General features: G+C 38.4%; 3 protein-coding genes across 4 annotated transcripts in view; 1 reads left to right on the top strand and 2 right to left on the bottom strand.

Moving 5' to 3' along the window:
- The first annotated feature begins 4,838 nt into the window (after positions 1-4,838).
- ZNF214 (zinc finger protein 214) lies at positions 4,839-21,631 on the top strand. Its single transcript, XM_045484354.1, is given in 6 exon segments — positions 4,839-5,101; positions 5,482-5,540; positions 6,128-6,216; positions 18,421-18,582; positions 19,682-19,995; positions 19,998-21,631. Coding segments are annotated over 5 exon segments (1,962 nt in total). The 5' UTR covers positions 4,839-5,101; positions 5,482-5,523; the 3' UTR covers positions 21,378-21,631.
- A 6,376-nt stretch (positions 21,632-28,007) lies between these two features.
- On the bottom strand, positions 28,008-65,472 carry ZNF215 (zinc finger protein 215). 2 transcript variants are annotated; one of them, XM_045484352.1, is made up of 6 exons: positions 65,044-65,472; positions 54,836-55,406; positions 46,945-47,030; positions 45,433-45,565; positions 45,001-45,096; positions 28,008-36,596 (listed from the first exon to the last, which is right to left on the bottom strand). In XM_045484352.1, the coding sequence occupies exons 2-6, from the start codon at positions 55,233-55,235 to the stop codon at positions 35,689-35,691; spliced, it is 1,623 nt and encodes a 540-aa protein (XP_045340308.1). In that variant the 5' UTR covers positions 55,236-55,406; positions 65,044-65,472; the 3' UTR covers positions 28,008-35,688. The 2 variants fall into 2 exon arrangements, with proteins under 2 accessions (XP_045340308.1, XP_045340307.1); XM_045484351.1 differs by lacking the exon at positions 45,001-45,096 and having other exon boundaries at positions 65,044-65,469.
- Positions 65,473-71,080: 5,608 nt separating this feature from the next.
- LOC123602567 (olfactory receptor 2D3) overlaps positions 71,081-72,089 on the bottom strand; it is a 1,188-nt gene continuing 179 nt past the window's right edge. The window contains exon 1 of the mRNA XM_045487051.1: positions 71,081-72,089. This exon is cut by the window's right edge and continues 179 nt beyond it. Coding sequence (XP_045343007.1) covers positions 71,309-72,089 — 781 coding nt within the window. The 3' untranslated portion in view covers positions 71,081-71,308.

Genomic DNA, 72,089 nt, shown 5'->3' with positions numbered 1-72,089 from the left:
CAAACAAAACCTCTGCATAAAAACAAAGATAATATGCCGAAATATTAACCATGGTTGCGTTTTGGGTTTAAGACAATTTGTGACAATTTTAATCAGAATACATTCCTTAAATAAACCGAAAGGTAAAAGGAAGGCAACATCAATTTGTCAAATCCCAAAGAGATGAAGAAATGAATGCCCATCGGCTGCACTTGAATTTGGCAGGTGGGAGCTCACTGGTAACCACTGTAGAGAGGGCAATTTTAGGTCACTGCTAGGGGACAAGGGTTGGGAGTTATTTAAAATCTCACTACTATGGGTAGATGTGACTGGTACAGGGAGCAAGCATGCACTATTCTTTCTAGAATTTTGCTAGTAAGGAGGAGAGAGAGAAACCGGTAGCGTGGAGCACAGGGTCTGTAAAGTTTTTGGCTGTTTCACCTTCAGTAGGATGAAGGGCTGAGAGTGGGCACAAAGTAGAGGAAAAACGGCGCTGCTCAGGTGGAGATTATTTCCAGATTGAAGGCTAAACACCTGCTCCCGGGATGGGATGTGAGAGGAGTGCCTTTATTTACCAAGTATGACGAAAGTAAGCATAATCCTACCACCTGACCTGTTAAGAAACAGGTGCTGCACGCGAGTTAAGGACCACACAAGGTCCCCACCCGAAGCGGACTCCTTACCCACGTACCCACTGGGGTCGGGGTGACCGCGGCCTCGCAAAGGCCAAGTGGTCTCTCTCGGCGGTCCGGCCCGCGTCCATAGGCCCACCGCGTTCTCTACCCGAGGGGTCTGATGGTTCCTCCTCCTGGACCACGCGTCGGGGTCTCCATTCCCTTCCCTGGCTTCCCTAAGAATATGGGCGCTGAAAAGGCCCTCACAGGACCTAACATGCTAGTTTAGAACGGGCAATACACCGCCGGGGAAGAGGAGGGTCATTCCATACCTTGGGTCACAGAGGGGGTCAAGAGCGGGTTAAATCCCAGTGCTGAAAGCCACGAGCCAAAGAGGGAAGGCGAAAAGTGAAAAAAACGCCTCAACAGGTACCCGCTGCTTGATGTGAAATGGGAGCTCACTCAGACTTTTTATGCGCGAGGTCCCTACGCAGCTGCGCGCGGGAGCAAACACGTGGCGGGCTGCGCCAGGCGCGGACACTTCTCCGCCGGGCCGGTGAGCCCCTTTTCCCATTGGCTGGCGGAGGGGGCACTGCGCCCACGCGCCCACGCCCCACAGGAGCCTCAGACTCGCCTGGTAGGCCCAGCTCCTCCCAGAGGATAGAGTGCGATTAATGTCCTCTTAGCGCAGCACCCGTTCCGGCGCGTGACCCCTTTCCGGTTAACCAAGAACACGTGCGCCGGGGGGGGGGGGGGGGGGGGGGGGGGGGGGGGGGGGGGGGGGGGTCTGAGAGTTGGACCCTGGCTGCAGACGACCTTTCCCAGACAGGATGACCCCCAATAGGCAGCATCACTTTACTCACCCATCCAGTAAGCCATATAATTACTGAGCACCTACTTCGTGCCTCACAGTTTTCTGGACCTTTTCTAGCTGGGAATAAAACATCCAAAGTTCGCAAGTACATACATCTTATGAGAAGCTAGTAGTGTTACAGGTTTGGGTTCCAAAACCATTTCCAACATGCTTATAAAACCATTAAATAGAACACATTTATTACATGGAAAATAAACTGAGATGGTTAAAATAAGTTTCAGAAGCTGAGGGTCCCAAACTGTGCCTTAGTAAAAGTGAATTTGACTTTTCTCCCCCCATTTTCATTTAATTTACATATACCTGATATATTTAAGTTTACATAAGCACTTAAGTATAATATACATACATTTTAAAGATTTTTTTAAAGTTTATTTATTTTGAGAGGTGGGTGGAGCATAGAGAGAGGGAAAGAGAGAATCCCAAGCAGGCTCTGCACTGTCAGTGCAGAGACCCATTTGGGGATCGAACTCACAAACCATGAGATCATGACCTGAGGTGAAATCAGGAGTCCCATGCTTAACCGACTGAGCCACACAGGCACCCCAGTGTCATACATTTCAGTGCAACCCTTTTTGTTTCTTTTCCCTTTTGGTTTAGCCTTGTCATGAAAAGCCACCTTTGTGAGGAAGAGCATCACTTGCCTTTATTGCATTATCATTAAAGATAATTCGGCTTTGTTGTTTCTCTATTTTGCTACAGTTTAATTTTTCGGGGCTTCTTTGTCTTAAAGTGCACAATAATAAAATGGAAAATGCAAAACTTCTTAATAACTACTAGCAAAAAAGCATCTTAGAAAAAAATGTTAACATGTCTCCTCATGCCCCTGCAGCTGGAAGGAGAGACACTATTCTTAGTAAAACTGCACTAATAAGGTGGGAAAATAATAAAGGCAATTAAAAGCACATGCATCATCTATGGATGAGGACGACAAAGCTCATAATTCGTTTTTGTTAATTTTATATGGACACAAAAATATGTTCTGTATTCTAGGGATAGAAGTTTCTATATGCCTCTTAAATCAAGATTTTTAATTATACTACTCAATTTCTGTAGGACCTTATCTTTTCTCTCCTAGATCTAATTCTGACACAAATGTACTGAATTTTCCCACAGAATTGTATTTATCAAGTCCTCAGAATTTATAAATTTTTGCCTTATGTATTTAGCAGGTTTGATACTATTATGCTTCCTTGTAAATTGTGCCTTTTATCAATGTATAAGATCCATCTCTTTGATTCTGAACTTTCAATTAGTTTTCTGTAATACTGAAATTTCTGCTTTTTGTTTGTCTGGTAGCTTTTTGACCAACCTCACAGGTGTTTATTGTAAACAGCATATGCCTGGATGTTGTTGCTTGACCCAGTCTGTCTCTCCCTTTATATAAGAAAATTCAGTCCATTCACCTTAAGCACATGGGTTGATAATATATTGCATTATATGTTACTTTAGGTTCATATTTATTTTACATCATGAATTCCTCTGCTTCCTTTCCCATAATTTTTCTGATTTATTTCCATCTTTATTTGCTATTTGTTTAGAATTCTTTCTTGAACTGTTTCTTCAGATGGAGGGGGCCTGAGTGATACAGACTTTGAATCCTTTTGTTTTTTCAATTGTTTAATGTTTATTTATTTTTGAGAGAGAGAGACACACACACACAGAGTGTGAGCAGGGGAAGGGCGGAGAGAGGAAGATACAGAATCTGAAGCAGGCTCCAGGCTCTGAGCTGTCAGTACAGAGCCCAGCACAGGGCTTGAACCCACGAATTGTGAAATCATGACCTGAGCCAAAGTCAAACCCTTAACCGACTGAGCCACTCGGGTGCCCCTAAAAGTGCATTTTAAAAATGAGACCATAAAGAGTGACATTGCCAGCTAACATTTGATGTTTTTATGTGCCAGGAATGCTGAAAAGCAAATTGCATGGATTATCCCACTATTCCTTAACAATCAGGACTAATACTCTACCAGTTGGAAGCAGTGTGGGAGAGCAGCCCACCTCAGTGCTCGCTCTTACTGGTCAATGTCTATGCATTCAGGATCTTAACTAAAATGTTATTAAAATTTTCATCTTACACACGAGAAAACTGGGGGTGAAAGATTAAATAACTTGCCCAACATCACTTAATGGGTAACACCACAGAGTTTAAAGTCAGTTCTTTTAGACAGCAAAACCCAAGCTCTTAAGCTCTGTGCCATATAACTTCTGAATGTGTAAGCCAGAGGGGGTCCACACAATGATTTTCAAAAGGTGATCTTGGGAGTCATAAGAAATTCAGGTGTTCATTTCCTAGTGGAGGCCAGACGGGTAGGCCCTGGACCACCCACTTCTGCTAAACGTTGAACTGTAAATACATAGTTAACATTTATAGAGTACTTCCTATGTGCCAGGGACCAGTTTAAGCATTTTGACGACACTAACTCAGTTTATTCTAACAACAAGCCGGTAAAAAAAATTATTATGCTGCCTATTTTAATGATGACACAAAAAGGCCGTTATTCAGCCAAGATCACATCCTGAGTGGGTGGTGTGGTCAGAATAGAATCCAACGAGTCCCTTGCTTTTAAAGACTACCCTAAAAAACGTTCCTTGACCAATATTTTAATACTACTGATCCAGCCCAAGCTTGAGGAGAAGCGCCTAAGGAAATGAAAATATTTTCCTAAGAGAACATTGAACAAGATAATAGAAGAGTAGGTGATTGGATCTCTTTCCAGAGCTCCTTCCCAGGGCTCCGCCTGGGTCCCCAGCTTGTCTTTCTCCTCTCTGCCAGGAGTCTCCAGAGAGCCCGGGACTTGGCAGAAAGAGAAAAGGGAGGAAGGAGGAAAGCGCGACCCCTCTACCGAGTCAGCAGAAGCCAAGCGGGTCCTGGGCAACCGTAACCTGGAATTTAAAAGGTCCTCTTTGTGGCTACGCGACTCCAACCTGGAGTTTAAGGACAATGTTCGGGCCAGAGCTAGTGGGGTGCCTATTCTGCCGAGGGCTCAGGACAGCGGGAGCAACCACCTCTCTCCCCCCAAACGCGAAGTGACAGCAAGGGTTTCCCCAGGTTCCTGTTGGGGAGTTCCGCACTGGCGGGTTGTGAGGGTCCCAGAATTCTTCGAGGCTGGCCGCTCCATTCCCTGAATCCCCAGCCCCCCCCCCCCCGCCTTTCCAGAGTCCCTAAATGCACCTAGAGTAGCCCTATTTCGTTAGCATCGGGGCGGGGGGGGCGGGCAGTGCCTCGGTCCTATTCTCCACTCAGAGTTCGGAGAACTCAGCTCTCCGGTGCCCGAACGCCGGCGACGGACCGCCGAACTGAGTCCCGGGCTCTGTCCAATCAGGAGCCACGTTCTCCGGCGCTTTCCTTTCCTTTCCCGCCCCGCCCCTCCCGTCTCCATGGAAACACTCCGAGTGTCTATTTGGAGGCCCGGGGCTTCCTTTTCGGTCTAGCGGGGCTGCGGCCATTGTTTGTGTAGACGGACTGTTTTGGCCGGTCCTGTCCCCCCTCAGAGGTTCCACTAGTGACGCGGATTGTCGGGAGCACCGAGCCAGAAGAGGGGAGAGCTGTGGCTGAAGAAAAAGTGGCAGAAAAGGGAGGGTGTGGGGCCGAGAAGCGGCTCCCGGCTTAGAAATCCCGGAGACACCAGTGTAGGTGGGTCCCTTCACATTCGCCCTCCCCAAATTAAAACCGACTAAGGGGAAGGAGAGAGGAGGACAGAGGCAGCTTTGACCCCGGGACCGGGGTGCTTGGGACTGGAAGGTGTTGGGGCGGAGCTCGGGTCGGGGGTCTGGACGTGGAACGGAGGCCGCGCGCATCTGCGCTGCAGGAGCAGAGGCCACGCAGATCCGTGGCCCTGATGCGAGCAGATCCCGCTCCTTGAGAACCATTTGTGTGTCTGAATCCAAAAACACTCGGGCAGCCCGTGGCGCGTTGGGAGAGCCCAAAGCTATGCTGCTCTCGGGCCGTCCACGAATCGTTTTTTTTTTCTTTCTAGAGAAAGAGGGCTCTTAACTGTTTATCATTTTCCCCAGGGACCTGTGATCACCAAGGCAGGACCCGGGTAGCAAAGGCTTATGCCCCCATTTTGCAGGTGAGGAAAGTGAGGCCCTGGGAGGTCTAGAAGTTTGGTCATTTTCAAAGTTCTACAAGTGGTTAGTGACAGAGACTGATGAGGTCCAGGGAACGCTAGATCTGGGACCGTTCTGTAAGATTCTAGGAACTCTGATAGTAAATCCAGTATTTCTGTGTATTAAGTAGAGAAGAGCAATGGAATTATCTTTCTACCTTACTGATTGAACAAAATAAGAAAAATAAGAATAGAAAATAAGTGCCCTATTTCTATTATTTTACTATTTTTGTTAATAATTAATTAGGAAAGCCTTGGGGCTCAGAGAGGTTAAATTACATTAGAGAGCATCTGCATCCCTGGAGGGACTGTGAGATCAAATTCTGTTTTCATGTCCAAACAAGAATTGTACCTTTGAAGTTTTTAAAGGTTCAGAAATTAAGTCCTGGTTCCAATTCTCATAACTCTCCTATCTGGCCCTTGAAAAGGAACAGAAATGTTCTTGTGTTATTTCTGGCCTCTTTCTAGGAGGTTTGGGGGTCACACCGTTAGTATGTGGGGATGATTGCAAGGCATGCCCAGTCTTTCATTCCTCCTTTCTTCTCCCTCAGCTCAGACTCCTCAAAACTCCACCCTTCCCTAAAAGAGGAGCATAAAGGAGGAAGCAATGTTCACTATTTTCTTCATAGTCTGATCCCAGGTGAGTAGGAATGTCTTTTCTTATTTATAAAATACCCCTGGAATTATCCATAGGACGTAGGAATAGTGGAAGTGGCAGTGGGGATGGATGAACCAGAGTAGAAAATGTTCCTCACTTGGCTGAGAAACTTCCAAACCTCCTATTCCCACCCAGTGTCTTTTCCCAACATTTACTCATTTATTCAGCCAGTCATTCAGGTCTACTGTAAAATTTGTACCGTTCTTGATGCTCTGAGATCAAGAAATATAAGAATTTTTTTCTGAACACTGAGGAGATAAACCATATGAGGTCAATAATAATTTCTCAAGTTAGCAAACATTAACGTGTTAGAATGAGTGGCACTTAAAAGACAGGAATAGAAACTCAGGTTTGAAAAAATCATCACGAACAGGAAGGTAGTATTCTAGATGGGAAGATCATCATTTAGTCTCAGGCAGAAATTGAGGGGAAAACTAAGAAAACAGAGCTAGTTACAGTAGAACCTAAGTATGCATGTATAAGGTGAGGTCACATTGTGGAAAGCTATGCTATTTATGTTTAATTGGTTACTTATTCTTGTGCACCACTCGGTCCCCTGCACATCAACCAGAGGCAGCCATTACTGACATTTGGATCTATTTACTTATAGTCTTTTATCTAATATTTGATACAAATACATACTAACCTGTAAAAACACTAATATGTACGCATACGTACAAAAGTAGACACATAGGTAATCTAACATGCATATATGTAGATTAGTATATATAAAAAAAATTTGAACATGAGAAATAGGCTCCATGAAGGCAGAGAACATTTTCAGTACATAGAGCTGTGTGTGGCATGTAGTGAGCACTCATTGAATATTTGTTGAATTATGGATGGCCAGTGTTTGTATAATTTTTTTCATTTAACATATAATTGACATTTTTTCAAATGTTTTTTGGTAACATGAGTTTTTAAGACTATCTAGTATTCCATTCCAGGTATGTGTACTGTACTCTAGGTATATATGTTCCCTTCCAGCTATATGTACTTTATTTAAATTTTCTTTTTTGGGGAAAAGTTAAAGTAATTCTCAATATTTTGCTGTTTATAAACATTTTCCATTTTCTATTAAATATTTTTATACATAATTTATTAAGTGTATCTCTCTTTATGTCTTTCAAGATGCACTTGGAGAAATAGGGTAACAGAGCCAAAGAATATAATGTCTATATTTTAGGCTTTTGAAAAACTTAAGTTCTTTTTTAGAAATACTACATGAATTAACTTCTGTAACCATTTGATGAAAGATCCTCTCTCTCTGAACCTTTACCAGCTTTGAGTATTTAAGATTTTGCCTTTAATTGCATCCCTTTAATCTTTAGAAAGGTTGACCATTTTTTACATGCATTTACTGGTCATTTGCATTCTTTCTTTGACATAAATAATGTATGCCTCTTGACATGCATTACATTTTTTCCTACTGAATTTTTTGTTTCTATTTGATGAAAAGTATTCTTTGTATGTAAAAGATACAAACCATTTGCTAATTGCTATATTTCTCCCTTTTGTCATTTGCCTTTTGGGACTTATTTGTTCATGTAAGTTTCAAATTTGTATAGAGTGAAATCTTATTTCTTTTCATTAATGCAATTTTATGCTCTGAGAGCTCTTCTTCACCCTCAAATCTAATACATAATTACTTTCATTTTCCTCAATTATTTTTTTATAGTTTCAAGTATTTTAAAAGTTTAACTCTGAAACCTTTCAGGTATTTATTTTGGTGTGAGAAATGATAGAACTTAAACATTCTTTCCCACCTCCCACTTCCTTATTTTTCTTACGTTTACTTTCTCCATTGGTTGTAGTGCTACTTACCAAATTACTAACTTCATTACATATACACACACATACACAGTTGTACACACAGATCACTTTTGGGTCTGTCCTGTTTCATGGATCCATCTCTCAATTCTGCTATCGACGTGTATTTAATTTTGTTCCTGTATATATATAGTGCGTTTAATGGGCAATGAAGAGGAATTTAGCCTTTCTTTTTCCTCATTTAAGGATAAAAGGAAGGAAGATAGCCCATTTTGGGAAAAAAGGAAGTAAAAGTTACTTATAAGTTTTAGATATTGAATATATTAACCTTTCAGTATGTTTTTTTTTAATATAGCATATTGGTCAAAATACAGGCTCTGGGTCCACTATCTAAGCTTGTTTCATGCTTCTGCCACTTCTCAGTTATGTGAATTAGATTGCATTACCTAACCAGTTTCTCATCTCTGAAGTGGGGAAATAGAACTTAGTAGGTTTAAGAAGGTTAAATGAGGTCAAATATGTAAAACCCAGCACAGTGGTGGACAAATAGAATCAGTAAGAATTGGTTGCTATTATGTTAGTTATTATTTACAATATAATGTACAACTATTTCTAGTCGCTAAAACATAAGAATTGAGCAGGGAATCTAGTTTAATATATTTTTTCGGCCAATGGCTAGTCAGATATCCCGGCACCATATATAAGCCATCTTATCCCCACAAATTTGATATTACCTTTATCATGTTTGAATTCTCTGCTATATTTGTGTCCATTTCCAGATTTCTATTCTTTTGTATTGATCTTGTCTATTCCTGTGTCAACCTCATGGTGTTATAATTACAGAGTTACAGAGTTTCAATATGCCACTGGGTTAGTCTCCTCTCATTTTTTTATTTTAATTCTTTTTTTTTTTTTTTTACTTTACATCCAAGTTAGTTATGATATAGTGCAATAACGATTTCAGGAGTAGAATCCAGTGATTCATCCCCTACATATAATATGCAGTGCTCATACCAACAAGTGTACTCCCTAATGCCCCTTGCCCATTTAGCCCATCCCTCCACCCACACTTCCTCCAGCAACCCTCAGTTTGTTCTCTATATTTAAGAGTCTCTTATGTTTTGTCCCTCTCCCTGTTTTTATATTACTTTTGCTTCTTTTCCTTTATGTTCATATGTTTTGTATCTTAAATTCCCTATATGAGTGAAGTCATATGATATTTGTCTTTCTCTAATTTTGCTTAGCACAATAAACTCTAGTTCCATCCACGTAGTTGCAAATGGCAAGATTTCATTCTTTTTGATTGTCAGGTAATATTCCATTATACACATACACACACACACATGCATATGCACACACACATACACACACACACACACCACATCTTCTTTATCCATTTATCTATTGATGGTCATTTGGACTCTTTCCATACTATTGTTGATAGTGCTGCTATAAACATTTGGGTGCATGTGCCGGTTCGAAACAGCACTACTGTATCCTTTGGTTAAATATCTAGTAGTGCAATTGCTGGGTTGTAGGGTAGTTCTGTTTTTAATTTTTTGAGGAACCTCCACACTCGTCTCCAGAGTGGCTGTTCCAGTTTGCATTCCCACCAGCAGTGCAAAAGGGATCCTCTTTTTCCGCATCCTCGCCAACATCTATTGTTGCCTGAGTTGTTAGTTTTAGCCTCTGTGACAGGTGTGAGGTGGTAACTGATTATGGTTTTGATTTGTATTTCCCTGATGGTGAGCATGTTTTCATGTGTCTTTTAGCCATCTGGATGTCTTCTTTAGAAAAGTGTCTGTTCATGTCTTTTGCCCATTTCTTCACTGGAGTATTTGTTTTTTGGGTGTCATTTCTTTTTAATAATGGTTTTTCTTTCTCCCACAAAAGTATTTGAAAATCAGTTTCTCAGACCCACCCCCAAACCTGTAAGTATCATTGAAAATGTAGATAAGTTTAATGAGAACAAAATTATGTTTATTTCTCCTACCTAAGATTGAGGAGTGCTTTCTAAATTTAAAAGCTACATTTATCTAGGTTCTAAGTATTTTTGTTAAGCTTTTAGGAATTTATATTTTTTTAATGTTTTTGTTTATTTATTTTTGAGAGAGAGAGAGAGATTGTGAGCAGGGGAGGGGCAGAGAAAGGGAGACAGAATCCCAAGCAGGCTCTATACTGTTAGCACAGAGCCTGGTGCTGGGCTTAAACTTACAAACCACGAGATCATGACCTGAGCTAAAATCAAGAGTCAGACACTTAACCAGCTAAGTCAGCCAGGCATCCCAGGAATTTTATTTTTTAATTGGTATTGTAAATGTCATTTTACAAATAACTTTTGATGACTATATGTCTGAACTTCACATGGTTACTTAATTTGAACTTTTATTGTGATGCATTCATACATGCAAAAGAACATACTAAAACATATATGTATAAATTAAAATATAATAACATGAATACCCACCATCTAGACCAGAAAATACTTTTAATTTTTTTTAATGTTTGTTTGTTTTTGAGTCAGAGAAACAGCATGCAAGTGGGGAAGGGGCAGAGAGAGGGAGACACAGAATCTGAAACAGTCTCCAGGCTCTGAGCTGTCAGCACAGAACCCGATGCGGGGCTCGAACACACAAACCGCGAGATCATGACCTGAGGCGAAGTTAGACGCGCTTAACCTAAGACTGAGCCACCCAGGGGCCCCTAGACCAGCAAATACTTTTAATTTCATTCCCTCCTTTTCCTAGAGAGGCAACTGCTATCTTAAATGTTATGTTTATTATTCCTTACCTATTTTTTTTTTAGTTTTATATAAATGGACTCTATATAACTATTCTCTGAATAGCTTCTTTAGTATAATGTTAGATTTTTACAGTGTATCCATGTTGATTCATGTACCTAAAGTTTTTTTTAACTGTTGTGTATGCTTTCACAGTATGACCAACAACTTATTTATCCATACTACTGTTGTTGGGCCTTTTGTTTTGCTTCCAGTCTTTTTGATATACTGAAAAACTTGTTGCATGTATCTTCTGGCATACATGTGTTTGTTTTCTAGGGTACAAACCTAGTATTAGAATTGACTTCCCTTATAATTACTAATAATTTTCAGTTGATTTTCTTTGGTTTCCCATATACCATACCCTCTACTTGCTTTGGGAAGTGGTTTCATCAGTGGTTTAAATATAGTGAATTTGCAGTATCTCTGTCAAGTTTCCAGTCTTATTGGGTATGCCTTTAATGTTTTACTTTTGGATTTGAGATATATTTGCATGTCTTTATTTTTATTTTGCTAACTTGATTTGTTTGTAGTTTTAAATGAAGGATCCATACCGAATTTTAAGAAGTACCTTTTTGGCACTGATTAAAATATATGGCTTTTCTTATTTAACATTGTTATGACAGTTTATAGTTAATATTTTCTTCATTTGGGGCTTCCTTTGTTTACCTTTTGGAATAAAGCACCATTCTGTCATGCTACAATTTGCTTTGATATTGTAGCAGGTTGCGTCTGCATTTTCTAAAGATGACCACACCTGTAATATATTGGACTCTTCATGCTCATCTTACAATGTGACTTACACTCTTACCACCAAAAAGTAGGATCTGTGTCCCCTCTTCTCAAATCTGGCTGGGGTTTATGATTACCTCAAGCAGTGGAGTACTGCAGAAGTGATGCTATGTGACTTCCAAAGCTAAGTCATAGAAAGGACGCAGCTTTTGCTTGCCTCTACATTGAGAGGTAGCCTAGGCCATGTGAACAAATGCAAAGAAACTAAGATCTTCCATCAATAGTCACAACCAGCCTGCCAGCCTTGTGAGTGAGCCACCCTGAAAATGAATCTTCCAGCCGAATCAAGCAAGCCTCTAAAAAAAAGTAACTGCTGCTCCTGTCGACAACTCAACAATCTCCTGAGGGATCTGAACTAGAACTGCCCAGCCAAGCCATTCCTGAATTCCAGAGAAACTGTAAAAAAATAAGATAATACTGGCAGCATGGCAGTATGTCATAAATATAGGTGTTGCTGGATTTTATTAGCCTTATATTTTACTTTATCCTTGAAGTTTATATCAGTATTCATTAGTAACACAGTATAGATCTATAGTTTTCTGACTTTTACTGTCTCAATGTTTTCCTCAATGTCTTAAAAGTTTTGATAGTTTTTCTATATGATTTGGAATAATTTAATAACTTTGAATATTCTGTTCCTTGAAAATTTGAGAGAATTTATGTTAGAAAACATTTGGGTCAGTTATTTTTGAAGGCTATAGTTCTTTGGTAACTTGAGCAATTTCTTCCATATAGCTGATCTGTTCAGGTGTTTTTTCTTTAGGACTTGTTGAATGGTTTTCTAGGAAAAAAATATATTTCCTATTTCTATTAAGATTAATTTTTAAAAGAGCTGTAGAAAGTGCCCACCTAACATTCAGTTAATTTTAAGTTTTCAAGTTTATTTATTTTGAGAGAGAGAGAGACAGCATGAGTGGGGGAGGGGCAGAGAGGGAGAGAGAGAGAGAATCCCAAGCAGGCTGTGCACTGCCAGCACAGAGTCTGATGCAAGGCTCGAACCCACGAAACTGTGAGATCATGACCTGAGCTGAAACTGAGAGTCAGACACTTAACCAACTGAGCCACCCAGGCGCCCCACATTCAGTTAAATTTGTATCTGTTCCTACTTCCCCAATGTCAGTTCTAACTTTTTTCTATTTATGCTCACTCCTTTTTTCCCCCTTTGGCTAGCTATCTGGTAATTTATCTATTTTATTGTTAATATTTTTCTTCCAAAGAACTGGCTCTTGGATTCATTTCATAATAGTAAATGTTTTTCAGTTCCACCATTTTCTTTATTGATTTCCCTTTTTTAATCTATCTAGTGTTCACATTGTATATGATACTAAGTTGGAATCCATGTTTATGTTTTCTCATATAGTTAATCAGTTTTCACACCACCATATAGTAAATAATCCATTCTTTCTTCTTTTATGTTTAATACCATCTTTATTGTTAATGTGTTTTCATATATAAACAAACACAGTCTCTGAGTCTTCCATGCTGTTCTACTGGTCTTTTTTTAGTTTTGATTTAATGTTGTAGTTTCGTGGTATGTCACTATCTGGTAGGGATAGTCTTCCTGCTTGGTTTACTTAAGTCTTTATAGACTTCTTTTCCTTCCCTGTAAATTTTAGGGGAAAAAGTATATTGTGTTCCTTAAAAAATCCAGCTGGAAATTTGGGGGTATATTGAATTTAATTCAACCCATCCAAGAACATGGAAGTATGCTTCTTCTTTATTTAGATCATCTTCTTTCTGTTTATTGGAATTTAAAAATTTTCTTCAAAGATTTCTTTATGTTCTTGGTTAAGATAGTGGTTTTTTCTTTTTGTTTTGCTTTTTTGTGAATGATACTATTTTTTTTTAACGTTTATTTATTTTTGAGAGAACCAGCCAGCACGAGCGGGGGAGGGGCAGTGAGAGAGGGAGACAAAGAATCTGAAGCAGGCTCTAGGCTCCAAGCTGTCAACACAGAACCCAATGTGGGCTCAAACTCACAAACTGCTAGATCATGACCTGAGCTGAAGCCAGATGCTTAACCTACTGAGCCACCCAGGTACCCCTATACCCTCTATTTTCTAGTAGTTGATTGCTGATACAATTATGCTGTCATTTTATTGTATCTGGTAATTTTGCTGAGCTCTCTATTGAGTTTGTGGTTATTTGAATACTGTTCATTTTTCTACATAGATTGCAATAACATATGCAAATAATTACTTTTTTTTGTTTTTACTTCTAATTCTTATGCCTCTTGTTTCATTTTCTTATAGTATTTGTCAGACCTTTGGTACTATGTTGAAAACAACAGTAATGGTAGTCATTCTTGTTTACCATAATAAAAGGAACACATACAAAGATTCTACATTCAAGTTCTGATTTTGATGAAGGTTCCTAATATGTAACCTTTACCAATTTAGGGAGTTTATTTCTACTTTGCTAAAAGTGTTTATTTTACTTTATTTTTTATTTTTATTAAATTTTTAAAAAAGTTTATTTGCCTATTTTGAGAGACAGAGACAGAGATAGACAGCATGAGCAGGGGAGGGGGGCAGAACAAGAGACAGAGAATCCCAAGCTCTGACAGTGCAGAGCCCAATATGGGGTTTGAACTCACAAACCATGAGATCATGACCTGAGCTGAAATCAAGAGTCGGAGGCTTAACCAACTGAGCCACCCTGGCGCCCTTGCTGAAAGTTTTTAATTTTTTTTTTTTTTTAATGTTTATCTTTGAGATAGAGAGACAGAGCGTGAGTTGGGAAGGGCAGAGAGAGAGACTCAGAATCTGAAGCAGGCTCCAGGCTCTGAGCTGTCCGCACAGAGCCCGATGCGGGGCTTAAACTCATGGACTGTGAGATCATGACCTGAGCCGAAGTCGAAAGCTCAACCAACCGACTGAGCCACCCAGGTGCACCGCCCCCCCCCCCCCCCCCCCCCCCCCCCGTTGAAAGTTTTTAAAGATCATATATAGGTGTTGAACATTATGAACTTTATCACATGATTTTTCTGCATCAGCTAATTATGGTTTTCTCCTATAGTCTATTAATATAGTGAATTATGTTGATAGATTTTTCTCTATCATGTTGAACTGTCCTTCCTTCCTGTAATAAACCATGCGTAATCATGATTCATATTTTTAATATATTCCTGAATTCACTTAGTTAATACTTTATTTAGGATTTTTATAGATTTATAAAATTTACAAATGGGATTGTAATTTTACTTTTTTTTTTTTTTTTTTTTTTTTAAATTTTTTTTTTCAACGTTTATTTATTTTGGGGACAGAGAGAGACAGAGCATGAACGGGGGAGGGGCAGAGAGAGAGGGAGACACAGAATCGGAAACAGGCTCCAGGCTCTGAGCCATCAGCCCAGAGCCTGATGCGGGGCTCGAACTCACGGACCGCGAGATCGTGACCTGGCTGAAGTCGGACGCTTAACCGACTGCGCCACCCAGGCGCCCCGTAATTTTACTTTTTGATATTGTCTTTATCTGCTCCTGGGGTCAAGATTACACTAGCCACATACTGAGCTAGCAATTTTCACTTTCTCTTTTCTAAAACAATTTGACTGTAATATTAATTAACCGCTAACAGAATGCTTGGTAGAACAATGGTATGTTATTTATTTATTGCAGTTTAATATATGTGCTGCCGAAGCGAGCACTATTTATTGCAGTTTAAAATAACACACATTTTTTCATGTCACTCAGTTTCTAAGGGTCAGGAATCTGGGAGCAGCATAGCTGTGTGGTCCCAACCCAAGGTCTCGCACGGGGCTGCAGTCAAGCTGTCAGCAGGACTGCAGTTATCGGAAGGCTTCACTGGGGCCGGAGGATCTTCTGCTAAGATGTTTCACTCATGTGGCTGTTGGCAGAATGCCTCATTTCACACTGAGGACAGAAGCCTCAATTCCTTGCCATATGTCCTGTTCAAGGCTCCTAAGTATTTTCACCACATAGAAGGTAGCTTCTTCAAGAGAGAGTGATCTAAGAAAAAGGGCAAGGAGAAAGCTGCAGTGCCCTTAAGAGCTAGTCTTGAAAGTTGCATACCATGTCTTCTTCCCCTTCTGTTTTTTTATGTAATATTCCTCAGAAATGAGTCCCTAAGTCCAGTCCACTTTCAAGGGGTCAGGAACACTTCTTGGAGGGAAGGGAATCATATAATTTGTGGACATATTTTAAAACTACCGCAAATAAGATGGACGTATATATGTACTGAAATGTGAAGTTGTACATTATATATTACATGAGAAATGCAAACCAGAATTGTCATGTCTTTGTTAAGAGAAAATTTCAGTGGGGTGTGTATGTACGTTTGTGTGGATGAATGAATAAAGGTCAGAAAGGACACAGTAAAAACTATCCTGGTTACTTCTCAACTTATTTAGGGAGGGTAGACTTTCAGTTTTTACTTTTTATTATTATTCAGAATTAATGAAAATTTTATGAATTTGTTTTCAGTAAGAGTGACTAAACTCTGAATCTCTAGTGTATTTTTTAAAGCAATTCTTAAACATTTTTAAAAATAATCAAAGCCAATAACAACAGGCCAACAGACCAAGTTTTACTTTTCTGTAATTTTTACAAAATAAGGAACCAGTGGGTTCATTTATTTTCTGTTCTAATTCCAGTTTTCACTCCTGTAGTCTGGGCTTCTGAGCATCCCAATTTACTTATTTCATCTAGCTAGCCAGCCAGATATCTATGTATATTCATTTGTTTATGTTAAAAGAGACTTACTATATTTTTTTAAGTCTATTTTATTCATTTTGAGAGAGAGAGAGAGAGAGAGCAGGGAGGCTCAGAAAGAGAGGGATAGAGAGAGAATCCCAAGCAGGCTGTGCACCATGTAGTCTGATGAGGGGCTCAAACTCACAAACTGCGAGATTGTGACCTGTGCTGAAATCAAAAGTTGGACACTCAACTGACTGACCCACCCAGGCGTCCCATAGACTTATTATATTTTACATTTTTAACATTTATGTAATAAACATTTAAAAATGAAAAGCATTGAATTTTCTCATTCTTGAGTTCTTATTTGTGATTAATATTTCATTGTTGACGCATGGATTTTCATGTAGGTTTTTTGGAAAACAGTACCTGGGTGGTATACTTTAAATCCTTGAATATTTCAATACATCTTCCTTCTGTCCTTTTGTTAACACAATAAGGATGTACTTAGAAATCTTGATTTACATCCCTTCACCAAGTTGTGTTTTACTTCTTTTACAGTAGGCCTGGGTTTAAAAACCACTATTTTGCAACTGAATGACCTTATACAAGTTACTTAATCTTGCTAAATGTTGGTTTCTGGGGCACCTGGGTGGCTCAGTTGGCTGGCTAAGCATCTGACTTTGGTTTAGGTCATGATGATCCATGAGTTCGAGCCCAGTGTTAGGGCCCTCCAATCTCAGGACAGAGCCTGCTTTGAATCCTCAGTCTCCCTCTCTCTCTGCCCTCCACCCCCCCCCCCCAAAAATAAATAAACATCAGAAAAGAGAAATTTAAATGTTGGTTTCCTTATTCCTTTAGTGTTGATAATTATACCTTCTAGGATTGTTGTCATAGTAAATGAGATAACAGCCCTTTTCACATAACCTTTGGTATTTAACTGCTATAATTATAATGACTTGATGGTCATGATATTCTAGTTTTCCTCCATTAAAAGTATGTATTTTCTTTATTGTAGTATTTACTAAACATTTTTAATTGAATTTTAGAATTGAGAATATGTCAGCAAATAAATGTGTCACATAACCAACTTATGAGCTGTTCTTTCCACTAAGAGAAGTATTTTTAGGCAGTCTGAATACATACATTTATCTCTTCTTTCTAAAACTGCATGATGATAAAAAACTAAAAAAAAAATGATGAAGTAAAGAGCCATTAGCAAATGAGAAATTTCAACAGTAACTTGGAAGGCAACAGGAGCAACAGTGGGAAGAGCTGCATAGGGCTAAAGACATTCCATCCTGGAATGCTCCACAGGGGAATAAGCATAAGAAGGATTTGATGAGCGCTGTGAACTTCAGGGAAGCTGAGGATACATCTTTAACATTGGAAGCAGAGGGTCAGTCAAAAAAGAGGATCCTAAAGAATTTCCAGAAAAGAAAGAAAAAGTTGGTTGCAAAGGAATTAAACAAACAAAAAGTCTTAGAAACAACAATGAAGGCTTATGAACAGTGAAATGATTCTGAGAAAAATTCTTTTTGCTCTAGAATTCAATACCCAGCCACGTGAATGATGACAAGGACTTCAAACATGCAGTGTAACCATGCTTGGAGATTCTCCTTTAAACCAAAAGTGTATCTTGAAAACCTTGTCTGTGTCTCACCTTTGCTTTTTTCAGTGGCCGTGGACTTACCATTCATAAACTAGATTGAACTAATTTGGGCCTGTGCCTCCCAATTAATGGAGAAATTCACAAAAGAGGAAGAATCATATAATCTTGAAAATGGAGCACTAAAAAGAATAGCCAGCCCAGATTGGAGCAGGAAGATGAACATTTCCAGAATAAAAAGGGTTGGGGGGAATTGACTTAAGTTTTTTCAACTATTATTTACTAATTTTTAAAATAGGGATGATAATCGTATCTACGAGAGGGTCACTGTGAGGACTACTTAAAATAATATGTGAAGTACTTAGCCCAGTGGTTAGCAGACAGATGCTATATAAATGTTTCTTAAGATGGAAAGCCGGGTATCCGGCTTCAGTGACTGGATACATTATTTAGCCATCCGCTATTGTTATGTCTCCTCTTACCTTTCCTGTTTTTCTTCATTATTAAAGTTCTTTATTTTTTTATTTGCTTTGTTACTTACATTACGTGCTGAATGGCTTTTGCTTTGTCCATCTTCTCATTTAGATCTCTTCTTCCTGGAAAATCTGATCTTTGACCAGATGGCAGTAACATTTGAAGATGTGACTGTTATTTTCACTTGGGAGGAGTGGAAATTCCTGGATTCTTCTCAAAAAAAGCTCTACAGAGAGGTCATGTGGGAGAACTACACAAATGTCATGTCAGTAGGTAAAGTTATCCCAGCTCTTAGGTAATAGAGTTAGTTTCTTCTGGGACCAGTTTTGTTGAGTATTTTGGTTCTTTGTCTAGGTATTGTATTGAGATAGGAGAAGTATCCTCAGAAATGGGTCTTAAATCAGATGACAGATAGAAGATAGAGCAAGACATCTTCTAAGACACCCAGGCTATGTATTGATAGGTATTTGTGATTATTCTTATTTATTTTCTGGAATTCACTTAAAATACAGATCTCCACACATAATTCATTCTGTGTGGTTCTAAATTTGTTCTCTCTTCATACTATTTGTACAAGTTAGCTTTTGCTATATTACAAACTACCTCAAACTAGTGACTTAAAATAAACCTTATTATTTTCCATGATTCTCATTGGTTAGATGGAACTTCTGTCATAGAGTGATTTGACTGGGGCTGGATGGTCTAAAATGAGGCTGGACAGTCTGACTCACATGTCTGGCAGTGGGTCGATATCAGTAGGGATAATGGAGATGTGTTGACCATACATCCTTCTTCAAGCAGGCTAGCCCAGGCTTGTTTACATATTGGTGGTCACAGAATTTTCAAAACCAGCAAGAGAGAGGACAAGCCCCAGTGTACAAGCACTTTCAAGTCTGCTTGTATCACTTTTGCTATTGTCCCAGTAAAGAAAGCAAATTGTATAGCCCAGCTAAAGTCAGCATGGAAGGGGAACACGCAGAGGTACAGAATTAATACAGCCATTTCTTCACACAATCTATCACACTCTCTAGAACAGAAAAATAGAAATATTTTATTTCTCATAACAATGCCCAAATAGAGTAACCTAATTAAATCTGTTTTTAAGATGATTTCCATGAAGCAGTCAGCCTTATTTTTTGATTTCTAACAGTACGTGGTAGTAGTAGATGCTTAGGATACATCTATGGATTGAATGAATAAGTGAATGAAGGGATTCACATATGAATAAACAAACACATGAATTTCAGACCTAAATCCTAAGTCCTAATCCTTCTTTCTGGATACACATATATTTCTGGAGGTCAGTGAGATATTTGGAAATTTTTTAACACCACCTTCATCTCACCACTGGATAATCTGCTTATTCTTCTAGGAAACTGGAAAGAGAGTTACAAACCCCAAGAAGAAAGATTCAGATATTTAGAATATGAAAATCATCCCTGCTGGCAAGGCTGGAGGAGTGCCAGCACTCAGATATATAAGAATAGAAGCTATGTGGAAACCATCCAAGGAATAGATTCCAAAGACCTCAAGCAACAAGACCTTTCCCACCATCAAGAATGGTTGATACTCTCCACGCAAGTACCAGGGTATGGGAACTATGAGCTGACTTTTGAAGGCAGAAGTCCCAGGAACTTAAAATATACAAAGTTTATACCCTGGCAGTCCTTAGAAACAAAACACACCCTCAAGACTATGCTAGAGAAATCTACATGAATGAGTCACATGGTTTTCAAGGAAGCAGATGCCATCTTGGCATATCTAAGAGAAATCTCTCTATGGAAAAAGAACAGAAGCTCATAGTTCAGCATTCTTGTGTCTCAACAGGGGAAGCCCGTCCAGAGTACATTGGGGAGATATATCAACATGACTTACTGAAAGACTCTATGGAAGAGAAATACTGTGGATGTAATAAATGCAAAGAAATTTATTATTGGAACTCGCAGTGTGTTCTCCACAAGAGAAATCAACTTGGAGAAAAGTTCTATCAGTGCTCCATCAGCACAGCATGCTTCTCTCAGAGATCAGACCTATATAGACATCCAAGAATTCACATAGGTAAGAAGCTGTATGGATGTGATGAAGTTGATGGTAACTTCAGTCAGAGCTTAGGTGTTCACTTTCATCAGAGAGTCTGCACAGGGGAGGTTTCTTATATATGCCACATGTGTGGTAAGAGCTTCAGTCAGATCTCTAGCCTTCACAATCATCAAAGAGTCCATACAGAAGAGAAACTCTATAAATTTGAGTGTGGTAAGGACCTCAGTAGAAATTCATTACTTCACATTCACCAGAGACTTCACATAGGAGAGAAGCCTTTTAAGTGTGATCAGTGTGGTAAGAGTTTTAGTCGGAGTTCAGTGCTTCACGTTCATCAGAGAGTCCACACAGGAGAGAAACCATATAAGTGTGATGAGTGTGGTAAGGGCTTCAGTCAGAGCTCAAATCTTCGAATTCATCAGTTAGTCCACACAGGAGAGAAGTCCTATAAATGTGATGACTGTGGTAAGGGCTTTACCCAGCGCTCAAATCTCCAGATTCATCAGAGAGTACATACAGGAGAGAAGCCTTACAAATGTGATGACTGTGGGAAAGACTTTAGTCACAGCTCTGATCTTCGCATTCATCAGAGGGTCCATACAGGGGAGAAACCCTATACTTGTCATGAATGTGGGAAGGGCTTCAGCAAGAGTTCAAAGCTTCACACTCATCAAAGAGTACACACTGGAGAGAAACCCTATAAATGCGAACAGTGTGGTAAGGGATTCAGTCAGCGTTCACATCTTCTCATTCATCAGAGAGTCCACACAGGAGAAAAGCCCTATAAATGTGATGATTGTGGAAAGGGCTTTAGTCACAGCTCTAATCTTCACATCCATCAGAGGGTCCACACAGGAGAGAAACCTTATCAATGTGCTAAGTGCGGCAAGGGTTTTGGTCATAGCTCAGCTCTTCGAATTCATCAAAGAGTCCACACAGGAGAGAAACCTCATAAATGCCATGAGTATTATAAGGGATTTGATCCGAATTCACATCTTCACAATAATCACGGACAGGAAAGCTTATAATTATGTTCATTTTGTTAACCGCTTTAATCAAAGCTTAACTTTAAGCCCAATAAATGCTGCTGGGAAGAAAATTCTATAAATAACCCAAGTAATCCCAAGCAACGTTTATAGTTTTCCCTAACTCCCACTAAGAAGCATTTGCTTCAAGAAGAAATCCTTAGGAGGATGCCTATGTATTTAAAATTAAAGTGTATTTACTTTTTCTATTAATATTATACATAGCCATTATAAAATATATGAAAGATTCAAGAAAACTCTTCATCCTGTTCTAGTCTTTTTTTATACGTTTTTATGTGCATGAAATCATACTGTATATTTAACTTTGTATTTTCACTGACTTCAAAACATTTACTTACACTTTGGTTTGAATGGAAATTGGCTAGCTAGCTATGAAACAGCATCTTGACTCCCTGTAAAGTCCCTAGGAAACCACAAGAAAAAACCACAAAACTTGAAACTTAACTGGTAGATAACCTATTGCTCAAATGTGGAAGCATTAACTACAGGGCCAGTACAATTCAGTTGCTTATGACATAAGGTAAGAAATCATTGCATGACCCTTTATCTGAGATAGGATGTCTTAGAGATGTTATTTCTGTCACTCAGAAAAGCCAGGAACCATTCTTTTGTTACAGGGGTGCTGTGCTGCATTTGAGGTGCACTCTCACACGTCCCCCTTCCCAGGTATCCCTCTCCCCAGGTTTCCACATTTATTCATAGGTTCAGACACCACCACCACGTAACAAGAAATGCAAAATTTAATGTGTCTAAATAAGGGGTGAAAGATGTTGATAAAAGCTGATAGAAGTGAATGCTAGATGGGGCACCTGGGTGGCTCAGTCGGTTGAGCGTCCAGCTTCGGCTCAGGTTATGATCTCGTGGTCTGTGAGTTCAAGCCCCACATCTGGCTCTGTGCTGACAGCTTGGAGCCTGGAGCCTGCTTCTGATTCTGTGTCTCCCTCTCTCTCTGCCCCTCCCCCACTCATGCTCTGTCTCTGTCTCAGAAATAAACAAAAAAAATTTTAAAAAGTGAATGCTAGATCTGTTCAGATCTGTTCAGAATTAGAGATTTAAGCAGTAGACTCTGATTTAATCTCAGTAGAACAAAGTGGTAATAGAGAAATCGCTGCTGGAAGCAGAACTGAACTCAGAGCTATGTGCAAAATTGAATAAGCTAATGATGTAAGACGAGAGAATTTGGCCATTATAAAATGGAGTAGTCAGTAGGAATACACAAGTCCTAACTACTCATAATATAAACATGTTTAGATATCACTGCCCAAGAGAAACTAAATTAAGGGGACCTGTTCAGGGAAATAACAGGAATTGCAGTACCAAAGAAATAAAACCATTGTGAAGAGTTAAAAATCGATAGCCCTGAAAATCAGCTATTGCAGTCTCCTGGAGAAATTGTCAAAACAATTGGTGTCCTGAGTAGCATGAGAGAAAACCTGTAATCAGTAAAACTAGAGCAGAAATCCCTAAGTAGAGAAGAGCCTCTAAAAAAGAAAACGAAGGACTACAGGGAAATTTAAAATGGATCAAAGTGAAAGGCAGTAAGGAGCAATTTGAATTAGCACTGCAGAATATCAAATAATGAATAAATTAAAATTTTTTCTTAATATTTTTATTTTTGACAGAGTGCAAGGGGGGGAGGGGCAGAGAGAGAGGGAGACACAGAATCCAAAGCAGGCTCTGAGCTATCAGTACAGAGCCCGACATGGGTTTTAGACTAACGGACCATGAGATCAGACCTGAGCAGAAGTTGGACGCTTAACCGACTGAGCCACCCAGATGCCCCTAAATAATGACTAAATTTGAGAAGATTTTCAATGTATACAAAGGATAGTGAGATGGGAATAATGAGAAAAGACAGATATGAAGTGCAAAGAATGGAGATTCAATGTAGGAATTAAAGGTGTTTTTTTTTAAATATGAAATTTATTGTCAAACTGGTTTCCGGTGCTCATCGCAACAGGTGCCCTCCTCAATGCCCATCACCCACTTTCCCCTCCCTCCCACCCCTCATCAACCCTCAGTTAATTCTGTTTTTAAGATTCCTTATGGTTTGGCTCCCTCCCTAACTTTTTTTTTTCCCTTCCCCTCCCCCATGGTCTTCTGTTAAGTTTCTCAGGATCCACATAAGAGTGAAAACATATGGTATCTGTCTTTCTCTGTATGGCTTATTTCACTTAGCATAACACTCTCCAGTTCCATCCACGTCGCTACAAAAGGCTGTATTTCATTCTTTCTCATTGCCAAGTAGCATTCCATTGTATATATAAACCACAACTTCTTTATCCATTTATCAGTTGATGGACATTTAGGCTCTTTCCATAATTGGGCTATTGTTGAGAGTGCTGCTATAAACATTGGGGTACAAGTGCCCCTCTGCATCAGCACTCCTGTATCCCTTGGGTAAATTCCTAGCAGTGCTATTGCTGGGTCATAGGGTAGATCTATTTTTAATTTGAGGAACCTGCACACTGTTTTCCAGAGTGGCTGCACCAGTTTGCATTCCCACCAACAGTGCAAGAGGGTTCCCATTTCTCCACATCCTCTCCAGCATTTATACTCTCCTGATTTGCTCATTTTAGCCACTCTGACTAGAGTGAGGTGATATCTCAGTGAGGTTTTGATTTGTATTTCCCTGATGAGGAGTGATGTTGAAAGAAACTGATCCCAATCACAATAAAGGTGTTTCTAAGAAAGATAAAAGAACATGGAACATAATCATTGATCACAGAAATGAAGACATTTTACCTGAGCTAAAAGTATATATACTCACTAGATTTTAGGCAAAAACCAATATAAAAAGCATGCTTAGAAACAGCTTAGGGAAAAAAGAATTGCAATCATGCAGAAAGAAAAATTCTGGTCATCTACAAAGCCAGTGAAAAGAGAGAATGAATAAAGAACTCTTTACCAGTAAATGTCAAAAGACTGGAATGACACCTTCACTCAGAATTGTGAGAGCAAAAAAAAACTTGTTATCACCTATTTTTTAAATCAACCAAATTGTCTTTATTGTCCAAATTGTGCAGGTAACAAATTAAATAAGAGAACAGAAAACATCATACATGTTCGTTTCTTAAAGAGAGGTCAAGAATGTGGAGATTATGACATAAAACTGGTAATGAGTACTAAAATCAGTTAAGTATGCAGTTAAGTCAGAATTGTTAATTCGTTTACAAAATGTCAAAGATTTTAAATAGCTGTGCAAGAAAATCTTTAACAGTTTATATATAAATGCCTCATTGGGAGAGTTGGGTTGTCAGATAAAATACAGAACACCCAGTTTAGATTTCAGATATACAATGAATTTTTTAATATAATATATCCCAAATATTGCACAGGACTTGCACTAAGAAATTATTTGCTTATGAAATTCAAATTTAATGAGGCATCCTGTGTTTTTATTTGGAAATCCGCAACCCTGTGGGGGGTAAGAAGAGCAAAAGAAAGTGTGCTACATTTCTGATCTTAAATAGCAGGGACCCTACATCTTCTTAACAACTGGAGAAATGAGTGTAAAATATATATATTTTTTACAAAGTTAGGAATTGCAACTAACAGAACTAAAGCACATATACCTTTCAAAACAGAGGAGAAAATAAAAACAAGAGTATTCAGTCCCCATTGGCAAAAGACAGAAAAAAATTAAAGCAAAATTATATTGATCAGTAAGTACCCATTATTGATTGTTCAATATTGATTTACTGGTTAATTTTATTGATATAAAATAGGCAAAGGTTTATTAGGCAAATATAAGGGAGTGCCTACAATATGTTTTTTAAATTAATAAAAATAACTAAGTCCATAAAGCGAGTAAAAATACAAACACCAATAGTTTCCTGAGCTCTTGCTATAATCAGAAAATATAATGGGTGGAAAAAATATGGCTTGTAGTAACACTAAAAGTTCTTTCTAAAAAAGAACAAATAATGCAATGAAAACAATGAAGAAAATAAAAGAATAGAGAAGTCTTATGATTTTTTTTTAAGAGGAAATGTTCTTAAATTAATCTATAGCTTTATTGCAAATTTCACCAAAATCCCAATGAGATTTGAAATTTAAAAAAATCTAGTCTTTTAAGAAAAACAGACATTGGAGAAGAGCAAAGATAATTTAAGATTAATGAGATTGCCCTAAAATATATTGAAGTTAAAATAATGGAGAATTTTATTGTACACTTGAAAAAAAATGTTCAGAGTGCTGTCAGTAAATCACTTAGAAACAGAGAAGTATATGGATTACATATGTATATGTAACATATTTAGTATATATGCATATATACTTTATGTATATATTATAAAGATCTATGAATAGGAGAAGGATTATTCAGTAAAGGGCGCTGAGAAAATTATTTAACTCTTTGGTGAAAAATAAAATTAGGCTTTCATCTCATGACCTACATCGTATATGTAATATTCTAATATATATTAAAGCACAAATTTTCAGGCTGGATTCCACGAACCTCCATGTGGTTTCATGAAAGCTGGTTTATCAGAAACGAACTACAAATTCAACCCCATCTTTATCTGATTCATATTCAAGATTAGTGTTTCTTTTTAAAGAGGATTGTACTGCTTTAAAATAAAATGTTTAAAATTCACCAAAGTGGGTTTTTTTTATGGTTGAAAACATGCACAACACATACGTATTTTCTGAGAATTAGAAAATATACCTAGGAATTTGGCCACAAAAGTTTTTAAACTGTAGGTGAAAAACACTGAAATCAGAAAGTAGGAAAAATATTTTTCATGATTAAGACAGTTAAGAACTTTTATAAACTAATAAGGAAGATAGATACCTACCTACTAAAGATTGGCAAAGGACATCAGATTAAAGCAATGAAATGCCACTTTTATTAACAATTATAATAGCTATTTTCAGTGAGAGTACAGAGTGATGGATACTTATTACTTACGACGAAGGTAAATTGATAGACTTTGGAAAAGCTATTTGGCTAATCATAAGCCTTAAAATTGTTGATATCCTTTCTTTCAGTGATTTCATGTCTAGGCATATATTTTTTGGAAATAGATTACGCATTATTAAAGCATTTCTATTTCCAAAGAAGAGACCCACTTCATTTATCTAATTCAAAAAATAGAGCTATAGAACAAACATGTTTTAAAATCTCACAGAAAAAAATCCAAGGACATAAGCTTTCATATGGGAATTTGCTCTAGAATTAGTGGCCATTAGACAAAGCCACTGTTTCAAAACCGTGTTTTTCTTTGGGTAGCCTCTCTACTGTCTACGCACTGACCTACTCTTTGCAGGTCTATAATTGCCACCACATCCATGAATATGTATTTTTTAATTCCATTGCCAACCACTAACTTGTAAACTTCCTTCTGGGTCTCCCCATTCAGATTTCTGAGTGGGAGAAGATGACTGGCTCACTTTTCATTACTACCTCGACACAAGCCTTTGCGGCAGGCTAAACCATAGGCTATTGGAAAGGCTTTGGATTGGCTAGCTTTGTTATCAGATGTTCACTCTGGTCCCTTCAGACATGCCCAGGGATGGATAATAAGGCATAAAACATGGCCTTGAAGGGCTGATGTTCCAAAAGGTTTCCCCAGAAAGTGGTGGGTCTGAGCCAAGCATTCTGAATTACATTAGAACACAAAGATATTTATTGTTCAAGATATTTATTGCAGTATTTTTTGTTGCCCTCCCCCCCCAAAATAGGGGAAAAGTTGAATAAATTATGATGCATCTATATGTGTAATGTTATGCAGCCAGTAAAACTTATATTTTCCAAGAATCTTGTAATGATGATATACTTATGGTGTTAATTGAAAGTATAAGATATAGAACTATATATGGGGTAAGATTCTATCTATCTATCTTATGTTTATACACATATTCCCATGGGGAAAAATTGGATATATACCAAAATGTTATAGTGGATAGGATGGATTGTGGCTATCTTTATGTTCTTCATACTTTTCTGTATTTTTTAAATATTTTTATTGGTGTCTTCGTAAATAAAAATGGCATTTTTACATATAACATTTAAAATGTTAATGGTTACATGATATTCCATTGTATTACTATATCATAATGCTCAATTATATTATCAGGGATTTGGAATTTTTTTTTAAAGATTCCATTTTTAAGTAGTCTCTACACCCAGTGTGGGGCTCAAACCCACAACCCCAAGATCAAGAGCCACGTGCTCCACCAACTGAACCAGCTAGGTGCCCCTGGACTTTTCATTTTTATATCATGAATTTAACTGCCATAAACGTCATCGTGTATGAAGTTTTTGATTATTTTTGTCAATTTTTATAATAATTTTCTATATTCAATTATTGGATTAAAATATAGGTCACAGAAGTATAATTTGTGCAAAGAAATGAAATAATTAAATTACATGATGTAGACAGTCAGCTACAAGTAGCCTAACACTGTTGGTGTATAAAGTGTAAAAGTGAAAGGAGAGGTTAGAGAATGGCCAGATCATGAAGGACTTCCTGTGTCAAGCTAAAAAAATTTGTTGGTCATGAAGAGATACTAAAGAATCTTTTTTTAAAAAAATGTTTATTTATTTCGAGAGAAAGTGAACAGAGGAGGGGCAGAGAGAGAGGGAGAGAGAAAATCCCAAGCAGGCTTCACACTCAGCATGGAGCCAAATGCAGGGCTTGGTCCCATGACCATGAGATCATGACCTAAGCCAAAACCAATGCTCAACTGAGCAACCTAGGCACCCCAGAAACATTACAGTATCTTAAACAAAGGTGCAACACTATCATTTTGAAAAGATGACTTTAACAACAGTGTGGAGATTGGCTATGTTGTTAGAGTAAGAAGAGAATGAGTAAGAACGGAGGTCACAAGACTATTTAGTCAATGAGTTTTGACAGTAGGAAGCAGTTTTTTATTTTATATAAGTTTTATTTATTTTGAGAAAGAGAGACCCCATGAGCGGGGAAGGGGCAGAGAGAGAGAGAATCCCAGGCAGGCTCTGTGTCACTCACACAGAGCCCGAGGCAGGGCTCAAACCCACAAAACTTTGAGATCATGACTCAAGCCAAAACTGAGTCCAACACTTCACTGACTGAACCACCCAGGCACCCCCTTTTATGTTTTTTAAATTTATTTTGAGAGAGAGAGCATGCGCGAGCACATGAGAGGGGGAGGGCAGAGGGAGAGGGAGAAGGAGAGAGAGAGAGAATCCCAAACAGGCTTCACGCTGGCAGCACAGAGCCCAGATGTATGGCTCTAAATCACAGTGAGATCATGACCTGAGCTGAAACCGAATCTGATGCTTAACTAACTGAGCCACCCAGGTGCCCCAAGCCAATTTTCTTTGTTAATTGTTTTCATTTTTCCCTTAGTGTGCTCACCAGAGTAAATCTGGAAAACATACTCATTAAAAAAATAAGGCTAAAGATAGTGTGAAAAGCCACTGGAGGGTTTTACAGGACATGATTTAACTTTACATTTTAACAGGGTCACTCTGAAGGTTCTAAGAATTGACTGAAGGGAGGGACTGGAGCCAAAGCAAGGATTCCAAGGAGGTATTGCAGTAATGTCTACAAGAGAGAAGTGTTAACCCAGTGTTAACAGAAGTGAGAGAAATAAATTTTGGATATAATTTGAATATGATGAATATGTCAGAAAGTAGTTTCAAAATTGGGCTTTTGATAGCATTTTAATACGTAAAAAGCAGGCCAAAATAGTTTACAGACAGGAGGAATTGGTTGTAAAAACTTGTAGTTGAGCACAATGTTTTAGAAGAGTGAAATTATTCTGTCTAGATAAATGATTTCATGTTGGAGTTTGAGCTACTCCTCAAGATGTAGGGTTTTTTTCATCTGGATAATATAAAGCTCAAATTGTGCCATGGGACTAGTTAAGCCCAACCTTGGGGAGGAGTTAGGGTGTGATTCTAATCTTAGATTGAATAAATTGAAATAACCTGGGAAGGAGTTAGGGGAAGGGAGTTGGGTAAGTGTTTCAAGCAGAGTTAGCAAAATATGGACTCTTAGGAATTAGTACAGCCTGGTGGTTAAGAGCTAGGTTGCCTGAGCTCACATCAGTTACTATGAAAACAAGATATATTTCTACCTAATGCCAAATTTGTAATCATTGGATCAGTGTGTACTGGGAGTCATGCAGACTATCATCAGGCCAACTATCAGAGTCTAGCAGATCTGCTAGAAATGCCTACCAAATTAATTAAATCTTAATACCTACTGAATATTGTACTAGGCTATGCACATGACTGAAAAAATATGCAATCGACTCCAAATGGTAATGTGTTTTTGTTCATCTTCGCATGTTCTAGAACTTAGAATACAGACCACTATGAGTCAAGTGTACAGGTGTCTTCCACTAAACATTAAATTCCAAATGAATTAGAACTTTAACATTTTTTTTTTTTTTTTTTGAAAAAAGCACAGTGGCTGAAAGATCTGAAGGACTCTGTGTTTAACCTAGGGTCTTTTATTGATGGCATGGCATTCAGATAATCATTTGTTTTCTCTGAGTTTAAGTATCCTTAGCTGTAAATTACAGAGATCGAAGTAAGAGTCTTAAAGCCGCCTAATGAACTTTTATCTCTAGAATAGTGCATACCATATAATAAAGTATAACTTTCACAGCACACTCATTCTGTGAAATCTTAACAGTTTGATATCATTTTAATTTCACAATCACTTCAAGAAAGGTCCTATTAAGTGCACACTATAGTCAAGGGAATTCCTGGCTCTAAAATGTCCACCCCAAGTGGAGAGGTCCAGCTGGAAACCTCACAAAGTCTTCAGACATCAAATGACAACGGTTTTCATGGCACTGCGGACTAGAGGTCATGGTACACTTCTAATTACAAGTGTAAGAGAAGAGAAGCCCAAAAGTCAGAAGGGTTACCCCAATTTTCCGAGGAAAGCTTGTGGTTTCCAGGACCACAAAGCCAACTTGGATGCAGAGGAAAAACGACCTAGCGGGCAGAATCCCACCGCGCTGGAGCAAGAGGATGGATGAGTCTACACTTCTGGTCTCCCTGCCCCGCCAAGGCCCCACGGGGGCAGTGACTTCCGGCTGGGATAAAACCTCAAGGCTATCTTCATTTAAGAGTGCCTTAGGGATAGAGTCCAGTACTGTTTCTATAGTGGGCTGGCCCTTGGAGCCTCCCAGCCTGCCTTGCCCTCTCACACTGGAGGTGCTTCCAGGGCAAGCCTCAGAGGTTTAGGCTTGATTTCTTGTTTTTGTTGATAGGCTGAAGCTATGAATTGTAGACGCACTTACTACACATTAGGTCTCAGAACTTCCAACGTGAGCTCAGAACAAATTCTGGGAATGATGGACGGGTTTGGAATCCATCTATCCCCTCAAAGGGGTGGGAGTTCAGACCACTTTATAGTGTCTCTCCTAGAGAAGTGATCTCTCAAGACTACAAATGGGGCTGTCCCTACATTCTCCTCCCTCTGCTCCCCCTCTTACACATTTTCATTCAGAAGTCAAACCCGCTGAGATGTTACCATTTTGCCTCAATGAAGATATAAAGGAAAATTCTGTAATCTCTTATGATTTTCCTCACTTGCTAGGGTGGCATATAATGTCTATGGCAATTGTGGATCTTTCTTTTAAATTTCAGCCATTACAACATCAAAATGAAGTAATGAGAGCAAGAGAAAACAACTTGGATATCAAGTACTTGGTGAATATTGATAGAGCAGAACTAGTACTGGTAAATTACTAAATTCAAAGCTCACATCTATGAAGATGATAGCAAATAGAGCCCAGTAAAGGCTTCTAATCAAATTCAATCATAGTTCAGGGTGAACAATAGAAGTATTTTTTTTATTAAAAGAAATACAGAAACTTGAAAAAAGTACTGATGTTATAGTGGGGTCCTTAGTATTCATTTAAAAGCATCTTCATCATTTTACAATGAGATGTAAAAAATAAGTGGTCAGGTCTATTTCCTACTTACTCAGTACTACTATTTGTTGCTGGCAAGTATAATACTTTTTATGGAATACTTGCCTCCCTCCAAACCACACTAAGTAGTAAGGGGTACAGTCTAAAATAATTGTGAGAGGATTACTGTAATGCTATAAATGTGTAAGTATGTTGAATTTAGCACATAGATTTTCAAGTCTTCTCAGTCTTGTCAGATGTGGCTTTCTAGAGGAAGAAACCTCTTTAGTTGAACCTGAAGGAGTGAAAAATAGCTGGATAAAGAGGTCTCCATGAATAGGAAATATCATATGGAAAATACTAGAGCTAAAACATATGCAGTAGATGGGAAGCTGAAAGCTATTGCATGACTGACACATGGAGTGCAAAGGGTGCAGTGCAAGAAGAACATTAGAACGTGAAAGGCAAGATAAGTCATTTCAGAGTTTAGATTTCACCTAAAAGTTCATGGGGAGTCTTTGAAAGGTTTAAGCATTTATGTGCAATAATCAAAATTTGTATTTCAGAAAGCTCCTCTGCCTGCATTTTACAAATTTTCAAGGCAGAAGCACAGTTGAAGTAATGTAAGGGAGAGGACAGTAACCAGAAATAGAAATATAGTACCAGTGTGTGTGTGTGTGTGTGTGTGTGTGTGTGTATGCATGCAGATAGGTACAAGGAAGAGTCTAAAAGATTTAGTGAGTATATTCACTAAGGTACAGGGCAACCTGTGGTGCAAAAGAAACTAACAAAGCAAAACCAGTAGCTTATATATGACTGAAGTTTATTTCTAACAATCTGGAGGGAGATGGGTGGCCTAGGATTCCATTGTCAACACTGGTTTCCACTTGTAGTCCAGTGCAGTTACTACGGTTTTCCTTGTTTCCAGCCAGCAGGGAGAGGGAAAGGATTCAGAATAGAATGATGCCTAGCTGTTTGAACGCAAGACCTGGAAGTGACACACATCACTTCTGTTCATAAATAAATATATAAAAAGTTAGGTGGCTGTGTGTCCAGCTAAAATTCTGTAGCAGTGAAAGTGGAGTGAATAAATATATTGGATAACAACTAGCAGAATGGGTTATGGAGTATGGGCCCAAGGAGAAAGGGCAGGTTTTTGAGTCTGGACAACTGGTCCATTCTCTGACCTGAGGCTGAATGGCCTATGGGCCATCCATATGGAGATGTCTTATAGGTCTAGAACCTGGGGAAGATATTTTGGCTTGAGATCCCCCATGAAGAGATAATAATTGAAGACAAGAACCCTGAAGAGCAACACCACATGGACAGATTGTCAGATACCAAGGAGGAACTACTGTCAAAGATGTGAAAGGAAAATCAGGATACTGTAATGACATAAAAACCAAGGGAAGGAAGTACCTCAAGAAAAAGGGAGCCATTAATAGAGTTAAACACCATACGGAGATGAAAGTGAGGGAAAATAAAGGCTGAAAAGTATGCTAGGTTCCAAAAAAGAAGCAGTTGATTACTTTGTTAGCACTCTTTCATTAAAGGTAAGAGGACTATGACCAGATTGCAGGTTGTTGAGGAGTCAGTGGGCAGTGAACCAGTACGGACAAAACTTCCTAGAAGTGTGGCTGGCATGGAGACGAAAGAGAACTGTAATTGCTATGGGTAGTGGAGCAGAGAAGTTTTTGTTTTGCTATGTTCCTTTTCTAGTTTTTCAAGGTAGAGGTGATTTAAGCATCTGTATATCTTTTTTTTTTTAATGTTTATTTTTGAGAGAGAGACAGAATGTGAGCGGGGGAGGGGCAGAGAGAGAGGGAGACATAGAATCTGAAGCAGGCTCCAGGCTCTGAGCTGTCAGCTCGACGTGGGGCTCGAACTCATGGGCTGAGAGATCATGACCTGAGCCAAAGCTGCACACTCAACTGACTGAGCCACCCAGGCACGCCGATTTAAGCATTTTTAAATACCGATGAGAAGATGCCAAATATAGAAGCTGAATTTAAAGACCTAAAAGGAGAGGTGATTGTGGGAGTGATTATTCTAAGAAAGTGAAAAAGGCAGGATTTAGAGGACATGGTATGGAAGGACAGTTCTTCCATGGTTATGGAGAACTGCATTCTGAAGGCTTGATGGCAGGATGTGGAGATGGTTTTGTCTGATGGTACCCAACTTCTTCAATGGAAGCAAGCTAATCGTACGGGAGCTGGGTGTGCTGATTTAAGAAGGTGAGGAGAGCAGGAAAGGTCTAAAATAGGGTGGGAAATGGAAAGGACTGCAGTTGGGGGAAGCAGAAGGATTTCTGGTAAGCATCAATGCCCAGTAAAGAGCTGGATGACTACTTCAGACCACACATGGTGAGGTACATGGTGCCAGAAATGTGTTCACTGTAAAAGCTGAAAGAAGAGTCCTATGTTTGTCTTCTACGAACTCCCTGCGCACACAGCACAGATTTCTCTCACAGCAGTGATACAAGTCTATGGCACAACATGAGCTGTTAGTCCTATCCTTACAATCTAATATAGCTCAGTATTTTTCCCTGAGGACAGTTTACACATTTACACTTAAAAAAAAAAAAAATCAGTTGCCTTCTATACACTAATAATAAACTATCAGAAAAAGAAATTAAGACAAAAATCTCATTTCAAGGGCACTGGGTGGTTCAGTGGGTTAAGCATCTGACTCCTGATTTCAGATCAGGTCATGATCTCATGGTTCTTGGGTTCAAGTCCCATGTCAGGTTCCCCGATGAGCATGAAGCCTGCTTGGGATTCTCTCACTCTCCCTCTCTCTCTGCCCCTCTCCGTACACATACTCTCAAAATAAACAAATAAATAAAACAAAATCCCATTTACAACTTCATGAAAAGGATAAAATACCTGTGGATAAGTTTAACCAAGGAGCGAAAGATCTATACGCTGAAAACTATCATTCATTCATTAAAGAAACTGAAGAAGGCACAAACACAAAGATCTTCCATGCTCATTGACTGAATTATTGTTAAAATTAATATTGTTAAAATTACCCAAAGAATATAAAGATTCAATGCAACCCCTCTCAAAATTCCAATGGCATTTTTCACAGAAAAAGAAAAAAAATCCTAAAATTTGTATGGAACTACAAAAGATCCTGAATAGTCAAGGCAAACTTGAGAAAGAACAAAGCTGGAGGCATCACACTTCCTAATTTCAAACTATATTATGAAGCTATAGTAACCAAAACAGTATGGTACTGGCAAAAACACAGACACACAGAACAATGGAAGAGAACAGCGTGCCCAGAAATAAACCCACACATATGTATGGTCAATTAATTTACCACAAAGGAACCAAGAATATACAATGGGGAAAGGACAGTCTCTTCAATAACCAGTATTAGGAAAACTGGACAGCCACATGCAAAAAAGAAAATGGACCACTATCTTAAACCATACACATACACAAATAAAAAATGGATTGAAGACCTGAAACCATAAAACAAATGAACACAGAATAATTTCCACATTAACTCATCATAAGTGTTCACACTCCAGTATACCTTTTCTGTTTTTGAATAAGATATGAGTTTTACAAGCCACCATTCATTCATTGGGAATGTCTCCAATATGAACATTTTGAGGCAGATTAAGATAAGCCTCCTGGCTGAACACTGTTTGGGATCCTGAAGTAGCTTACAGAAGAAAGAGGAAGTTCTAGTATCCAGAGTATTATTTAATACAGGGCATTAACACACTTTACTGACCTCTTAATGTTTGGAATAAATGGAATAAATGGAATAAATGATATTCCAAACCCATCCAAACCCAAGGCTATGGATGTCTCTCTAGCCTATATCCCAAAGAGTACTTTTAAAAATGCAGACTTGAAGACTACATGTAGATTTGTTACTCTACTTCCCATTGCAGTTGATAACCCTCTACCAATTCTAGGTCCCACTCAGCACCAGGACAGCCAAGGATATTATCAAGGATGGAGTAATTTGCTGTCACTATGGTCTCTGTCATTAATTCAGAGTTCAGTTCTTCGTTAGTAGTCTTCCTATATTCTTGTGAGCTCGTGGTTTCTCATGACCTTCTCATAAGGACTGAAAGTTTGAGTTTTATTAAATATCAACTCTAAGGGTATTGCTTGGCTCCTCCCTACTTCAATAAATTAGGTGAATATATGAAAGCCATAGGTCCCATTTATGAAGTAGAAATGATGATAGCCATGATATCAAAATCATGATAGGCAAAGACTTTATGGTGATATATTTAAACTCCATACCCTTGTGGCTTCCTTTGGGAGACTGGAAAAGCTCAGACAGATATATGCCCAATAAAATATTTCCCTCTAATATAGTTCTGTCATATCAATTAAGGAATAATCCCTGACAAACGTTTTATTGCATTTACTACATTCACAGGATTCCCTCCAGTATAAATTCATTGATGTAGGTAATCCTGGGTTTCTTCCTTCTCTTGAGTATGAAGTTTTTGGTGTTTTTTAAGGTTTGAACTCCTATTGAAGGTCTTCTCACATTCCTTACATTTGAATGGTTTCTCTCCTGTATGAATCATTTGATGTCGAATAAGGGAGGAGCTCCGGCTGAAGGATTTTCCACAGTTAACACATTCGTAGGGATTATCTCCAGAATAAAGTCTTGAATTTTTATTACTATTTTTACTCTCACTGAAAGCTTTTCCACATTTATTGCCTTCACAGACCTTTGCTTCAGTATGAATTTTTTGATGCTTAGTAAGATTTGTACGTCTGTTGAAGAATTTCCCACATTCACTACATTTATAGGGTTTCTCTCCTGTGTGAATGATCTGATGTCGAATGACAGATGAACTCCGGCTGAAGGCTTTTCCACATTGATAGCATTCATAGGAATTCACTAAGGTATGACTTTCTGGGTGCTGAATGTCTATACTCAGGCTCAAGGCATTTCCACATTTATTATATTCTAAATGTTGCTTACCTACTGAATCTAAATTAAATTTGAAGTTAGTTTTAAACTTATTACATTTTGAGAACCCCTTTTTCATAGGAATTCCCTGTTGTATATCAAAAATTGAATTAACTGACTCAACATCTAAGCTTTTCTTATTCTCACTACCTTCAAAGTTTCCCTCCTCAGTGTAGACTGTCTTGTGAACAAAAGCTTCTTCTGGCAAATTTATGTCCCAGTGTTCCTGGTTCCTGTATAGCCAATCATCACTCATCCAATCATCTGAAGAAGGGGGTCCACTTTTGGTCAGTCTTCTCATAATTTCTCCACGAGACGATGATTCTCCAGAAATTCTCTCCTTTGTAACTGAATCTTGGTTTTCTGAAATTACCTCTCTGTCTAAAAAGAAATTAAAAATTCTATGAGCTAGCAGAAGGGAAATTGTTTAATTAGGAAAGGGATGCTAAACCACATAAGGAAATATGCAGATTTTATGGGTCTTAAATACAGAATGGAAATGTGAGGTGAGATTAGAAAAGGAGAAATATAGAAGAAATAAAAGGAACAAAAGTATTAAAAAGGAGGTTAGAAGATCATAAAATATGAGAAGAGCTATTCAAGTATATTAATGAGAATACATAGAGCTTGGGTAAAATATCAGCATATGAACTGGGATAGGGTGGCATTTCATAGTTCGCATTGTTACTGGTTCATAACTAGTCTGTGTGGATTACACATAGTCTTCCTTTCTCTAGCATCTTGTCTTTGTCTCTTTTAACCCATGCTGTCCATCAATAATAAATACACCCTTCTGAAACACCAATTTAATCATATCTTTAAAAACATATCTACATTTACAGGCTCCACACCTTAACCAGCTAAAACAAACTTGCAATCAGTGTCTCTATTTCCATACAAGCTGCAGTTATTCCCCATATTTAACAAAGGCAGGAAAAAAAAACTATAATCAAAGGTAGCAGAGAAACCACCCTTTTTCTGGGCTCAAAATCACTCCTGATTCTAATAGTGCTATGATATTTCTCTAGGTATTTCCTAGAATGCAAAACTTCACCTGTTCTAGTTAAGATTTAATTCTCTTGTTTTCACCTGTCTTCCGTTTGTTTCATTTAATAATGTCCCACTTCCCTTCTCAAAATTGCTTTCTCACTTAGCTTCTGTATAAATACTTACATTCTAGCAACTTTTTAAAAACTAAATTTCACTGACTTCACTTTATCCTCTCACATATAACTTCAGGTTTATCTAATGCATTTACTTCCATACTTCATTGGTAGCCAAAACACATTCTTCCACTTGGTAGTCTCACATATATTATCGACCCCTGTTTTTATCCATCTCCAAGACAATGCCACTCAACTATCCTACTACTCTCTTCCAACTTAACAAATGAGCCTGAGAATTTCATCTTTCATGTGGAAAGAACTTCCCTCAATGTCCTCACTTGTTTAGTGAGTCACTGTCCTTCTAATATTTACACTAGAGTCCACGAAGAGATCTTGAATAACCATTGCTCTTTAGCTCTCATATCTAATCTGCCCTGAGGTACTATTTTTTTATGAAATGATATTTACCTCAAAGCAGCTCCACTGATATATCCAACTTTGTCAAATACCTATTAATTCTGCCTGGTTTAGTCTAATTTCTAGCAGAAATTATCTGTCTGTGTAATACTCACAGTGGAAACTAGACCATTAAGTCAGAATCTCCTGGGGTGGAGCCTAGGAATATAACGAGGGTATCAACTGTAGTTTCGCTGTTTCTGCCTCACCAGCGTAAACTGGGTGTGTGGGCAGATAACCTATAGGTCTTCAGTGAGAGAGGAATCTCTTCCAAACCTGGACCTAATTTAGATGGTGAGATCCTGGACTTCAAGCTTGATGCCATAATGAGGTCTTAGGAGAGAATAAATATATTTAATAATGGGGAAAAAAATAATTTGTGGCCAGAGGACAGATTATAGATCAAAATGGCTGCACATTCATAAAAAACTCACAGCTAACATCATACTCAAAGGGTGAAAACTTAGAAGCTTTCCCCTAAGGTCAGGAACAAGACAAGGATGTCTACTCTCACCACTTTCATTCAAAATAGTACTGGAAGTCCTAGCTGCAGCAATCAGACAAGAAAGAGAAATAAGAGGCATTCATACTAGTAAATAAGAAGTAAAACTCTATTTGCAGATGACATGATACTGTACATAAAAAACCCTAAAGACTCTATCAAAAAACTACCAGAACTGATAAATTTAGTGCAGTTGCTGGATGCAAAATTAATATACAGAAATCTGCTGCATTTCTATACCTTAAAACAAAGTAGTAGAGAAATTAAGGAAATAATCCCATTTACAACTGCACTAAAAATAAAATATGTAGGAATAAATTTAACCAAAAGGGTGAAAAACCTGTACTCTGAAACCTATTAAACACTGATGAAAGAAATTGAAGTTGACACAAAGAAATTCCATGCTCATGAACTGGGAGAACCAATATTGTTAAAAATGCCCATATTATACAAAACAATTTATAGATGTAATGCAATCCCTATCAAAATATCAATAGCATTTTTCACAACACTAGAACAGATACCATATGTTTTCACTCTTATGTGGATCCTGAGAAACTTAACAGAAACCCATGGGGGAGGGGAAGGAAAAAAAAAGAAAAAAAGAGCTTAGAGTGGGAGAGAGAGCCAAAGCATAAGAGACTCTTAAAAACTGAGAACAAACTGAGGGTTGATTTGGGGTGGGAGGGAGGGGAGGGCAGGTGATGGGCATTAAAGAGGGCATCTTTTGGGATGAGCACTGGGTGTTGTATGGAAACTAATTTGACAATAAATTTCATAAAAAAAAAAGAGAGAATCCTAAAATTTGTATGGAACCATGAAAGACCCTGAATAGTCAAATCAATCTTGAAACAGAAGAACAAAACTGGAGTATCATAATCTCAGATTTCAAGATATACTACACAAAGCTGTAGTAATAAAAACAGAATGGTACTGGCATAAAAAAATAGACATATAGATCAATGGAACAGAATAGAGAGCCAGAAATAAATCCATGATTTTATGATCGATTAATCTACGACAAAGAAGGCAAGAATATCCAACGGGAAAAAGACAGTCTCTTCAACAAATGGTGCTGGGAAAACTGGACAGCTACATGCAAAAGAATGAAACTGGACCATTTTCTTACTCTACACAAAAGTAAACTAAAAAACGGATTAAAGGGGCACCTGGGTGGCTCAGTCAGTTAGCGTCTGACTTCAGGTCATGATCTCACAGTTCATGAGTTCGAGCCCTGCATCAGGCTCTGTGCTGACAGCTTGGAGCCTGGAGCCTGCTTCAGATTCTGTGTCTCCCTCTCTCTCTGCCCCTCCCCCACTTGCACTTTGTCTCTGTCTCTCTCTTTCTCCCTCTTTCTCAAAAATAAATTTAAAAAGGGATTAAAGACCTAAATGTGAGTCCTGAAACCATAAAATTCCTAGAACAAAACATAGGCAGTAATTTCTCTTACATTGGCCGTAGCAACATTTTTCTAGGTAGGTCTCCTTTGGCAAGGAAAACAAAAGCAAAATTAAACTCTTGAGACTATACCAAAGAATCTTTTGCACAGTAAGGGAAACCATCAACAAAACTAAAGGATAGCCTACTGAATGGGAGAAGATATTTTCAAATAGTATATTCAATAAAGGGTTAGTATCCAAATATATATGGAAGAACTTGTACAACTCAACTCTAAAAAAACAAATAATCCAATAAAAAAAATGCACAGAGAACCTGAATAGACATTTTTCCAAAGCAGTCATTAGATGGCCAACAGACACATGAAATAATGTTCAATGTCACTCATCATCAGAGAAATGTAAATCAAAACCACAATGAGACATCAGCTCGCACTAGGCAGAATGGTTAAAATCAGAAACACAGAAAATAACAGTGTTGGCAAGGATGTGTAGAAAAAGGAACACATTTTGGGGGAATACAAGCTGGTGTAGCCACTGTGGAAAACAGGATGGAGGTTCCTCAAAAAATTAAAAATAGAAATACCATATGATCCAGTAATTCCACTACTGGTTATTTAGCTTAAGAAAATGAAAGCACTAATTCAGAAAGATATATGCACCCTATGTTTACTACAGGATTGTTGATAATAGCCAAGATATAGAAGCAACCAAAATGTCCATTCATAGAGGAATGGATAAAAAAGATGTGGTATGTACACACAATTGAATACCACTCAGTTATAAAAAAGAATGAAATCTTGCCATTTGCAACAACATGAATGGATCTAACAGGTATCATGGATAAGTGAAATAAGTCAAAGAAAGGCAAATACCTTTATGATTTCACTCATATGTGGGATTTAAGAAACAAAGGAAAAAAGAAAAACAAACAACAACAACAAAAAAGAGTCTTAAATATAATGAACTGATGGTTACCAGAAGGGAGGTGTGTGAGGAAATGGGTGAAACAGTTAAGGGGATTAAGAGTATATTATCATGATGAGCGATGAGTAATGGAACGAATGAATGAATCATTATGTTATGCACCTACAACTAACATAACACCATATTTTAACTATACCTCAAAAAAAAATGGATGCACATTCTTTTACACTCTCCTATAGAGCAATGGAGTTAATTTTTCTTCCCCTTGAAAATGGGCTCCTTTTGTGACTGCTTAGCCTACAGAATGTGGTAAAAGTGATACTATGCCACTTCTGGGCCTGGCCTTTAGGAGATGACAATTTCCAATTCCTCTCAGGATACTCCCTCTCAGAACCTGGTTGGCATGCTATGAGAAGCCCATGCCTCAAGAAGAGGCCACATGGAGGTACTCTGGTCCATGGGGCCAGCTAAGTTCTCTGTGACAACCAGCCTCAACTTCCAGCCATGTGATGAGCCATTTTGATCATTCCATCCCAGCAGAACACTGTATCTTCAGCCAATATCATATAGATCCTGAGAACTCCTAAGTCAACTCACAAAACTGTGAGGATTAATAAAATGATTGCTGTTTAAAGTCAGTAAGTTTGGAGGTAAGTTTTTAGAAACAATAGGTAACTGAAACAGTTAACTGTTCCAGTAGCACTTACTGAATGGCAAAATTCCTAAATGTATTTCTCTAAGCAAGTTTGTGATGTTCGCCTCATATTTCTATAACTCATTTTTCATATAACTCTATTATTCCCATTTTTAAAATAACTTTCATGTATTTTGTTATTTTCAAATCACTTAGTTCTAACACATAGGAAAATTACCAATATTTTTATTTTACATCTAGCCACCTTATAAAACTCTTAACAGATATAGTAGTTTTGACAATGAGTTTCTTGGATTTCTAGGTAGAAAGTTACCATTTACAAATAATAGCCTTTTTTCCCTCTTTTCTACTAATTAAATTTCTCGTTTTTTGGTCTTTTTGTTCATTAGTTACATATTTCAGGTCAACATTCAACAGGTTGAAGCAGTGGCTGCTAACTTCCAAGAGAAACAAGTGGAGTCCTATTACAGGCTAGACCCATAACTGGCAATGTCACTTCTGCAGCATTTTATTGATTAAGTAGTTCAGTGCCAGCTGAGATTCAAAGGGAAGAGAAACAGTCTGCATTTTTTTGTTTGTTTGTTTGTTTGTTTAATTGAAGTATAGGTGACACACAATGTTACATTAGTTTCAGGTGTACAAAGTCTACATCTTGATGAAGAGAGCGACAAAGATTCCGTAGCCACCTTTAAATCACTATAATCCATTAACGGTTTTGGAAAATAAATGACATTTACAGAGGCAAATTCCAGATTGACTGAAGTATTATATTTAAATGATGAAATAGATGAAGTCAGAATAAAATCAGGAAATATGTTTCTAATTTGGGGATGGAAAAATTCTTATGCATAAAACTAACAGATATAAAGCACTGGGGGAAAGATATGTGATAACATAAATTTTAAAAATATGTATGCAGACACCATAAATAAAATAATAAAAAACCTGCAAGATCTCATTTGTCGTAACTATGATCAATAGTGAGAATTTACATAAATTTTATTATATATTATTAAAAACCTCTAAATCCTTAATAGATAATGGACATAAAACCATTTGCTGAATCACAAGTGACCAAAACAAATAAAATAATTTTCAGCTTTTTCATAATCCAATACACATCTATCTATCCATTTTTTTCCCCTTTGGTCCTATATATGTGCAAAAGCTTGAGATACAAAGGTAGGGCAAAAAGGGACATGGTCCCTACCCTCAAGGAACATAAAGCTTAATGTGGGAGACAATGACCTATACAGATACAAGTAAAATATAATTGTGACAAATGATAAAAAGAGAAGATTATGGTGCTATGGGAGTATGTAACAGAAAAAACTAACTAGTAGAAAATGTGAAAATAAGATCTGAGAGAAGACTAGGAGTCAACTAGGCAAAGAACAGGAGAATGAGATGAGAGATGATGATGGACTACATGGACTACAGTAGAGGCACTACGTATAGAGAGAAGTGGAGACATTCAAGGGACATTTAGAAAGATAAACACACACACACACACACACACCCCAAGTACTAGAGAGGTGAAGGAAGGAGAAGTTGTGTCAAGGATAATACTCTATACTTGTGTAACAGGATGAATGGCAGTGCTGTTTACTCAGGGAATAGAAAAAGATTGGAAAGGAAAAGTTATGACTTTGGTTTTATGGAACTGAAGTTATCTTTACGACAGCCAAGAGAAATGTCATATCCTTCAGAAAAGAAGCCTGGGCTGGGGATACAAATTTGTAAGTCACCTATACATGTGTGGTAAGTGAAGGTGCAGTTGTGGATGTGATAACCTCAGGAAGAAAATACAGAGTAAGAAAACAAGACAAAATGAGACCAAATCTTGAGAAACGCTGGAATTTATTAGAGAGCTAGAGAAAGATTAGTCTGCAATAGGCAGAGAGAGAATAACCAGAAAGAGAGGAGGAAAATCAGAAGTATTCCAAGAACTTACGAGTGTTTTAAGAAAGAAGAGCAGATAATACTGTCACTTGCTTTGGAGAAATCAGTGAAACGAGGAACGAAAACATATCCACTGGATTTAGCTACAAGAAAGTCATCTATGACCTCAGTAAGAACTGTTTCAGATGGATATTTGGAATAAGAGACAAGTGAAATGCACCGAGGACTAAAAGGTGAGGAAATGAGAAAAGTATAAAATATCTTGAGAAGTTTGCTATAAAGAGGTGAGTGATAGAGAGGTTGAAAGAACAATTTTTTAAAATCAGTAATGACCTAAAAATGTTAAAAAGCTAAATGGAGAGGGGTGCCTGGGTGGCTCAGACGGTGAGCATGTAACTCTTGATTTCACCTCAGGTCATAATCCCAAGGTCTTGAGATATCCCAAGATATCCACGTTGCCCCTGTGCTGAGCATGGAGCCTGCCTAAGATTCTTTCTCTCCCCAACTCCTGTGTGCTCTCTAAAATAAAAAATTTTTAAATTAAAAAAAACAAACATAAAAATAAATTTTAAAAAAAGCTAATGGGAGGACTAGCTAATGAGAGGCAGAAATGGTGAAAATGTAAGTGAAAGAAGACAGGGAGAAATGGGGTCCAAAGGAAAATGGCAGGGGGGATGGGCAAGGGAATTTACCTTAGAAAGGACGAAATTGAGTAATCTGAGTATCAAATTAATAAAGATTTCAGGTAAACAATAGCGTGCTAGGGCGCTAATAGATAATTAGTGAGTATGATTGGTATAACCTTTCTGTAGACAATATGGCACAAAGTAACAAGACCTTTAAATATATTCATGTCCTTTGATGCTGAAGTTTCTCTTCTAATAAGGCATATCCTATGGAACTTATCAGACACGCCTGAAAACTGGGCAACAACCTGAATGTCCAATGGCTGGGGGGAATGGTTAAACATATTATGATACTTGTATATGATGGACCATTACATGTGAAGCCCCATTTCCACAGACTAGTGATAACACGTAATTGCCCTTGGTATCATATTAGGTGAGAAGAACAGAATAGAAAACAACATATTCCTGATGATCCCATTTTGGAAAAAAAGAAATCTTCATAAGCCACAGAGACACATCATTGCAAAGAAAAAAGCCTAATAAATTAAAAAAAAAATGTTAATATTGCATAGCTCGGGGTAATGAGGTCATGGGTGAGTTCTATTCTTCATACTTTTCTATATATACTAAAATTTATCATAAGCACACAATAATTGATAATCTCCCACAAATAAAATGTTAGTAAGAATAAAGAGATTATGATGAAGGTAGAAAGTTAGGGCACAAGAAGTTCTATAGTAAAAGAAGGAAAACTGGAAGATTACTAAAGTCACTCTTGCATAAAGCAGAGCTTTTTGTTTTCTTTGAAAGAATACTACTTAATGTTAGGTTGTCTAATGTTTGTTTACCTAGCACTTCCCATGCTCCAGGCACTGCTCGAAGTGTGCCACACATATCAACTCATGTAGTCCTCACAGGAACGTGGAGATAAATACTGTTATTAACTCAGTGTTACAGATGAGGAAACTGGCAGATGGGTTGCTCCAGGCCACAGAGCTTTAAGTGTCTGCGTTCCTCACCTGCAACATTCCTCCAATTACCCACTTAAGAAATCGAATCTGTGAATGAAAAGCAATGATGACTTTTTTCCTTCAAAGCTTCTGCGGTTTTATCATCACCTCCCCAACTCTTAACTCAAAGGCTGTTAACCTCACTGTGTGTTTAACAAACAGAAGATTCTTACAAATGCCTCATATCTGCCTGGTTCTCACCAAAAAAAGATGTGCTTGGGATTTCTTGCTCTATTATCCATCTTCTGTCCTTACCTTCCAACTCAGAGAGCTCAGCTGGTTTGGAAAATACATGTTCTTTTCATGGGGAACATGAAAAAACAACAACAAACAAACAAACAAACATGACACTTCAGACATTTTTATAGGGAAGAGAATTCCATCCCTATGTAGTAGTCTAAGAGTTGCTGAAAGATAAGCCCAGGGGTCACCACAGACTTGTGTATTTCTAGCTCTATATTAGAAAAGACTCTCCCTCAGATACAGCAGGAAAATCTGCTATTGTGCCCATAGGACATTAGGAAACCTGAACCCAAACCCAAGTGTCCCTACCTACTGTAGTAGTCCTATAGCTTTTTAGCAGCAAATAAAGAAACTACTGATGGGCAGCATAGGTAAACACACAGAAGTCACCTTGATGCAATGAATTCAGGTTCCTATAGTTCTCCAGCATCACGTCCCTGTACAGGTTCTTTACAGCAGGGTCCAGTTGTCCCCACTCTTCCTTGCTGAATTCCACAATCACATCTTTGAATGATATTGGTTCCTAAAATATTAAGTTTCTTTTTAATCAAAGGTCAGCCCCAAAAATATTACTAGAGAAGAAATGAATTTGGAAAGAATAGTGTAGGTGCCTAGAATATGTAAGAAATTGATGAAAATGTTTGGGGTTGTAAGTTTTGACAAACAGGTTATATTAGAGGCCTATCAACTTGGTACCTGCAAAAGGAAAATCAAGAGCAGTTTTTTCTCCTCATTTTGGTTGAGGAGAAAAAGACAGTTGGAATAACTATGGAACAAAAAATTACTGAAGAGTAAAAATACTTGACATAAAAGGAATTCAGAAGAGAAAGAAAGAGTTTCAGCTAGATTGACAGGAATTGTAATGAAGACGGAGACTCTGCTAGCAGAAAAGTTAGGGCATTTCCTCTCGAGAAATATAGCCTGCTAACTCCTTATCATTCAGGTCTCCCAGCCCAGCCCTTTCCTGATTACCCAAAGTAGCCACCCTCCTAGTCAGTGTCTACTGCATTATGCTTCTTTCTTTTCTTTGTAATTATTACTATCTGCAATTATCTTATTTGCTTGTGCTTGCCTGTCTACCTCTACTGTCATTTCTGCAAAGGCAGGGATCTCCTTTCGTTTACCATCACATAACCAGCCCTTGGACAAGTGGCATGTTAGGCACTGTGTCAATATTTGTTACAAGGGCCTTCACACCATCAACTGCTGCGTTTCCCTCTCCAGCATTCTCAACCTTGTCATGACGGGCACATTTAATCACAATGAGATACACAAATCTTTTCCCTTCCTCTACCTCAAAGCCAGATGTCTCTAAGATATCAGAGGACCTTGTGAGTAAATTATCTAGGTTAGTTTTGCCTACTTCCTCACCTACTTTCCTCAACCCTCCGCAACCTGGTTTCTATTCCCATGCCTGGTACCTCCGTGATGGTAAGTGAACGGGCACTACTCAAGCTGAATTTTCCTGAAATTTTAAAGGATTTATCCTTGAAATTTCTCATCCTTGGCTTTCACTGACATTATATCTTCTTGGTTTTTCTCTACCACTCTGGTTCTTTCATTTCAGCATCGTTTGAGGTTTCTTCTGCTCCTGCCTATTAAATGACATTACTCAGCATTCTGCCCTTGGCTCCCTTCACTTTCAATTCTAAACATTCTCTGGGTAGGCTCTATTTCTCTGGTTTAAATTATCATCTACAATCCTGAGGGAACACATGCACAGAAAAATACAAAGATTCAATATTTTCCGAAGAGTGTATCACCAACGGAAATAAAATAGATCCAATGTCCTATGGAAGAAGTAATAGTCTTATGTCCTTATATGGACCTATGTTTGGCAAAAGTTCAAAAACCAAAAAGAAAATGCAGGTCATTTCAGTAGAGAGCAGAATTCTAATTCACCTGGGAATTGCTAGTCAGTGAGTCAGCTTCCATTTTCTCCTTGATGCTCCCCTTCTGGAGCGGGACAGAATCCTTGCAGGGTGTCTCTGAGGAAGATGAAGGAAAACATTATGGAGACAGATTTCCCCCGGAGAAACATTTATTGATTTACAGTAGTAGTTTTAGCATGCTATTCATAAAAATCATCTTTAAAACTTTGGAAAAATAATGACATCAGGCACTATAAGCAATCAGAATCTCTAAAGGTAAGAGCTCAGATGTTATATTTTTTTTTTTATTTAAAAAAAATTTTTTAACGTTTGTTTTGAGATTGAGTGCTAGTTGGGGAGGGGCAGAGAGAGAGGGAGACTGTAGAATTCAAAGCAGGCTCTATGCGGTCAGCGCAAAGCCCGACATGGGGCACGAACCCATGAACCGCAAGATCCTGACCTGAACCAAAGTCAGATGCTCAACCAACTGAGCCACCCAGGTGCCCCTATTTTTTATTTTTTAAATGTATTTTATTTTTTAAAGTTTATTTACTTTTTTAAGAGAGATAGAGAATGAGCAGGGAGGGGCAGAAAGCAAGGGAGAAAGAGAATCCCAAGCAGGATCTGTACTGTCAGTGTGGAGCCTAATGCAGGGCTTAATTTCACAAACTGTGAGATCATGACCTGAGCCAAAATCAAAAACCAGATGCTTAACTGACTGAGCCACCCAGGCACCCCTAAAATTATTTTTTAATGAAAAAATTTGACAGGTAATCCAGTCCTGGGGATCCCAAGGGCTGCTGACAGGCTCTGAAGACATCTCTGGGTACTTGGAGGATAGTAGGTGTGACCTCTGAACTATTTGTCTTCCATTTGACCTGTGGAGACTAGTGTGGACAGTTGTAAATAAATGCCTTATGGCGTTAGCTGTGAAATCTTAAAAAAAAAAAAGTCACATATAAGTAGACTCATGCAGTTCAAACCTGTGCTGTTCAAGGGTCAACTGCATAAGAACAGATCAACTGACAGTAAAGATAGTTTTACTTCTTTTTCAATTAGGATGCCTTTTATTCCTTTTTCTTGTTTAGTTGCACTGGCTAGTACCTCCAGTATAATGTTGAAAAGAACTGGCAAGAGTGGGCATCCTTGTCTTGTTCCTTATCCCAGGGCAAAGTTTTAAGTCTTTAACCATTAAGTGTGATGTTTGCTGTAGTTTTCCACAGATGTCCTTTATCAGGTAGAAGGAATTCCCTTCTACTCCGAGTCTGTTGAATACTTTTATCATGAAAAGGCATTGGATTTTGTCAAATGCTTTTTATGTGTCGAGATGATCTTGTGAGTTTTCCTCTTAATTCTATTGGTTTTTTTGGTTTCAGAATTTAAAGATTCATCAGTTACATATAACACCCAGTGCTCATCACAAGTGCCCTCCTTAATGCCCATCATCCATTTAGCCCATCCCTCCACCCACTGCCCCTCCAGCAGCTCTCGGTTTGTTCTCTATAGTTAAGATCTCTTATGGTTTGCCTCCCTCTGTTTTTACCTTGTTTTCCTTCCCTTCCCTTATGTTCATCTGCTTTGTTTCTTAAATTCCACATGAGTGACATTATGTGGTATTTGTCTTTCTCTGACTTATTTCACTTAGCACAATACACTCTATTTCCATTCACATCGTTGCAAATGGCAAGATTTCATTCTTTTTGATAGCCGAGTAATACTGTATTGTGTATATAGGTGTGTGTGTGTATGTATGTATTTATAGAAGTAATGTATAAATATATATGTATATAAATATATACACACAATACATATACCACCTCTTCTTTAGCCATTCATCAGTCCATGGACATTTGGGCTCTTTCCATTTGTCTATTGCTGATTGTGCTGCTATAAACATTGTGCTGCATGTGCACCTTCGAATCAGCATTTTTATATCCTTTGGATAAATACTTAATAGTGCAATTGCTTCCCCTTAATTCTGTATGGTGTATAATGTTGATTTTCATATGTTGAACCATCCTATATTCCTGGGATAAATACCACTTGGTCATGGTGTATAATCTTCTTAATATGATGCTGGGTTTGCTTTGCTAGTTTTGTGATAGCTTTGTCTGTCTTTGGCATCAAGTTAAACTCATCATAGAATAAGGTAGGAAGTATTCCTTCCTCCCCTATTTTTTTAAAAAGTGTGAGAAACGGGTCCTGTGCTGACAGGTCAGAGCCTGGAGCCAGCTTCAGATTCTCTCTCTCTCTCTCTCTCTCTCTCTCTCTCTCTCCCCCCCCCCCCGTCTCTCTCTCTCTGCCCCGCCCCCACTTGCACTCAGTCTCTGTCTCAAAAATAAACAAACATTAAAAAAAATTTTTTTTTAAGTGTGAGAAAGATTGGTGTTAATTCCTTAAATTTTTAACGTTTATTTATTTTTGAGACAGAGAGAGACAGAGCATGAACGGGGGAGGGTCAGAGAGAGAGGGAGACACAGAATCTGAAACAGGCTCCAGGCTCTGAGCTGTCAGCACAGAGCCCGACGCGGGGCTCAAACTCATGGACCGCAAGATCGTGACCTGAGCCGAAGTCGGACGCTTAACCGACTGAGCCACTCAGGCGCCCCTAATTCCTTAAATTTTTGATAGAATTCACCAGTGAAGCCATCTAGTCCTTGGGTTTTGTTAAAATTTTTTTGATTACTGATTCTATCTTTTCTGTTGTTAAAGAGGAGTTCAGATTTTCTATTTCTTCTTGAATCAGTTTTGGCAGTTTGTGTGTTTTTGGAATTTTTCTACTTAATCTAAATTAATTTTTTGGTATATAATTGTTCATAGTATTTTCTTATAATCCTTTTGATTTATGCAAGGTCAGTGGAGATGTGCCTACTTTTATTCCTGATTTTAGTTATCTCATTCTTCATACTTTTCTTGTGTAGCTAAGCCTTTGTCAATATTGCTATTCTTTTCAAATGACCCACTTATGGTTTCATTGGTTCTATTGTTTTTCTGTTCTCTAGTTCATTTATCTCTTTTTAATCTTTCTAATTTTAATTTCTACATACTTGTGAATTTTCCAGATATCCTTCTGTTATTGATTTCTAATTCCATCCTACTGTGGTCAGAAAAGATACTTTGTAGGATTTAAATGTTTCTATTAATTGTGACTTGTTTTGGCCTAACATGTGGTCTATCTTGGAGAATGTTCCATGTGGACTCGAGAAGAATGTACATACTGCCACTATTGGGTAGAGTGCTACTTTAGTTTATAGCATTGTTCAAGTCTTCTATTTCCTTTTTTGTCTTTTTTCTAGTTGTTCTATCCACTAATGAAAGTGGGGTGCTAAAGTCTCCAACTAGTATTCTTGATCTCTTTCTCCCTTCCTTTCTGTCAGTTTTTGCTTCATATATTTGGGGCTTGATTGTTGCAGTTCTTGCTCACTTAATTACTTTTTTGAACTGATTTGTAAAGTCTATATTCTTTGTTGTGTGTGCCCACTTAAGTCTGTTCCCTTAGCTTAGTGGTCAGCTAGTGATTCCACATAGATTTCCTTAAATACCTGGAACCAAACCAAATCAAACAAAAACCCATTTCCTAGTCTTTGCAGATGTGCTGCATGTGTTGAGGCATGCCTTCACCACTTAGCCAGATAATTTTTTTCAACTTTACCTTCACCTTTAGTTCCTGCTTATGCAAAGCCTGAAGGCCAGTCAGAGGTGAGAGTTAAGGCCATATCAGGTGTTTCTGAACATGTGCCCAGCCTTCTAAATCTCTAGGGATACACAGAAACTTTTCAAATCCTTTATTCCCCAAAGCATCTCATACCCCAGCTTTCCCATTAAATGCTTTGACAAATGACCCCTAGGTGGCCACCTCAGGCCTGGGACAGTTCTGAGTCAGATAAAATAAGGGCAAGCCCTTTGGGTGGGTTCTTCAGAGAGCCAAGACAGAAACTAAAAACCTTTCTCAGTCCTCTATTACCCAGCAACCTGTCCTTTCCTTCTCAATTAAACTTCAAGAATTTTCTAGGGGCACCTGGGTGGCTCAGTTGGTTGAGCAATTGACTGGCTCAGGTCACGATCTTGTGGTTTGTGAGTTCAAGCCGTAAGCTGGGCTCTGTGCTGAAACTCTTGAGCCTGCTTTGGATTCTGTGTCTCTGTCTCTCTCTGCCCCTTCCCCACTCATGCTCTGTCTCTCTCTCTCTCTCTCTCAAAAATAAACATTAAAAAAGATTTAAAAAGAAAGAATTGCCTATAGTCATTTTGACATTCATACCTCATCCATCCATTCTTTTTTTTTTTTTTTTTTTTTTTGGTGGGGGGGGGGGCATGTGATAGGGAGAATAACAGACGCCAGAGATACCTACATCCCTAATCCTTGAATACATTGGCAAAAGGGACTCAGCAGATATGATCAAAGTTAAGGACCCTGAGATGAGGAATCATCCTGGATTATTTGGGTGATCATAATCTAATCACATGAATCCTAAAAAACAGAGAAGAGAAGGTTTCCCAGCTATGGTCAGTGAAAATGAGAGAGAGTGCAAACATGCATAATTAAGCAAGTGCATGTACTGTGACAACAGAATGGAGGGTAAGAGAAGGCAGTTGGAAAGGACATGGCTCAGGGGAGCCTGAGTGGCTCCCTCCGTTGAGCATCTGACTTCAGCCCGGGTCATGGTTTTGCGGTTCGTGCATGTGAGCCCTGTGTTGGGCTTTGTGCTGACAGTGTGAAGCCTGCTTTGGATTCTCTGCCTCCCTTTCTCTCTGACCCTCCCTTGCTTGTGCACACTCTGTCTCAAAAATAAATATTTAAAAAAATTAAAAATAAAAAAAGGGACATGACTCTCCACTGACAGCTTTCAAGATGGGGGTAGAAAATCATGAGGCCCAGAAAGGAATGCAGTCCTACCAATGCCTTGATTTTAGCCCAGGGAGACCCATGTTATTAGACTACTCATCTATAGACCTGTAGGATAATACATTTGCATTGTTTTAAGTCACTAAGTTTGTGGTCATTTGTTATGGCAGTAGTAGAAAAATAGTAGTAGAAAAAGTAGTAGTAGTAGAAAAAGTAGTAGTAGAAAAGTAGTAGTAGTAGAAAAATAAAACTAACTACACATAAGTACCACCTCAACTCCTTCTCTGAAACTGTTCTAAAGCTTAACAATAACTTCATAATCAACAATTTCAGTAAATTACTTTCAACACTCACTTAAAAAAATTTTTTAATGTTTATTTTTATTTTTGAGGGACAGAGAGAGACAGCATGAGTGGCAGAGGGGCAGAGAAGGAGAGAGACCCAGAATATGAAGTAGGCTCCAGGCTCTGAGCTGTCAGCACAGAGCCTGATGTGGGGCTCAAACTCATGAGCTGTGAGATCATGATCTGAGCCGAAGTCAGACACTCAACTGACTGAGCCACCCAGGTGCCCCTCAAAACTCATCTTAATACAACTTTTTCGCTGCACCATTATTAACACTCACTTCCTGAAGATTTCTCCTTTCTTAGCTCAAGATACTAATATTTCCTGGTTCTCTGATGTCCTAGATTACTGTTTTCTAGCCTGCTTACCTGGCTTTTCTTCTTCTGTTTAATCCGTTATTTCTTTTTCAAATAAGGACTACTGGATACCAACAATAATGATATCATCACTGTCCCCACTCAATAATTCTTTATCAAATATCTAATCAATTACCTCATGACTTATAAGGTCCACACATTCATATGACTGGTTATACATCTTTTACATTTCTTTTAATTTCTAAATCCCTCTTCCATACCCCTACTTCTCCCTTAAAATTATTTTGTTCTAGAAACTAGATTGCCTTGTAGTTTCTCAGAGTTTAGATTTTACTAATGGCATTCCCATGGTATAATTTAAAATGTTCCCCTCTCCTTTGTATTTCCTGTAATGGGTAGTTAGATCTATGGTGACTCTTAAATATTGATGTTCCCCAAGGAAATGTATTTCTCCTACTTCAATTCATACCTGTAAGTTTCCAAATCTTCTCTTTCTGAACACCAAAGCCACACTGTTAACTATGTATTAGTTTATTCATTGTGTATGGCCCATAGAGACCTCAAATTCAACATGCCACATAATTACTGTATAAATCCCCTCCCATAAAATCTGCTACTTATGCTCCATTCATGTAAGGCTGAGCACGGACATTTACATCAAATCTTATCTCATTCACCCCTTATATTCAGCCCATAATTCCTTTAGGTTCAAACTCCTGTTTTCCCAATGCTCCCTCATTCTTTTTTTTTTTTTAATGTTTATTTATTTTTGACAGAGAAAGAGCGTGAGTGAGGGAGGGGCAGAGAGCGAGGGAGACACAGAATCTGAAGCAGGATCCAGGCCCTGAGCTGTCAGCACAGAGCCTGATGAGGGGCTCGAACTCACAAACCATGAGGTCATGACCTGAGCCGAAGTCGGATGCTTAACCAACTGAGCCACCCAGGTGCCCCTCAATGCTCCCTTCTTTAACACTTCATCTATCTTAACAGATTTTCCAGTTTTCAGAGCCCTCATGTCCTTTACAGAAAAAGTTTATCAACATCTTATTTAAAGAGCCAGATAGTAAATATTTTGGGTTTTGCAGGCAATAGTTTCTCTGCTATACCTAATCAACCCTGGTCATAGTATGAAAACAACTGTGGCCAAAATGTAAATAAGTGGGCGTGGCTGTGTTCCAAAAAAACTACCTCCAAAAATATTGGCGTTTGGGCCATAGTCTGCCAACCACTCCCTCAATACTGATATCAAAATTTTTAAGTTTATTTATTTTGAGAGAGAGAGAGAGAGAGAGAGAGAGGAAATTCCAAGCAGGCTCCATACACTCAATGTGAAGCCTGACGCTGAGCTTGATCCCACAAACAGTGAGATCATAACCTGAGCCGAAATCAAGAGCTGGATGCTTAAACAACTGAGCCACCCAGGCGCCTGGGTATCAAAATATTTTAAAAGGCAAATCGAATCGATTTCCCTACCCAATCTGTGAGATCTCATTCTCTAAAAGCCAGGTAAGCAGGCTAGAAAGCTTTCTATTTCCTACAGAATAAAATCCATGCCTCCTGATAAAGTCCTTCATGATCTGGCCCTTGATACCCTCTAGCTTCAGAAAAATGGAATTTCTTTTCAAATGGAAAGACTCCATTACTTTTCTTTTTAAGGTTCATTTTTTTTTTCTTTTTAATTGAGGTATAATTGACACATAATGTCATACAGTTGACCCTTGAACAACACAGGGCACCAACCTCCTGAGCAGTTGGAAATCTGTGTATAACTTTTAATTCTCCCAAATTTTAACTACTAACAGCTTACCACTGACAGAGCCATAACAATAAGCACTGTAACGCATATTTTATGAATGTATTACATTCTGTATTCTTATAATAAAGTAAGCTAGAGAAAAAAATGTTCAAAAAATCATAAGAAAAAATACATTTACAATACTGTCTGTATTTATTAAAAAAAAATCCATGTATAATTGGACCCACACAGTTCAAACCCATGTTGTTCAAGGGTTAACTGTATTAGCTTCAGGTATACAACATCATGATTCAATTATATATATTGCAAAATGATCATAAGAAGTCAGGTTAACATCAGTCACCATATATAAATTTTTTTTCTTATAATGAGAACTCTTAAGATCTAATCTCTTAACAGCTTCCAAATATGCAATACAGTATTATCAACTATAGTCACTATGCTGTACATTATATCCCTATGACTTATTTATTTTGTACTTGGGAGTTATATTTTATACCTTGTGACTCTCCACCCACTTGGCCCATACCCCACCTCTGGCAACCACCAATCTGTTCTTGTATCTATGAGCTAATTTTCCTTTTTTTTTTTTTTTTTTTTTTTTTTTTTCAGATTCCAAGTAAGGGTCAACTATTCTACCACCAACTCTTTACATTCTTACCTTCATCTTTAAGCATTCCAATCACATCCTCTATGAGGGTCACCACTTCCTTGCTGTTCTTTGGATGTTGTAAATTCACCCAAGTCCTAATGTCTTCAGGGAGAATTGTCAGAAATTGTTCCAGCACCAACAGCTCTAGGATCTGTTGCTTTGTATGAACTTCTGGTTTCAGCCACTGAAGACAGAGCTTCCAGAGTTGGCACAGGGCTTCATGAGGTCCAGACACATCCAAATACTGGAAATGTCTGAACTTTCGACGAGAGGCCTCAGAGTCACATGTTTCCATGACTGGGATGGATTCCTGCTGCCAAGACACATGTGCTTTCAGGGCCTCACTTTGTTCATGTAGAGTCAGGCTTTGAGGTTTTGAGATAGCCATCAACTTGTTCAGAGGCTGCATCTTCCCAGATAGAACTCCCACTATAGTTCCAATTTGTTTTACTAGAGGATTCTAATAATTCTTGGGTGAAGCACATGTGTACTATATATATGCAATGTGATTTGAACCAAGATCTATCTCAATAAGAGAAAAGTTCCAGGAGCTTCAGATACAAAGCCAACATTCTGGTACCTGAGGAAATGAAAAAAAGATACCAATATGACCTATATCTAACGAACACGTTTTAGCATATTGCCAAAAGATAAAATACAAGTAATATTCTTAAAATTGTCCAATAAGATAAATATTATGGATTATACTTCCATTCTTGTTTCTTTCTTATAACGAGAAAATATGCTGTCCCTTCCCAATCACCTACCAAAAAGAAAATACACAGACATCACACAAAAAGTGATAAATGAAATAGTCCTTTAAAAAAAAAAAAAAAACTCACAATTTTTTTTTTTCAACGTTTTATTTATCTTTGGGACAGAGAGAGACAGAGCATGAACGGGGGAGGGGCAGAGAGAGAGGGAGACACAGAATCGGAAACAGGCTCCAGGCTCTGAGCCATCAGCCCAGAGCCTGACGCGGGGCTCGAACTCACAGACCGCGAGATCGTGACCTGGCTGAAGTCGGACGCTTAACCGACTGCGCCACCCAGACGCCCCAAAAAACTCACAATTTAATTGCAATTAGGTTTCTCCTGTATCAGGTGACAACACATTTTTGCTTTAAAATTAAGCAAAACAAATATTCAGAAGGATATTTAGGTTATTAAGGCTTTATACTAGAAAAGCCTAAAAAATCTCTTTCTAAATTCTCAATAAATATCAGTAAGGTTATATAAAATGAGAACAGAACACACCACTAGAACTTAAGAAACAATTATTTAAAAAATAAGAGAATAGGGGCACCTGGGTGGCTCAGTTGGTTAAGAGTCCGACTTCGGCTCAGGTCATGATCTCATGGTTTGTGGGTTCGAGCCCCACATCAGGCTCCGTGCTGACAGCTCAAAGCCCGGAGCCTACTTCAGATTCTGTGTCTCCTTCTCTCTGCCCCTCCCCCACTCCTGTTCTCTCTCAATCTTTCAAAAAAAATTAATTAATTTAAAAAAAAGGAGAATAAATAGGAGTCATTCATTGTTGGGGGTAAATCAGAAAGTACATTCTAATGATACAAAAACAGACACACAGATCAATGGATAGAGAGCCAAGGAACAAATCTACACCTCTATGTTCAATTCGCCTATGAGAAAGCAGGCAAGAATACACAATGGGGAAAGGATAGTCTTTTCAATAAATGGTGTTGGAAAACTGGACAGCTACATGCAAAAGAATGAAACTGGACAACTTTCTTACATCCTATAAAAAAATAAACTCAACATGGATTAAAGATCTAAATATGAGACCTGAAGCCATAAAACTCCCAAAAGAAACAGAGGTAGTTAATCTTTTGGACATTAGCCTTAGCAATGTATTTATGAATATGTCTCCTTAGGCAAGAGAAACAAAAACAAAAATAAGCTACTGGGACTATAACAAAATAAAAAAGCTTTTGTACAGTAAAGGAAACCATCAACAAAATAAAAAAGCAACCTACTGAATGAGAGAACATATTTGAAAATGACATCACTGATAAAGGGTTAATATTCAAAATATATAAAGAAATTATACAATTCAACATACACATATACACACACACACACAAATAATTCAATTAAAAAATAGGCAGAGAACCTAAACAGACATTTTCCCAGAAAAGATACACAGATGGCCAACAGGTACATGAAAAGATGATCATCAGGAAATGCAAATTAAAACCACAAGGGGGTATCATTTCACACCTGTCAGAAAATGGCTAATATCAAGAAAACATGAAATAACAAGTGTTGGTATGAATGTAGAGAAAAGGGAACCTTATGCACTGTTGGTGGGAATGTCAATTGCTGCAATCACTGTGGAAAACAGTAAGGAGTTTCCTCAAAAAATTAAAAATAGAAATACCATATGATCCAGGAATTTCACTACTGGGTATTTAGCCAAAGAAAATGAAAACACTAATTTGAAAAGATATATGCACCCCTATGTTTACCGAATTATTTACAATAGCCAATATATGGAAGCAACCCAAGCGTCCATCCATAGATGAATGGATAAAGATGTAGTGTGTGTGTGTGTACATATGTGTGTATGTGTATATATATGTATATACACATACACATATATATAAATGGAATATTACTTAGCCATAAAAGGAGGTGATTTTGCTATTTGCAACAACATGGATGGACCTAGAGGGTATTATGCTAAGTGAAATAAGTCAAACAAAAATGAATTCCTTATGATTTTACTTATGTGGAATCTAAAAACCAAAACAAATGAACAAATAAACAAATCACACAGACTCTTAAATATAGAGAACTGGTGGTTGCCAGAGTGGAGGTGGGTGGTGGGGGGGTGGTGGGGATCGGCAAAATAAAGGGGATTAGGAAGTACAAACTTCCATTTTGAAATAAGTAAGTCACGGAGATGAAAAGTACAGCACAGGGAATATAGGCAATAATATTGTAATAATGTATGGTGACAAACAGTGACTACACTTATTGTAGTGAGCATTTTAAGTACTATATGGAACTGTGGAATCAATATGTTATCCACCTGAAACTAATACAACATTGCAGGCCAGTTTTACTTCAATTAAAAAAAGAGTGCATTCCCAGACTAAAATGATTAGAAGTTTTCACTTGTTAGGACTCATTATCAGCCAGTCTGCAATGTCCACCAGGGAAGTAATAGGCTCAGCTAAACATTTAGACTCACATGACTACCATGGGCCATATTTGGCACTAGTTGTTCAGAAGGTCTCTGGACAGAAAACACAGCTTGCTAGCCGAGTAACTGGCATTGTTCTTCAGTGGGAGTCCTCACAGAGTAGAGCTCAAGTCAAGAGATCTACATAGGTTGTGCAGAAAGCACATTGACTTAAAGCCTTCCCACAAGAGCCAGAGTCTTTTTTTAACAACTCTGAGCACAGCACTCAGGGTTCCCCAAAGAACTTCCCCCATTAGGAGAATCATCACATTCAGGGAAGTTCAGATACAGCTTTCTACCTGACTTACAATTCTCCCAGTCTGAAAGCAATTGAACTTTCAGGGTTCATGTTTTTAAAAATATAATTTATTGTCAAATTGGTTTCCATACAACACCCAGTGCTCATCCCAACAAGTGCCCTCCTCCATGTCAGGGTTCATTTTTTACTATATACCTCTAAGCCAGTGGTTTTCAGGGGCAATTTCCAGGGGAAATCTGACAATTCTGGAGACAGTTTTGATTATCACAACTGGGGGCTCTTACTGGCATCGGGTCAGAGAAGCCCAGGGATCCTGCTAAACATCCTACAATGCGTAAGATTGTGCTCAATAACAAAGAACTATCCAGCCTAAAAGGTCACTAATTCCAAGGTAAAGAAATCCCTGCTAGGGGCGCCTGGGTGGCGCAGTCGGTTAAGCGTCCGACTTCAGCCAGGTCACGATCTCGCTGTCCGTGAGTTCGAGCCCCGCGTCAGGCTCTGGGCTGATGGCTCAGAGCCTGGAGCCTGCTTCCGACTCTGTATCTCCCTCTCTCTCTGCCCCTCCCCCGTTCATGCTCTGTCTCTCTCTGTCTCAAAAATAAATAAAAACGTTAAAAAAAAAAAAAAAAAAGAAATCCCTCCTATAGAAAATACATAGTGACAAAGAGTACATACTTTGGAGTCATACTGACAGGAGGTTAAATAGCAGCTGTACTAGTAACTACATGTATGAAATTAAGCAAATTAGTTAACCAAAACCTGAATTTTCTCAATTGTAACATGGATATAATAATATCTATCTGACTGAATTACAGTGATTAAAAGAACTCTCATCCACTTCTTGTAAGATAATAAACACTCGATACCCATTTTGTTGAGAGTTTTTATCATAAATGGATGTTGAATTTTGTCAAATGCTTTTTCTGCATCCACTGAAATGATCATATGATTTTTATCATTCATTTTCTCAATGTGATGTATCACACTGATTTGCAGACATTGCAAATCATTTATCTGGTAAGAGATTAATATCCAAAGTATATCAGGAATTCATACAACTTTATAACAAAAGAAAATTAGACTTGAAAATAGGCAGAAGATTTGAATATTTTTCCAGAGAAGACATTTGAACATTTTTCCAAAGAAGACATACAGATGGCCAGCAGATACATGAAAAATGCTCAGCAGCATTAATCATCAGGTAAATGCAAATCAAAAGCACACTGAAGTATCACCCCACACATTTTGAAGGATTATTTCCAAAAAGAGAAGACATACCAAGTGTTAGGATGTGAAGAAAAGGAAACCCTTGTACATTGTTGGTGGCAGTGTCAATCGGTGAATCCACTGTGGAAAACAGTATGGACATTCCTTAAAAAATTAAAATAGAACTATTGTCTGATCCAGCAATTCCATTTCTGGATATTTATCCAATAAAAATGAAAACACTAACTGGAAAAGATATATGCACCCTCATATTCATTGCAGTACTGTTTACAATAGCCAAGACATGAAAATAACCTAAGTGTCCATCAACAGATCAATGGATAATGAAATTGTGTGCATGCATGTGCATGTGTGTGTATATACATATAGGAATATTATTCAGCCATAAAAAGAATTAAAATCTTACCATTTGAAACAAATGGATGTACCTTGAGGGCAATATGCTAAGTGAAATAAAGTCAGACAAAATACCGCATGATCTCTCTCATGTGTGTAACCTTAAAAACAACAATAACAAAAAACAAAATTGGTAGTTGCCAGAGGAGAAGGGTGGTAGGTGGGAGAAATAGGTATAAGGGGCCAAAGGTTAAATTTAAAAAAGCCTGAAGCAATGGGCAAAATATCAATTTTCAATACTTTCCATTGTGTTTTTTAAAAAAATATTTAGAGAAAGAGAGTGCGCGCACACACGCAACCCCAGGAGGAGCAGAGAGAGGAGGACAGAGGATCCAAAGCGGACTCCAGGCTGAGAGCAGCCAGCTGCCAGCCCAATGTGGGGCTTGAACTCATGAACCACAAGATCATGACCTAAGCTGAAGTTGCACACTCAACCGACTGAGCCACGCAGGCGCCCCTCCATATGTCTTATTGCAACCATATAATAACCACTTAAAAAACAAAACAAAACACAACACTCAGTAGATTTTCATATATACGTGTGTACGTCTGCTTGTTAGCAGATCTTACAGACTGGCCAAAAGTTAGTTCACAAAAGTATTTCCTGACCTCATCTATTGGCAATGTCTACCTGAAAGATTATTCAACATTCAAATAAAGATTAGTATATGGAGCAAAAGAACAATATAGAGAGGCCTATGAAAAGAGAGTGCAGAAGGAAAAATGCACAATGCTCAAAAAAGTCAAGGCAAGAAAACATTTTAGAACACGTACTGACTTTCTGAAGAAAAAAAACAAGTTTGGAAATGAGTGGAATCTGTAAGACTGAAGGCAAAAGAAAATACACAATAGCACTGTACTCTAGTTGATAAAGTTCTTTCCTATGGAGATATACATTAACAATTCTGACACATTATGCATGTATATCGGAATTGAACAATAAGTACATGCACTGCAGATTGTGAGAAGCAGCTTTCTTAATGTTTGAGTAGGAGTTTTCAGATAATCAAAGGAAAGAAGCTAGAATGGCTCAAGTGGTAATGAATTAGAGTTGGAGATATCAATATGAACTTCTGTGTAGCTTAATATAGATAAAGGTGGTTACATACAGAAATATTTATAGATATTTATATATACAGGGATTAGTATGCATGCATATATTTCCTAGCTCTGTCAGCTGAGCTGGCCTAGAAGCAAGGACATCCCAGGACCAACAATAACACTTAGCTCCCAGGTTTCAGTTTCTAATACCATACTTCAATAAAAGGAACCAGGGCTCCACGGAAAAATGGCTGATTTTAAAACTGGAGAAAAAAATATACAAGAAGAGGTGGAGCATCTTGAAGTACTAGAAACTAAACAAAAGCTCAAAAACAAAAACACATTTACTGGGGCACATCAAAAGCACACCGGAGCCAAGCGAAAGAGCTCCCAATGGCCAAAGCTGGAACAATATTAGTAATAAATAATCTAACTATAAAATTAATGCCCCTAGGCTATATTAATACAGATGACTGACTCAATCAATAAATGAGGTAGAATAGACAAATCCCCCATACAGAAGAGTCCAAATAATTTGTGTAGATATTCAGCCCTCTAGGAGGTACAGAACTCTCTATCCCTGGAGTTTGGACTCTGCATAGTGAATTTCTCACAAAAAAGAATATACAGGAAAAAGGAAAAAGAGTAAATTTATAATGGAGAAACCTAAAATATATACCTCAACAAGTGATCAAAGTTAACACCAATAATGACAGGTCATGTTGACAGTATGTACCTTTGAGATGGTGTGGTAGAAATAGCACTTTGTCTCTGATTTTCCTTCTCTAAACCCATAACACCAGTCTAATCATGAGAAGGATTCTAACAGACAAATTCTAATAGATGGTCTTCCTATAAAATACCTGACCAGTACTCCTCAAATCTGTAAAGGTCATTAAAAACAAGTCTCAGAAACTATCCCAGCCAAGAGGAGCCTCAGGAGATATGATAACTAAATGTACTGTGGCATCCCAGATGGGATCCTGATCAGAAGAAGGACATTAGGTAAAAATTAAAGAAGTATGAATAAAGTATGGACTTCAGTTAATATATATATTTCACTGACTGTAACAAATGTACCATATTAATTTGTTACTAATAGAGGAAATGGGGATGGGGTGTATGGGAACTCTCTGTACTATACTCTCAAATTCAGTTAAGTAAGGTTTTACTTTGAAAAGTCAACACCCACATTAAAAGCCTTAGTTCTCCTCAGATGGTTTATTCAATTTATTTAGGAAAGAACTTTTTGTGGGAGGAAGGCACTGAAGCTGAACTGCCTCTTTATATAAGTGGGAAGGGAAATGGGAAGTTAGGGAGATGACTGAAATAGATGTTACACTTGATTCCTATGTTCTATTTGATTCTCACTCCCACACTCTGTTGGAACTGTTTATGAAACAAATAGGCAGTTTCCACCTCCACTGTGGTTACCTCATAGTACATTCTAAGTTGTGGCCTTTTCTACATTGTTTCTTAAAACTATGTTTCTCTCCACTCCCCATCTTGTAAAATTTTTTTTTTTTTTACATTTTTATTTATTTTTGAGAGACAGAGCACAAGTGGGGGAGGGGTAGAGAGAGAATGAGACACAGAATACGAAGCAGGCTCCAGGCTCTGAGCTGTCAGCACAGAGCCCGATGTGGGGCTTGAACTCACAGAGATCGTGACCTGAGCCGAAGTCGAACGCTTAACTGACTGAGCCACCCAGCACCCCCTCCACTCTCCATCTGGTAGAGATGTACTGACACCATTTATATGCTCCTTAGGACCCCTTTACATGTCTGCCAGACACAGGGCAAAGTGGATCAACTGAAGGAAGAATATTTGAGACCCAACACAAACCTTCTCTAAAGCTTAAGGAAAGCACAGGTTCATTAAAAAACAAAAGAAAGTTTCAAAGTGCTTAAGAGGTATCACGGAGTCCCAGCAAAAGACTAAACTATATGCCCAGATACTTTTTTAATTAACATAAAGGGAGAAAGCAGGGGTGAGGGTTGGAGGTGAGGGAGGTGAGCAGTTCACAGGCAAAATGTTAAAAAATAAAACGAAACACCAAGGAAGCACAAAAATTAAAAAATTAAAGGTGGAAAGAATAACAAGGATATCCACTATAATGGTAAATGTACTGGGTAAAAATTTTCACTATATAAACACTCAAGAGACATGGAAAACAAAAGAACTGCAAAGTTACAAATAAAGGGATTAAAAACCTAACAAGCAAATGTAAACAATACATAGGGATAAAATGAATTAAAAAGCCCACAGGGCACCTGGATGGCTCAGTTGGTTAAGCCTCTGACTGGGTTCCAGCTCAGATCATGATCTCACAGTTCGTGAGTTCAAGCCCTGCATCGGGGACCACACCCCTGGTGCGGGGCCTGCTTGGGATTTTCTGTCTCTCTCCCTCTCTGCCCCTCCATGGAGCACTCCCTTGTGTGTCCTCTCACTCTCTCTCAAAATAAATAATTAAAAACTTAAAAAAAAAAAAAGCACAAGTGTATTAAAGTAGACAAAAAGCAAACTTTAAATGAAGGTACAACTTATAATGAAATACGACTTATTAAATGTACCAAATAATGTAACTGGAATATGTTTATGGCAAAATCCTCAGAAAACAAAAGATGAAATCAACAAGGACACAACAAATAAATCCTTAGCAAATAAGCTATATCCTTAACAGATAAACTAAATCCTTAATCCTTAACAAACTAAAATTAAGTAATAATATAGTGGATATGAAAAATGTGCTTAGTGTGATGTAATGTAGTTTCTATTCAAGCACTTATGAAAATGTTTACAAAAGCTACTATGTATGAGGCTACAAAAAAACTCAATAAATAAAAAGTATCTACCCGTGAACAGACTACATTTATCATTAGAATGAAAACTACAATTTGACACAAAAAACATTCTCAACTAATTTGAAATTTAAACTTTGTTTCTAAAATACACCTCAAAAGACAAAAACAATGGACGTCAAAATCTATAGAGCACGGTTCAAGCTCCACTGTTAGGCAATGTCAAAGACATATGTAATTAAACAATAATGAGATAAACATTCAACTCAAAGTGAGAAAAAGCAACAAAATATACTAGGAATTTATAGGTTAAGTATATAAATTAATAAATTACTCGGTATCAATAATTATAGAGCTAGAAGGACAGAGATGTTCAGGACGACATGCTTGCATTTACGATTTCAAAAAGGGAACAGTTTGGGTGACAGAACGTCCAAGGTACGACTGTGACTGCGAGAAGCTTAAGTGGTCTGTATGCGATGAACACGGGAATAAACAAAGTCAAGAACTGAAGTTTAAGCTCTAGTACTAACAAACATCTTTCAGGACGATGGTGGCAGTCAGAATGAAGCGTTAACTGTGAGCCACTACCACTGGAAGGGAGGGTTCAATAAGGCGCAGGTGACAGGAATCTGGGGCGTTAAACAAGCAGGTGACACAGGTTCAAAGGATTTTATAGCATTGAGGAAAAATGGAACAGGGGCCAATTATGTGGGCAAGGTAGCATCTGTCGGTGAAGAGGGTTGTTTTAAACCTCATAGGTAGAGCAGAAGCTTGAGTTGAAAACAGCCTTGGAGATTAGCGCAGGTAGAGGAGCAGAAAGCAGTTTGCAAATGAAGCGTCTGAAATTTGAAAGACGCCTTGAAGTTTAACTGTTTGGAGGAGTAACAAGGAATGACTGGGAAAGAAGGCAAGTTGCAATGAAGGTTTCCTTATTTTCTTTTCCAGCTGATGGATCCAGTCACACTTGGTATTTCCACGAGGAATCAATACCAGTCATTCCCGAACCCACTAATGAAGATACTTTCCCCAGGTCAAGTGCCTGCAGATTGCCCCCGTTACAGAGTGGAAGAGAGGGCTGCACTAAACGCTGCTCAGGCCTCCTCTCCCACGCACCGATTTCCTTCCGCAGCCCGCGCCTTCCCCGCCACTGGTGACCCCTCCAGGTGGTCCCGCAGAGACTGCGGGGCGCGGCGCCGGAATCCTCTTAACTGCGCACAAGCCGACGCCCTCCAGCGGGATTCCCAATTCCGCGCACCCGCGCCCTCGTCGCCCGCTGACCCCGGCGATACCTGCGGGCACAGCTCCCAGCCGGCACTCTGTTCACTCACACCCAGGCGCCAGTTCCGACAGGAGCCACGGAGGTCTCTGGCCTAGCGGGCGGAAAGAGGCGGCGTGGGTAATCACGCCGGAACTAAGAAACCGTGACCACACCCGCCTATTAAACGCCAACGCCGCCGCCCCTCTGGGTCTCCTAAAGGCCAAGGCGAGCCTCGGGCGCACGCACGCGCACAGGCCCTGGGAGGAGCCCCCAGCGGCCCCTGCGGCCTCAGTCTGCAGAGTAGACTGGGGGCTTCTCCCAGTCCCGCCCCCTTCCTCAGCCCCGCCCCCTCCGTAGACTTTCGTCCAACCCCAGGGCCACGAACGAATGGATGCGGGCTTCCGGTAGGGTGGAGGCGAGGGTAAGGCGCAGGGAGAATGGCATCTCAAACATTCTTTGCTTCCCCCATCCCATCCCAGAAAAGTGTCCAAAATCTTCCTCACCTCTTCCGTGCCCCCCCCCACTTGAGTGGAACCAAAAAACGTGACAGAATTTCGAAAGGATACCAATTTGTATATAACATGATTTTCACTGATTTTATTGATTCACTCATTCATTCATTCTGTTTTGCAACCAAGTAAAAAGTCTCGTGCAAGATCATGAGTTCAGTTTTGGCTGAGTTGAGTTTGAGATACTTTGTGACATCCAAGAAGCAATGTCAAATAGGCATACGGATCGAGGAGTCTGGAGACCTTAGAGGTGTCTGGGGCCCCCGGTGTAAAATTTGTGTCAATTCTGGGTAGATGATAGTTGATACTATGAGTGAGGATGACATTGTAGAAAGACCAAAAAAGAGAAAATACTAAAATGAAAGGGCCCAGGATTGAGCCCCAATGGAAGAACTCAAAATAGTAAATCAGGGAGAGCCTCCCAGAAAAGGAGCTTTACATCTAGAGCACGAATTGACCAAAATAAAACAAAAGGGGAATTAGATATTTTTTTTGCCAACTTCCTCTGTGCTCACTACTATCATAAGCAAATTATAAATATCATCTCACTCATCACCACGACACTATAAGGTAGATGTTATCATTCCCCAATCTGTTGAAACTAAAATCTGGCAAAGCTAAGCTCCAAGCTCAGATCACTTCATATTTGCATCACTGCTATTCACTCAATGTTTCAATACTTAGAGAGCCATTAGTAAGTTTTGACAGAATTGTGGAATGACATTTTCCAAGATTGGGGGTATGGTGTGTGCTATGAATTGTTTGCAATGAGGCTGACCTTTATGAAAGTCACATTAAATTAGCTAGGCAAAATCAAAATTTTAACTTGTAAGTGTTGCCAGTAAATAGGCTCGAATATGATCTATAGCTGATTAAAGAACAGAGAAATGGAAAAAGCACAAAGTAGGAAGGAGAAGGACCAGCCTTTCTCCTCTCATACCTTTCATACATATGAGGTTTCTGGCCACTTACCTTCAGAGGTCCACGGAAACACTGACACTGCTCTCTAATTGAATAGGGTAATTTTCAGGTTGCAGTCACCTCACTAAAGGTTTTTTTAGTTTATTTTTTAAAGTTTATTTATTTTGAGAGAGAGAGAGACGGGGAGGGGGGAGGGGGAGGGGTAGAGATGGAGAGGGAGAGAGAATCCCAAGCAGGCTCTGCATTGCCAGTGCAGAGTCTGACACGGCTCGAGCCCACCAACAGTGAGATCATGACCTGAGCCAAAATCAAGAGTTGGTTGCTTAACTGACTGAGCCACCCAGGTGCCCCAGGTCCAGATATCTTTTAATGGAACAATCTTATGATTGTTCTTGCAATATATGACTTTTATTGTGAAGGTAAAACTAACTGGGACTTGATCCTTAAGATTCATACAGTTGTCTGCTACAGACTCCATTTCCTTCTAGCATCATGACATCTAGGTCTTCTGAATTAGAACCTAATTCAGCATACAGAGAAAATTTAAATCAACACTTTTCCTAGGCCACACATTCATTCAGCAAATTTTTATTGAGAATATGTGACTAGTACAGACATTGTACTAGCAGTAGGAAACACATTAGTAAACACAATCAGGGGTGCCTGGGTGCCTCAGTTGGTTAAGCGCCTGACTTCAGCTCAGGTCATGATCTCACAATTCGTGGGTTCAGGCCCCTCGTCAGGCTCTTTGCTGACAGCTCGAAGCCTGGATCCTGCTTCAGATTCTGTGTCTCACTCTCTCTCTGTCCCTCCCCCACTCACGCCCTGTCTCTCAAAAATGAATACACATTAAAAAAAAATTTTAAACACAATCAGATGAGGACTGTCTTAATGCCCAACAGAAGCATTCCCTATGCTAAGCTCACTCAACTCTTCTGTGTTCTTCACTCAACATTCTATATTCTACATATTCTCATAATGTTGTGTTATGTACATTATGAGTTATACTGGTCAGTTTGGAATGTATAGGTTGTCAAGACATTAGTGGGGGTGATTTGGTTTCATAGGCCATGGGTAATGGACATTTGTCAATTTTTGGCTTCTGATCATTTGAGTACCTTTTCCATATTTATGGCCTTCTGTGAATCATGGGCTAGTAACAGCCTATCTGCCTCCACAGAAGCTGAATACACCTGAAATTCACTTTCTTTGCCTTAATTGCAGCTATTGTATAGCATGTAACTTGGACTCAATCAATTAGATACACTCAGTCTAGACTGAATTAAGAGCTAGTGACATGAAAAAGCAAGGACAGCAAACCATTTCTTTTCTTTTTTTAGAAATAGACTTTACTTTTCAGATCAGTTTTAGACTTGCAGAAAAACTGAGAAGTACCCTTAGTTCCTATATACCCACTTATCTTCCATTATTATTGTGGTATCTTTGTTACAATTAAGAAAATCAACATTGATATCTTATTAACAAAAATTCATACTTCATTTGGATTTTCTTTGTTGTTCTTTTCTTTCCCCTCATATCCTTTTTTCTGATTCAGGATCTCATCCAGGATGCCACATTACATTTAGTTGTCATGTCTCCTTAAGGCTTCCTTGGCTGTGACAGTTTCTCAGACTTGTTTTTGATGACCTTCACAGTTTTGAGGACTACTGGTCATATATTTTATAGGAAGCTCATGTATTAGAATTTGTCTGATGTTTTTCTCATGATTAGACTGAAGTTATGGGTTTAGGGAAGGACAATCACAAAGATAAAGCGCTATTTCCATCACATCATCTCAAGGGTATATATATATCAACGTGACTTATCACCATTGCTGTTAACCTTGATCACCTGACTGATGTAGTGCTTGTCAGCAGATAACTTTTTTCTTTTTCTGTCAGTGGCAGAGGAAGCACCAACTCCCAATTTCCAGCCTCAGCGAATCAGCAGCTTCCTCTGCAGGGCCTGGGCTGATGGTGTTGGCAGAGTAAAGTGCGCCATCTAGTGCTAAATGGCAGTGATGTTCTCATGACACCCATTCTGTGACAGGATTTTGGCCTGTAGTTCTGGCTGCGGGACCACAATTACCATTGTTTCAGTATTTTTCCTTTTAGCTTAAATCACACATAGTCAGTCTCTATTACTTACAACTAAGAACCCTAATCATATATTATCTTTATTATTATTTTGGGGTGTATGCACTAAATTTTTTTCTTTAGAAGCATTCTGACAATTTATTCCCTCTCACTATAGCAGGAGATATATCATATTTTTTGTTGGTTTGTTCGTTTTGAGAGAGAGAGAGAGAGAGATAAGCTTCTATTAGTAATGTGAAAAATTCCCACTGGCATCTATTTTGATGGAATGAATGGGAGCATAATTCTCTCAGCATTTGAGTTATCCATTCCTGTGTGTTATAACAAACCATCTCAAAACTTAGTGCCTTAAAACAGTAACCATTTTATTTTACTCAGGAGTCTGTGGTTTCAGAATTTGGAGTGGGAATGGAAAGTATTGGTAATGGCAATATTAAAGATATGACCATGGAGCGAATGGCTGAGATCATTGGAGGAATGAAGATCAGGGAATTCTGAGAATACAGATATTTGAATATTTGATTTTATGTGAAAATTAGATAACTAAGATCTATAACAGGAGCAGTGTCTTGGGAAAGTGACAGTGATCCAGAGCTTAAAGTCTTCAAGGAAAAGGGGGAAGTGACTTAGGAATCTAAAATAAAGTAAAAATCTCACAATCCCACTTTCTCAGCCACCCCTATTTCTTCCTTCTTCCCCATGGTGAGACTTCTCCAAATTAGTGTTCATATATTCTGTTCACATTGTCTTACTTTTCCTCCTGTTACTGAAATAGATTTCATTTAGATCATCACAGGCAGCCAAGTCACCAACTTCACATATTAGTGTTTTGTCCTTGTCTATATCACTTCAACTAGCACATTCTGTTTGAATGAGTTTCCTCTGATCCTCATGCCCAGATTGGTGTTTGTCTATTGTAGTGCACCTCCAGTAATTTTAAAAGAATAGTAACAAATGCAAAAATGTGTATTAAAACACATTATGTGTCAGTCATTGTTCTGGATGTATTGGATACAATCAGAGTTGGATATGATAAAATAAGAGCTCAATAAGTTATTTTAAAATGAATGCATGGATGCATGAATGAAGGAAATAAGAAATATAGCTACTAGATTTTTTTACTTCACTGGGGAGGTCTTCTACTGAAGAGTCAGTAGTTCCTGACTCATATCCATGGTAACTGTAGAATGGTTACCATGGAATCCCCTCTAGACATGTGATTGGCTAAAGTTGGGGAAAAATATGCAAAGTGCTGTCAGCCAGATTGTTTGGACTAAGGGTTTATGAAACCTGAAGTAGACCCCAGAATTGACCATTGTAGAGAAGTTGAGACACAGTCAGATGTGGTTATAGGCATCTAAGCCTATGAAGGGGTCAGCCTAGGATTAGTAAACTCCAATTCCTCAAATTCTAATTTCTCTTTTGCTTTTGGAAGAGATATTCATTGGGTAAATAGGGCCCTTTCAAAAGAGGCTGACCAGAATGGTTAGAGGGTGCCAAAGCACATTACATGAAGGAAATTTAAAGAAACAACTGGGTGTTTGGCTGTGAGGATTGAATTTGGGCAAGTATAGAAACTGACTTCAGTGAATTGTGGTATAGTATAATGAAAGTTGTTCTAGGACTAAAACTAAGGAAAGTGGGTTCAACATAAAGGAAAATTGATTTTGACTTACCATAAGGAAGATCTTTGTAACAGCTAAGAACTATCTATAACTGACCCTTGAACAACACAGGTTTGAATTGCATGGGTCCACTTATATATGGAGTTTTTTCAATACAGTACAGTGATGTAAAGGTATTTTCTCTTATGCTCTTCTTAATATTTTCTTTTCTCTAGCTTACTTTATTGTAAGAATAGAGTATGTAATAAATATAACATAGAAAATATGTGTTGATTGACTGTTTATGTTATTAGTAAGACTTCCAGTCAATAGTGGGCTATTAGAAGTTAAGTTTTGGGGGAGTCAAAAAGTTACATGCAGATTTTCAAATATGTGAGGGTTGGCACAATCTAGTTCAAGGGTAGCTGTAAAAATGAAAGAGAATAATCCAAGAGAGTAGGGAGCTATATATTCTTGTTTCGGCAAATGCTGGACAATTACTCAATAGAAATATTATAAACTGGTTTAAGTCTCAGGCCTATGTTTGGAATAAATGACTGTGAAATTCCCTTTTTACTCTGATAGTCTATGTTAATATGAAATTTGGGATGATGAGATTAAAAAACTCATTTTTTTTGAGCTTTCAAGAGAAAACATCATGAACTAGGAAGTATTTTGCTTTTGGTACCATTTTACAAGCTGAAACGCTGAGCCATGAATGATCCCAGTATTAAAGACTCTTCCAAATATATTGGTTGTTTCTATCAGAGCCTATTCCTGGAGATTTATATGACTGGGACATCTAAATCTGAAATGTCTTCGATGTTAGGGTCATATATGCAACTCATATTAGATGTTACTTCAAATAATCCAGTTTAAACCTCTTAGATTCAGTTGTGACCATGCTTAAAACATATCCATATTAGCTGAATTAACCACAAACACAAACTCCAAAATAGTACTTGATGTGTTTCATAATCAAGAAAACCTAACTTTTTATCATTTTATTTCTCCTCTGTGTTCTAGTTTAGCATGGAGTATTCATGGATTTTAGAACATGTCCTTCACTTTTATGCTTCTTGAAATGATCTAATTCATAACTGCCTACCAAAAGCCTGCACCTTTTTTAAGGATGTTACCATAGTTCTAAAAGTCAAACCCAGAGATCACTGCCTCTGAAAAAAGGACTTTCTTCCAGCTAGTTTCCTGAGAGCCCCTTTGACATCCTTGTTTCTCAGGCTATAAATTATGGGGTTCAACATTGGCGTCACCACTGTATAGAACACAGATATCATTTTATCCCGCTCTTTTGTGGTCTTGGAGTTTGGCCGCATGTAGGTGAATATTCCTGACCCATAGAAGAGGATGACAACAATGAGATGGGAGCCACAGGTAGAGAAAGCCTTGAGCCTCCCCTCCCCAGACTGCATCTGGATCACAGTGGAGATAATATTCCAGTAGGAGACAAGGATCAGGCAGACAGGAGCTAAGAGGATGACCACGCCCATTGCAAAGATGGCCATTTCTGTGCTATAAGTATCTGCTGAAGCCAGCTTCAGGAGGGCAGGAGGTTCACAAAAGTAGTGATTAATAATGTTCTGTCCTTGATAGGGTAGTTGGAAAGTAAAGGTGGTGTCCACCAGAGACACTAGTGCCCCACTGGCCCAGGATCCTATGGCCAACTGGAGACACACCTGGTGGGTCATGATAGTAGAGTAGTGCAGGGGCTTGCAGACAGCCACATACCGGTCATAAGACATCACCGCCAGCAGTGCGCACTCTGTACACCCAACCAGAAGGAAGACAATTATCTGTGTCATACATCCAAAAAAAGAAATAGTTTTCCTCTTTATAAGGAAGTGGACCAACACTTGGGGGACAATGCTAGTAGAGAAACAGAGATCTGCGAAAGAGAGGTTTCTAAGAAAAAAGTACATGGGAGTGTGA

Source organism: Leopardus geoffroyi, chromosome D1, assembly GCF_018350155.1.
Source record: "Leopardus geoffroyi isolate Oge1 chromosome D1, O.geoffroyi_Oge1_pat1.0, whole genome shotgun sequence".
In the NCBI taxonomy this organism is placed as follows: Eukaryota; Metazoa; Chordata; class Mammalia; order Carnivora; family Felidae; genus Leopardus; species Leopardus geoffroyi.
The sequence above is the reverse complement of the archived record's forward strand: the minus strand, read 5'-3'. Positions and strand labels throughout refer to the sequence as shown.

What these genes read in the sequence shown, in the direction of transcription:
- ZNF215 (XM_045484352.1), bottom strand. Translation starts at nt 55,235, where the DNA reads ATGCAGCCTCTGAACAAGTTGATGGCTATCTCAAAACCTCAAAGCCTG. An exon ending in TGGAATGCTTAAAGATGAAG is followed by an intron (nt 47,031 to 54,835) that starts GTAAGAATGTAA and finishes CATCTTCCTCAG; the next exon opens with AGACACCCTGCAAGGATTCT. An exon ending in CACTGACTAGCAATTCCCAG is followed by an intron (nt 45,566 to 46,944) that starts GTGAATTAGAAT and finishes TTAATATTTTAG; the next exon opens with GAACCAATATCATTCAAAGA.